Source organism: Danaus plexippus, chromosome 17 (genome assembly GCF_018135715.1).
Source record: "Danaus plexippus chromosome 17, MEX_DaPlex, whole genome shotgun sequence".
NCBI classification, from domain to species: domain Eukaryota; kingdom Metazoa; phylum Arthropoda; class Insecta; order Lepidoptera; family Nymphalidae; genus Danaus; species Danaus plexippus.
In genome coordinates, this window is record NC_083548.1 from 9,837,268 (window position 1) to 9,909,356 (window position 72,089).

Consider the following 72,089-nt stretch of genomic DNA (forward strand, 5'->3'; position numbering starts at 1 on the left):
AAAGCTGCTAGTTTATGAGTTCGTACAATCCTAATGAAAATAGCCTTTCCGATGTTTCAAGGCATGCCGCGACACTTCTGTTACTTGCTTCCGGTCGTAGAATTCAGCCACCGTTACGTGCCCTCGCTTCCTATACCAAAATATAAAAGCGAACGCGTACGATGCGCTCTCGATTGAGAGTTAACTAAAATTAGCTAGCTGCTCTCACGCTCTTGCGAATTGATAAGAGTTTATTATATGAGGAAGATAATTTGATCTTTTGGCCAGCCTTTGGTTCCAAAACCGACAATGCAAACCATAGGCAATCCGGATGGAGGTTAAGACCGCATCCCATTCAAAACTTGAACACGAACTTTTGGATTAAAAGAGTATTGACTCTGAGTTCGGATCGACGAAAAGATTTAAATCACTTATTTATTACACCGAGAGGTGTGGTAAAACCAGTTTCGAGAACAATGATTGGTGGATGGGTAAAGTCACTTTTAAAAGATGCTGATATTGAAGTGTCACCAGGCTCAGTAAGATCAGCCGTGGCTTCCCTTAATTTTATTGAAAGCTTTCCTATAGATCAAATACTAGCAACTAGTAATTGGAAAATGATTCACACCTTGCAAAATTACTACCAGAGGGAATTAAATGATTATAATTCACGTAATTCGAACTCATCATCTATGTCTTTCTCATTATTTCAACCCAGTTCATTGAAATATGTTATAGAAATCAATCTAATATAAATTTTTTATATTCACCTTAATCTACTACACATTATAGCGTCAACAATTTCTATAAAACACCAGGAGATAACAAACATATCACTCAAGATGGATTCCGGATATTGATACGAAACAAATAATAGAGAGTTTTACCATAAATTAAAACTTACCTATTATTTTTTCATCAATATCCGGAATCCAGGTAAAATCTACCTGGTGCATCATGAGTCTTATAATGAAGAATATCCATGAGTTGGGTGTTTTATATAAGTCTCAATATAAAGAAAGTGGCGCCGCCTATACAGAGAGGTACTAAAACTGCTGGCGAAAGGCAGAAAGATGGTCGCTTGACTCAAGATGGATTCCGGATATTGATGAAAAAATAATAGGTAAGTTTTAATTTATGGTAAAACTCTCTATTATTATTTGGTTCCAAATTGGTCTTGGTTCTAAAAAAAAGTTAAAATTTATTTTAGTAACATCACATTCACTATAAAGTTAGTGCCAGAACAGATAGAACTAACGACATATTTTATTTAATTTTTCAACCTGGTATAAGATACATAAATAATGTATTCAGAATTTGCCAACGTCAGACAAAATATATATTGTTTTCTATAAATATTTTCCTGAGTAACTTTCGGACAAAGAAATAATAAAACCGCGATAATTAAGTTGCCTTGGAGACTTGAAGTTGGCTGCACGGCGCATTTAACACATTATTATTATATATATGTATATGATATGCCAAAAATACTAAATTACAAAAAAATAATAATAATATAAATAAATCATCAAATTCCCAGCTTCGATCGAGAATGTAAAAAAAAGGAATTTGTTGTTATCGAAGCGACACCACAAGTCATAGCACCTTACCAGGAGAACATAACACCGAGTTGGTGACGTTCACTGGAGGATGAAAGTGAAGCTGGTTGAATTTTATGTATGTGTGAGTTTGTTCAGACTGGTTCTGAGACTCACCAATGTAAATTCTTTAGTTTTTCAAAATTCCCGAGAATAAAAGTTAAAACATTTTGTGTATTATTAATGTAATGTCACTGATCTTTCCGTCAGGAGGTATTTCAAACCCAAAATAGATTTCGTTAAGTTTTGTACACGGTACCTGGCCTTTTTAAAGGGAAAATAGGACGACCTCAAGAAATTGGGTACTTGACAAATATTCAAATTCAATATTTTTTTAGAATTCTCAAAAACGACAGTTTTCTATGATTTTTGTTCGGGACTGGGTGTTGTGGCGTCATGTTTTTGTTGCGTCTTCTTATGTCGTCAAATTTGAGTTTGGGGCTGCACGTAATTTAAGTTTTGCTAGAGATGATGATTTTAATAGTTTTTACAGTTTTTCGTTAATTAATTAGCTTTTTTCTTTTGTTTGGGGAAGGCAACAACTTAAAAAAATACTTGGTATATCTAAGTTTATTTAAGACAGAAAATATCGTTTTTTTTTTATTTTTTAGTTCTGTTATAGTCTCTAAGCATTCCTACATAGGTAAGTTATCTACAAACAATTTTAAGTCGGTAATTTTTTTCTAACCTCCTTTTTTCGTACTTGTACTTGTAAACCAAAAAAATATTTAAAATTGAAATGAAATAGGCCTCGAAATTTTTGAGGTTCGTGAGTCATGTTTTTTATAATAATTACGACTATAGATTTTTTCATCCTAGAGACCTGAAGCGGGTAAACTGGAATATCGCCTTAGGAGTGTGCAATGTTTGGATAATTTATCATTCATCCCCTAACAATACATCACCCGCCCGGTTTTATGTTTTCCTGGTAAGATATTATGAATGCGTGTTGAGCAACCACCACCTTCATTGATGAAGGAGAGCTTTCATTCCACAAGGGTTGCTCACATTTTTATAACTAGTTTATAAGTTATTTATAGTTTATAAAGGGGCCACACGAGGTTAATAGCAGTCGCTCAAAGTAGATGCTTAACTTACAAACCAACGGCTTGTTATTTTTGAAAATGAAAATAATAGATAACCTAAAATAAAAAAGGTGTATGCGCGATTCACACACGATAGAAGTGAAACTTCAGTAAATCGAGGAAAGAATGAGATGAAGATATACAAGGGTAGGGTAATTACAAAGTTTATTCGTTGAAAAATGAAAGTATTTTGATTAATTTTAAAAGATATATTATTTAACATATGTTATATACATATATATCTTTGGAATACTGCATCTATTACCGTTTTTGATCTCGTAGTTGATTGAGTGCGATTGTTACACATTTTATTTAGCACAACAAAATATAAAAATACTCACAAACACACTGTTAAAGAATAACAAACCACGCTGACATCTTACTACAAAGCTGTAATACGCAGCCCCGCATACAGTGTAAAGTAGTATTAGCTCACGTACTTTTCACATATACTAACACACGTTAAATGCTCAAATACAAGCAAGTATTGAACAGTGTGCTCTCTCGCTTTGGCTCACTAATTACAGGCGACTATGCTTAGAAGACGGGAGTGGGGACGCTACGAAGTATGGAACAAAGAGGAGAGACCGATAATATAAAATAGTATGTATATTTCTGTCTCATTCTTTATCTCGATACATTATTATTATGTATGTATGTCCATAGTATAGCTCCTACGTTCTTACAACATTGCATATGAAGAGAACAAATTGAGGTATTTTGGTTTGTTCACAAGACAAATTGGACTATCCACTGCTCCTCGTCTTAAATAATAAAGAATGGGGTTTAGACTTCATATAATATAAAACGATGACCAAAATGAAACTATTGTTCTTTGTGATCTCTGTATATATCCTAGTTTGATTAAACTTCGTATAGGGGAGGGAATTCCTTTTCTTCAATGAAATAATCAGACCATTTAAATTCAACCACTGCCTGTCAACAATTAAAAACATCACCGTAGTTGAACGAACAACATCAGTCCCCTTTATGTTATTGGATGGGATCCAGGAAATCGTAAGAGTAGTGTACATCACATATTTCGTAGCGAGGCGCACTATAGAACTACACAGTTTTATGTTATTTTCGTAAAATGTTATAAGTTGCGTTGGAGCTATAAGACCAGTAAAAAAATATTTTTAATAATCAAAGCTGTCAGGGAATTTGTCAAGGATATTTTTTAAATAAATATATACGAGAAACCATTTTTTCTGGTATATATATATATGTCGCGCTGACAGCCTTCTCGTATCGAAAATATTCCTTTTCGTGTATTCGTTCATTATAATTGTTTTCAAATTACCCACTTCACCGATGTTAATAATTTTATTAATACATCAGGTGATTCGTTTTTTTCCAAGGACCCACAATTGTAATACAGAATTTACCATATAAAAGTCAAAGCATAATCGTACTGAATTCATTCTACATTGGTCGCTCTTAGGAGTCACAGTGGTAGAATCTCCGCTATACAATTCTTGACATTCATTGTAAGAATTTGTTAGCAATAAACAAGTATCATTTAAGTAAAGACTATCTTTGCTTCGAAATGGAAGCCTGTCCATCGTCATCGGTACTTAACGCCCAGACTCTAAAGCCTTTTAAAGGACTAGGGTCCTGGCCAAGGTTCCACGAGGATCTCCCACGAGGTTCCCTCGCTCTCACATATATATATATATATATATATATATACATATAGATGTACCAGAAATGGATGAACCACATTGGGAAAGGAGAAAAATATTAAAGAAATGGAAGGGAAGGAAAACAAATTAAAGAGCAATCTGAGATCGACAAGGGAATCGGGTATAGTCTTTAAGGGTAAAAAACTGGTTTCTCTTGATCTCGGACAAAACAAAAATAAAGCTATAGAATAAAGTGAAATGGCATAGTTTTATATAAAATTCAAAAATGTAAAAATTGTTGGGCTTTTCCGATATTAATTTAGAATAAGGTGAGAAAATAAATACTTTTAATCACATAAATTACAGCGTATTTGGGACATAAAAAGATAAGTTTTCACCAAACTTCATTAAAAAAATTAGTCTAAAAAGATAAAAGTAAAAACTAGGTTTTTTGAATTTTTCATATAAATATTGAGGTTACGTGGAAAATTTTGTATACAAAATTTTACATATTTTTATTACAAAAAGTACAAATAAGCTCAGTATTATTAATAAAACTTTTAATAATAAATGTTGTTATAGTAAGTACAATACAATAAATAGAACAAGTCTATTTAAGAAAAATATTAATTCTATGCTTAAGGAAATATTTATTCGTAAAATAAAATAAAATTACGCTTGCCAACCATATAATTCTGATAACAACTAATTTAGTAAGAACAATGTCTGAAAGATTGTAATAAGATCAAAAGAAGTTTTTTAAAATAATTTCTTAAATACTAATAATAATATTTAATAAGGAAAACTAAACCTACCAAGGGTTTATATAATTTTTTTATCTATCTCTATAGCGAAGCGCTGTTTGGTCACATTTATTTCATGATATGGGAACCAGGACTTCATAAGGTGGAAGGAGTGGTACAACCTGATTCGAGATTTCTATGAAAAGTAAAATTATTATTGATCCAGCTACAGTTATGTAAGTGTCCATATTATAGTTCCTATGTTCTTTATAACATTGTATACCAAGAGAACAAATTGAAATATTTTTATTTTTATGCAAGACAAAAAGGAAGAGGTCTTAACTTAATATAATATATTGTGACAACATTTGTCTAAAAAACTCCGAAGAAAAACAGTTTTTTGACATTTTAAATGAAACTAGTATTATTCGGATTTATTACGCGGATTTTTATTATTTAAAAAATACTACATAATCCCGACGTTTCGGTGGTTTCAATGTTTCAGTGGTGGACGTTTCAATGGTAACTCACACCACCACCCTATCCAGTTAGCTACCGTTGGCAAATCTTTGTTACAGAGAGCCCAACACCTTTGTGATGCTGACCACCTAGAGGCCGAGCTGCAGCATGTAAAACATGCTCTCACCATCAACAACCTGCCCGTGCCTCGCCAGCTTCGCAAGAACCACCTGAAGCCACCCACAGTTGAACGACAACCTGCGATACTACCATATGTGAAGGGAGTTACTGACAGAATAGGCAACATTTTGAAGAAGGTTTCCATTAAAACCATTTACAAACCACATAAGAAAGTGAGCCAATTCTTCTTTCTTCAAATAATGAGATCTAAGATTTTCGCGAGTATTCATTTAAATGAAACTAGTGTTATTCGGATTTACTACGCGGATTTTATTATTTAAAAACTACATAATCCCGACGTTTCGGTTACTTTGCAGCAACCGTGATCACGGGCAGACGAGGTGTGAATGTCTGTCAGTTGGTCCTTGTTATTTATCATCTACCGCCATCGATTTCTTAATTTTCTGGCGTACCGCTCTGGATGCCGGCAGAATGCGCTCACGGTGTCTTGAGGTCCTGCGGTGTGGTTTCGGACATGGGATTTTATATTTTTAAGAACGGGGTCCCAGGTGTTTGATAGATTTCAGCCATGTTCTCTATTGAAATTGGGATGTTTTTTAATTTCAATAGCCTCGCGAATTAATCTCGGTATATACTTGTCTTCCCGAGCGAGGATTTGAGGTTTATCAAAACGAATGTAGTGGCCTGGTTTGTCCATTGTGTGTTCACACACTGCTGACTTCGACGCGCGCCTGCTTTTGATGTCTGAGATGTGTTCTTTAACCCTTGTACCGATGCTCCTCTTCGTCTGTCCAATGTATGACAAGCCACAGTCACAGTCGAGTTTGTATACACCCGCTTGTTGTAAAGGAATTTTACTCTTGATTGGTCTCAAAAATTGGCTCACTTTCTTATGTGGTTTGTAAATAGTTTTAATGGAAACCTTCTTCAAAATGTTGCCTATTCTGTCAGTAACTCCCTTCACATATGGTAGTATCGCAGGTTGTCGTTCAACTGTGGGTGGCTTCAGGTGGTTCTTGCGAAGCTGGCGAGGCACGGGCAGGTTGTTGATGGTGAGAGCATGTTTTACATGCTGGAGCTCGGCCTCTAGGTGGTCCGCATCACAAAGGTGTTGGGATCTCTGTAACAAAGATTTGCCAACGGTAGCTAACTGTACAGGGTGGTGGTGTGAGTTACCATTGAGATATCTGTCTGTGTGTGTGGGTTTCCTATATCCGTGTGTGTGGGATTATGTAGTTTTTAAATAATAAAATCCGCGTAGTGAATCCGAATAACACTAGTTTCATTTATGACGTTTAACTTTTATATATTTGTAAATGAAACTCTTTGGTTCGTCATTTAAATTTACCGCGCATTCTCCATATATTATCTGTGGTGACGGCAAAGGGAGGTTTTTTGCTGGATTGTCTAATATGGAGATTGCACTTAATTAATTACTTACTAATAAGTTAACTAATAAGAAACTATAAATAAATAAGATTGTTTGAAGCAATAGCATTTAATGTTGTTTCTCTTTACAGGTTAGTATTTACATTGTATTTCTTTAAAATATGTTAAGTTTATTAAAAAGTGTATGGTAGATGATTTGTGACACGTTTTCTGTAAAATAAATTTCTCTTTACAGAGCAACAACTTGGCAATTGTTTCTCTTATTACATATTCATAACAGACTTTTTAAATATTGTTTTAAATAGCTCAGCAAACCAAATTGCGCTCTATCAACAATTAAAAAACACTCTGTAGTTTGTGTTGATATCGTTTATAGACGACCTCAGTCGCGTTTATCTTATTGGATGGGATACCAGAAATTTATGAGAGGCGAGTAGGGTACATCACACTTTTAAGCAAACTATAGAGCGAAACAGTTTTATGTTCTCCTGGTGAGATGTTTTGACCTAACGGCACAGTGTTACGTAACAATCACCTTGTACATACATAAAACTGAATGACCATACATACTATGTGCTTGGAAACTTTGTTAAAATTTCATTAGATAGACAAATTTGTGGCTAAGCCGATTATTATGCAATGGTACGTTTAGTCATATACTCATATTGTAAAGATCCGTAATTGTATTTATTCCATATTTTCTACTACGTCCTCTAATAGAGGCGAATGGAGCAATACATTACAGAATGGTAAGAGATACCCGTTTGTGACTGGAGGGTTTCTGTGAAACATTACATATTAAATAATCAATAGCAATAAGATGAATACAAAATCTATTGACGTTATTTCAAATGATTTTTTTTATTAAATCACTAACGTTCGACTGTCAAGGAAAGAAAGAATATAAAGGAAAAACTGAGATCTCGTCAAAGGAACGTGTTTCTCTCATACCAACAAAATACATTGTATTGGGCTTTGACATTGTCTTTCTCGTTAATATGGTTTCTAAAACTCGTAAACCACATGGCTATTACGAAATAAGGAAAAAGGTTAAGGTAAAGAAACTTCCTTTAAGAATGAAAATCTGTGTCGATACATTAATAATTAATAAAAGATATATATAATATATTAACTTTTTAGAACTGAGTAGCAAAAATATAAAATTTTACATTAAGAACGAAAGAAAATCAGATACCTCACACACACAAAAAATAACCAACACACAAACACAAGTTTAATAATGTCGTAATAAATTTGAAAAGTTTCACTTTCATCCTCTGACAAAACATAACCCTCTGAGTTTCATGTTCTCCTGGTAAGATGTTATGAGTTGCTGTGGCGCTACGAGCTCAGTAGCGCCACAGCAGTTCATTTTAAAACAAGAAGGAATTTAAAAACAAAACGTGAAACATAGTTTAAGTCACTTACTTCGTGATGCATGTACCAGGTGATTGAAGCTACATGTTATACTTAATACTATGCTACGATGTGGCTACGAAAACAGAGAGAGTATTGATCGTACGATTAATATATGTAAAAATGTAAATTAAATGTACATTTCAGAGCCTCAATAGTGAGATAATTAAAAAGGAGTAATAATTTATTTAATTGTTATTATACAATTGTCTGTCATAAAACTCCTATTTCTTTTTTGGTTAGTAAAAGGTCAATTTCATAAAAATATATTTAAGGATAAAGCTCATTATTATGCTATCGCATAAAGCTCCTTCATATATTTTTAAAATCTCGAAAGACATTAGTGGTTTAAGAGCAAATATTTATTCTATTGAGTGCATAATTTGAGAAAACAATGTGAACTGAAACACTTGAAACTTGAATATAAATCTCGTACTGTAAAGTCTGTATTACTATAATTAATCAAATCATAAGAAATTGATATCGAAAACAGTCCTGAGCACGCTATTCCGACATGCATATACAACACTGACACTACGGCCCACTGTTTCAATATAAACAAGGAAGGGTTTCAAACTTTACATAACATTGCAACATGTATGTACATTTATAACAAAATCTCCGCAGGAAAAAAGTATTTGACATAAGATCTCAGTGAGCAAATAAGGAAACATACTGTAATTCATTGTGTTTGTCATCAATGATATCATCGTAGTGCTGAGTCACTACTAATGTAGTCACTTAAATTCATTCATTCATTCATACGGGAGATCAGAAATTCATAAGAGTCAATTTAAGACGAGAATTCTACGAAATTGCTGGGAAGAGTATATTTACTCTTTTATTTTATTTTTTTAATGTTAAAATATTTTTTTTTCTACCTTTATTCGCTTTTATAAAAAAAAACACCGAAGAACTAAAGTACCGAGTATTCATAATGCTAAAGCAATATCTGCTACGAGGATGCTACGAACACAAAGAGTACATTGAAAATACGATTAATAACACATGTATTTACAGCTTCATTAGTTTGAGGAAACATAAAATGATGACCAAACTGAAAACAAGTTTGGTATAATTCTCTTTATGCTCTCTGATATTATACACCCTAGTTTAGTTAAATTTCGAATTCCCTTTCTTTATGATAGTCGAACTCGGGAATTCTTTTTTTTTCATGATAGTCGATACAAACTTATTTTTTTTGTAGGATTTCATTTGAACTGTAATGTATATATCGGATTTTATTATAAATTCATTATTTTTAAGACAGGACGCCAGCCTCGCTGACGTCTCTAATGTCACTTGTTTCAGTAAGTTCCAGATATTTTAAAATGAAACTTCAATTCTTCTAAATGTTCTTGTATTTCTCGAAGGTTCTTTATGCTCCGCACTCGCTGAACTCTGCAGTCCCCTGTCGTGCGTCCAGACGTCATATTTAAACCAGAATTCAAACATAGTTCTATTCTCTTTGATTTCGTTTTACTTTTAACAATAGTAACGACGACCAATAAGGTGTTATAATAATTGGTGCCAGTTATTTTCATGTTGCATCCGTCGTTGAAGCTGCTTGCGCCGATACGGCCATTCTGGCAGGCGGTGCGTGCTCTGCACCTGCCTGGTGATGTGTTCTCTCTTGCTTAGCTTTCGTTATTTTCTCGTACCCGTTGCAGGTCTCGTAGAGTATGGGCCAGGTTCAAGAATTGATGCTTCATCGTCCGAAGTCATGCCGATACGGTTATACTGATGCGTGCTCTGCATTGTTTTCTGTGATAACAGAGAGATACTTATGTAGTCTAGGTACTTCCACAGTAAACCTAGATAACTTTATATTGTTATAGTTATGGTTAACAAATTTGTTGTTGTCGTATGGGTTACGTTGTTTATTACGACTCATCGTGAGACGAAATCATAATATCAGGTCCAATTATTTAATCTACTTATGGCTTTGGGGCGTCACACGAACATTCATAACATGTCATACGACGTCTCCATCCGCCTACATTAGTTTTTTTTTTTTTTTTTTCTTTCTTTATTTGTTTGGCGTAAGACGTCTCCACCCATGTACAATTTTTTTTTTTTTTTTCGTAAGACGTCTCCACCCGTCTACATAATTGTTTTTTTTTTTTTTTCTTTATTTGTTCGGCGTAAGACGTCTCCACCCATGTACAATATATATATATATTTTTTTCTTTATTTGTTTGGCGTAAAACGTCTCCACCCATGTACAATATTTTTTTTTTTTTTTTCGTAAGACGTCTCCACCCGTCTATAATATTTTTTATTAATTATTATTATTATTATTTTTATTTAATTTTTTTTTGTTATGGTTCGGATCCGCACGCCAAATGCATCTTTTATAGTAATATATCTCAAACTAAGTGTTAGACAATCACATTGCTAGCAATGATTAATGGTAATGCGTTTGAATGAAGCAATTTGAACAAAATGAAATACGCTCACCGGATAACTATTAGGTAGGCGAACCGTCCACCTAACTGCTTGCTTAGTAATTCTGTGTCGTCCCTCAGATGCTGTGAAGTCTCATCGTAGCTGGTCATGTGCCACATTCGTAGCTGGTCATGTGCCACATTTCGAAGTCATCCATTGTCTAAAATCACTTTACAAGATATTAATCATTCTCAATTATTTTCTGGATTTTGTATAGTTCACAAAATTTTAAATATAGGGATATCCGATTTCTGGGGTTATATTTTTATTATTACAATATCTCCCTTAAGCATAATTGACTTGTTCGTATGTGCAAAACATCGGCAAGGATACTAAATTTTCCACATGTATTCTTATCACGTAATAAATCTGCTCCGGTTAAAATATCAGCAGTCGTTTCAAAACCTGGAACTATAGAAAATTATTTCTACATTAATAACTATTTAACTTTTCATTGAAATAGTAAGGTCCGATCTCAATCCACGCAAATAGTTTACGATTTGTTTTCTACACCCAGAGATATCATTTGCAATTGATTCTTGTATAACGCACCACTGCGATCTTGCATTTTATTTAAGAGTACATTTACCAGCTGGTATTAAATTAAAATTCGGCGTGATCTCCTTATTCCCGTCGGAAACACGATTCAAACGCATGACCACGGTTAGCAGAAAAGGAACAGAAATTAGTTATATTCACAATAGATGTATTTTATCAGGATTTTGGAGTCGAGTATGCTTTCGTTTGAATTACAGCATCGTTTTTGTAGAGGCACTGCCGTGTGTTAACCAGACATGTTGCAAATATTACTGTGAAGAGTATGTCTATTGTCGTATTTAAATAAAGCAATGGTCTCAGTAGTTTGATATTAAAATCATGCAAGTTCTTATAGATCGAGTGAGTATCTTTCTACTCAAGTCTTCCCAAGGCCTCCCTACGTCATCTCATGGTATTCTTAAGGATACAGCAAGGACCTGTGGTTGGCTCAAGAGTAACACGCGATTAGTTCAGAGGTACGCTCTCCACATCTGTGGTGTAGACTTGTCTTCTCACGGCTCCACAAGGCATCCCTACGGAATCTCATGGTTCTCTTATGGATACATCAAGGACCCGTGGTTAGCTCAAGGGTAACACGTGATTAGCTCAGAGGTCACGCTCTCCAGATCGGTGGTGTATAATTGTCTTGTCACGGTACCACAAGCCTTCCCTACAGAATCTCATGGTTCTCTTCAGAATACATCATGGACACGAGGTTAGCTCAAAGGATAATAACAAATGTTAGCTATGGTCTCACGTAATGCCTCTTGTGTAGATGTTGCAACTAACCAATCGTCTGCACACTTTCTAGCTCGCTCCTTTAAAAGACTTTAATTCGAATGTCGTAGTTACTGATTTGGTACGTATTTACAGCCGTAAAGATGCGTTTGAATCAATCCCGAACACACACACTATCACCGGGATCAAAAGATGATAAAATTAATATGATCTTGTTAGTAATTTTAATCGTATCCCTTGTTTTTTTTAGTAGCAAACGTTCGGTCACGCTCTGCATTGTTGACATCATTTGCATGAAAGACTGAGGAGCGTTCTTCATTACGCAAGTTCTCCGGATGATTATTTTCTTGAGCTGGATCAGGATTTACAAATACACAAAGACCGGCAGTAACTGATCACAGGAGCGATCCCACTTCTGATATCGGATTTTATTATAAATTCATTATTTTTAAGACAGGACGCCAGCCTCGCTGACTTCTCTAATGTCACTTGTTTCAGTAAGTTCCAGATATTTTAAAATGAAACTTCAATTCTTCTAAATGTTCTTGTATTTCTCGAAGGTTCTTTATGCTCCGCACTCGCTGAACTCTGCAGTCTCCTGTCGTGCGTCCAGACGTCATATTTAAACCAGAATTCAAACATAGTTCTATTCTCTTTGATTTCGTTTTACTTTAAACAATAGTAACGACGACCAATAAGGTGTTATAATAATTGGTGCCAGTTATTTTCATGTTGCATCCGTCGTTGAAGCTGCTTGCGCCGATATATACATATGTTAAACAGAACATTTAATAATTACAATTAATATGACCTAAATTTTTGTTACAATTTCGACCAATGGATAAGTAAAATTACTTAAGTAAAATATAAATTTATTCGATTGATTTTAATATAAATTTTTAAAACCCAGTAAATATGAGTGGAAATCTTGTTTAATGGTTTTAATCCCAACAGAGAGAAAGCATGGAAAGCGCATGGTTAAATTCTTTACATTGCTAGGACCGGTAGAGCTAAAAGTAACTTTAACAGAATATATTGTTTTTTGCATTTTAAAGTGGTTAAAATTTTAAAGTGTTTTTAAGTAAGTAATTTTATATAAGTCAAAAAAGCTAAGTTTACAATATATTTATGGTTAAGAATTTCTAAATTTGTGTTAAATAGCTCAGCAAATCAACTTCCGGGCACAAAATAAAAAAAAAAAATCACTCAGTGTCAGGATACGGACCTAAAACGAAGAACGTGTTTATGTCATTGGATGGGAAACCAGGAAATAATCATAAGACTCGAGTAGTAGTAGTAGTAGTAGTACACCACACATTTTGTAGTGAACGCACTATGGAACTACAAGTTAGTTGGATTTTCTCCCTGGTAAAGGATGTTTTGAGTTAGGTCAGAGTACGTTGTTCATAACATTGCCTACAAGGTTATGTTCTCCTAACCTTGAGGCAATGGTTGAGCAAATTATGTTATAATTTCTGTAGATAACCTAACTTATTCGGTTACTACGCAATCGAGAATTAAGTTTTATAATAAATAAGGATGTTGGAGTCTCATATGTTACTAGTTGCGATATTTGTATTTATTATTATTTTTATTATGATGTCTCTGTACTGGAGGAGTATACTCTCTATAGAGGAAGACACTTCACAGTGGAAAGAAATAGCGATTTGTGATTAAAGTATCGCTGTGAATAGCAGTAGGATGAAAAATCGATAAAGCCGACCGGCAGAAGCTCACACACACAAAAAAATAACTACAAACATTATTTCAATATAATAAATATGAACAGTTTCACTTTCTTCCTCCATGCAAGCATTTTCGCTTGGTTTTATGTTATCCTGGTAAGATGTTATGAGTAGGGGCGGTGTTACGCAAAAACAGAAAGAAAAAGAAATCGGAATTTATCGTTTTTGTTGTTTTTGGAAGAAAAATCTTTTCAAATATTTATATCAGAAATTTTAGTAGATACAACTTAATTTATTTTATACATATGAAATATTTAATGTCATTGAAATCCTCATAATCTTGCTGGAAGGATTGGAATGAATTGTATGCGTTTAACCTTTAATGAAAGAAAAAGAAATAGTCCATTTTCGTTTTTGGGTATGATAAATAAATATTTTATTTAGGAATCATTATTTCAAAAACGAATAAATATTACTTTGAAAATTACAAAATATTTTTTGAAAAATTGTCTCACCTGTTTTTTTTTTGTAATTCATTTCTTGTTATACGAAAAAATTACATACGTATTTTTTAATGTGAAGAAATATAAAATGATGACAAAAATGAAACTAGTCTTGCCCTTTGTGTTCTCAAATTTTATTCATCCAAGTTTAATTAAATTGTAAATACGGGAATGATATGTTTCTCATAAGAACAAACAATCTCAGTCATGTTTATTTGGAAGGAAAACCAGGAAATCATATGAGTCGAGTAGTGTACATCACACAGTTCGTTTATTTATGTTTTGTGTAGGGTCAGATTGTTGTGTAGCAGTCACGGAAAGAAGAATAAAAAATTAAAAGAGAGAAGAAAAGCTCGTCAAAGAAACCTATTTATTTTGTAGCAACAAAATACATTATATTGAGTTTTGATAATATCTTTCTCTTAAATACAGACAGACTTTTAGAGACAAAACTTGTTAGCATTCAATGGATTCACAGTATTGGTGCCGGGTCCATCGCCTTGCAGGGAGATTAGCTTCAACACTACCTTAGACTTGCAACCCAGATGAAGGTTCAAGGGACCCTTATCTTAAACGCACGTCATACGCTAACCTCCACCGTCCAAGCTTCTCTATCTACCTAAGCAAATTTGAAACGTACCTTCGAAGTATGTTTTAATAATGAATTGATGTTACTTCTGGGCAGGCCCAAGTCCAAGTGAGCTCGTAATACTTGTTAACCTTGATCCCATGGGTCTTTGGAGATGTCGGTTTTTCAAGAAATTGTAAGCTCTATTAGCCCAACGCGCTTTTAAATTCGCGAATTTTAAATAGGTCTGGACGCCGACGTACAAATATCCTCTGGGATGTTATATTGCTTCTCATACGCATCAATCATTACAGTCCAATCCGAAGCCGCTTTGATAGAGTAAGATTTGACGCTTCATTTTGTAGCCCTAGTGCCTTCTCTCACAAAAGGTATTGATAGCTTGTAGTGGTTATTTCTTTTTGCGCTCTGGGTATCAAAGACTAACCGCTTCACATATAATTTCTAAAACCCTGTCGTGATGACGCCAATATCAACCGCTCAATTATCATTATATGAAATGCCAAAACAGAGACGAGACGAAACCTCTTAGCATTCAATGGATTCACCGTGCGGGTGTCGGGTCCATTGCGTTGCAGGGAGTGGAGCTTCAACAGTGCCTGGGACTTGCAACCTAGGTGTAGATTTAAGGGGCCCCTAACTAACGCGCGTTAAACGCTCACCTCCACTGTCCAAGCTCCTCTCCCTACCTAACCATATTTGAAAAGAACCTACTAGGGCTGCCTTCGAAGTACGTTCCAAGAACGAATTGATGTGAGTTCTGGACAGGCCTAAGTCTTTTAGTAGGTTGTAGAGAGATTTAGCCGTTATACCTCTCGCTCCCACTTCTACCGCGTATAAATCCACGACGAACCTATTTCGAGTGAGTTCGTTTGTGAGCTCGTAATATTTGTTGACCTTGATGGTATGGTCTTTGGGGATGTTGGTTTCCCAAGGAACCGTAAGCTCTATCATCACAACGCGCTTTAAGATTCGCGAATACATGAATATGTCCGGTCTGGAGGCCGACGCACAAATATCCTCGGGGATTTTGTATTGTTTTTCACACGTATCCATCATTATAGTCCAATCCGTAGCCGCTTTAAGGATGGAGTAAGGCTTGACATTTGTTTTTATAGTCCTAATGCCCTCTCTCACAAAACCTACTGATCGCTCGTTTGTGGTTATTCCTTTTTGCGCTCTGGCTACCGAAAGACTAACCGCTTCACGTATGATTTCCAGAACCCTATCGTGACGACGCGAGTATTGACCGCTATCGAGGAGTACCTTACATCCCACTAACAAGTGCCTAGCAGTTCCAACTGCCTTCCCACAGATATAGCAAGTCTTTTCGGTACCTTTACCCCATCTTACTAAATTACTCTGATCTGGGAGAGTCATCTGGAACGCATTGAGATAGAATTTTAGCAATGCTGGCGACCAATCATGGATTAAGGTGCGCCATTTTAGTGCTAATGGGATGCAAAAATCTCCTATGTCTAACCACTCGTTCTGCATTTCTAAACTTATTGTATGGATCTTATATTTATCATTCTCGTCTTGTCGAATAAAAGACTTCAATATATCCGTATCTTGGACCTTCCTACTTGATCCTAACCCTACTCTGTTACTTTGCGCTCCTATCATAAACTGCTTGTGGAATTGAAGCCTTGACTCTAGCTCTGGGGCATCTTTGTCTTTTGGGAGCGATGTAACGACGTCATCCTGGGATTTCCCCAAGATGTACCTCTTGGAAACTCTCAGGTGTTTATAGAGCTCCTATGGCCTTTTTAGACTCATCCCAAAACTATTGCGATCCCTAAATAAAGCCGATGAATCAGCCGTTAGCGCGAGCCCGAGCCACAACTTCAACATCTTTATGACGCCTGCATCTAACTTTGACAAAAGGGTTTTATTAAAATCATAAACGAGGAAAGGCCAATTTAAACGTGAAGTTAGATAATTATCGTAGATCCAAGCTTTTTTAACGTTACTGATCTGTTGGCTATCTACCTTGTTGAGATCGTTCAAAAAGCTATCTACTATACCTTCCAAAGATGGAGTACGACCTATATTATCAATCTTCCGACCGAGAAATTTAAATGGTGCATTTTCTGTAACCGTAGAAATGCATTGACCGCCTAACGATAATCCCGGATCGTATGAGGTGTATCTTGTACTCCGCCTACCGAGACACAGACAGTGACATTTACTTGGTTTTGTCCTCAATCCATCGGTCCACTCACAGAATCTATCCACTTCATCTAATAGTACTTGACAGTGTTTGGGGTTACGTGTCAGTATTGCGAGATCGTCAGCGAAGGCTAAAATGGATTCCGTGTATTTATTATTAAACTTGAACCGATACCCCCATTTTTTCTCGTTGCTGGTTAATTTATCTACTAAGATGTTAATTACAATATTAAATACAATTGGAGACAAACAGCAACCTTGAAATAGTCCTACATTGTAACTAAAAGTTTTTGAATGGCCTTCTTTAGTTGTTATAGAAAACTTTAATTTTGAGTAATACGACGCGATCATATCAGTAACTAGGGGCGGAAAGTTGTACCATTATTTTATTTAATGAATAACCTAACACAATTTTTTACGCACAAAATGACCCAATTTCTGCCTTATAACATTGCGCTTGCAAATACTTTAGAAAAAAATAAATCCATAGTTATAAACTAAGTTGCACTGTGGTTACTACCTCACTGAAAATATTGATGTAAAAAATACTTATAAAGGCGGTATCGCTAAGTTTCTATAATCGATTAATGCTAGATTTCCCAAAACATGTTATACATAGAGACTTTTAAACTTTGACTTTGAGACTTAAAACTATTGACAATATTAAACCGACCGATTACCACAAACTCTCTTAATTTAATTAAAAGTGACTGATAGGACAATAATACCCTCAAATTTTTTCTTATAAGGATATATGGAAATCAAAAATAAATGACTACATTTTAATCAGATCTTTTTTAATTTTTTACTACGAGTAAATAGAGACGGTATCTGTCCTGTGTCATGTGTCCTCCATGTTAAATGATGCGTCGGCGATTGCGTAACAACTAACACCTTTATCACCAGTTCTAGGATATTATCAATCAATGGATTCGATATGAAAGTTTGATATTCGTTTTCTATAATTTTATATTGATTAAGTTGAATAAAATTTCTTCTGGTTTATTTTCTTAAGTATTTATATTGAAGTATCCATTGGTATTTATTTAAATTCAATATTTTACTTTATTATTTTGTTTATAAATTGATTACCAACATACATATGTATTATGTTCATATATGTGCGGATGTACAAATGATAATATGTACGGATGACAGACAAAGATTCAAATATACAATGTATTTGAGGCCTTGTCTGTCATCATGTCTTTTTGAAACCTGAGTCAAAGTCATTTCATGATATTTCATCATTATACCTATCAAAAATTTCAATTAATACTGCATTCACAAGTCAGGAGAGATGTGCCGTCATCGCAAATATAATTAACCAACTTGACTGAAATGGGGTTTATAAACGTACAGAGTATTTAAAAACCAGTTCTTGGAATAAACTAAAGAGCTGTTCTAAAAAGATCGTAGAAGAAGAAATAGATCGTGATAAAGTTATAAATTATATGAATAGTAACGATTGTAAGAACAAATTTAAGAGTGAGTGGTGTGTCCTTTCACAGGCTGAGCGATTCTAGATCTAATCACGAAAAATAATAAAATAAAATCCTACCATGAAACAAAAATCTTTATTTTATTCGGAATGAACTTATAATATATATTAATTTCTAAATAACCTTTTCTATGAAATTCAAAATATTTTTCAAAGACAACAAGCAAAAAACAACAGTCAGAAGTCATGTTTATTTCACTGTTGGAAAGACTAGGAATTCATAAGAGTCAACTAGTGCACTACAATCTACTACGAGACTGCTACTCAATGTATGAAGATAACATTTATAGTTACTATAATAAACATACTTTATAGTAAACATCCAAGCATTAAACCAACTGTATGTAGGTTAAATAACAAATTGACATATAAAGCCTCTTATTTGATATTATTATTGTAAAACTTCTTTACGCACGCTTGGGGGTAAGATTATGAAAGCGTTACGAAAATGTGATCGAGCGAGGCGAATGAAAGTGTAATATAAGATTGAGTATGAGGGCGATATAAGTTTGTGCAGATAGATAGAGCGAGTATTACGGTTCATGGATGGATGGACGGACGGACGGATGGATGGATGGATGGATAGATGGATGGATGGATGGATGGATGGATGGATGATGGATGGATGGACGGAGAGATGGATGGATGAACGGAGAGATGGATGGATGGACGGATGGATGGATGGATAAATGGATGGATGGTAATTGTGTTTCAGAAAGAAAAAATATGGACTGTATAAAGTTAATCATTATCAACTTATTTAACCTGATATGTGTACTTGTATAACAGGATAAGATATTAGTAAATGTAGATACTATTAAAACTTCTCTCCAACACTTGGGTCAGATTAAAAGGCTGAGAAAAGGTTCGTATATTACTGTATGGGCAAGGTAGAGAGCAGTGTGCGCAGAGGTTTGCTTTCTCGCTTCCTTTCATAGGCAATGCATGAAATATCTATATTTAGGGAACACATATTTAATTCAGGGATGGAAACACAAGCTGAAGAATCGATTCTCGATTCCGATTCTTTTTCAGAAATTTCGATTCTCAGAATCCATTAATTAATTTCTGGAATTGATTCTTTTAAATTATCGATTTTTAATAAGACTTTTTTTTAAATAGAAATTTTATAGATTTTTAAAATTTTAGGAAATAAAACTAATTTAATAAAGAAAAAGGTACAATTAAATGTAAATTATAGAATCGATAATTAAGAATCGATTCGGGGTCGATTCTGATAACTGGGAATCGAGTCTAAATAATCGAGTTTTTTGGCTACAGAATCGATACTCGGCTAAAATAGGAATCGATTTTACGATCCCTAATTCAATTTGAACCTAATTTAATTTGAATGAATAATAACCAAAATGAATCTACCGCAAGACATGAAACAACAATTGATGCAGTTTTCTCGAGATATCTTTCTAATCTTCATTCCAAAACATATGTATCTTATTTCTCTTATCATATAAGGATTGTTTCAGTATTACAATAAACCGATGTATCCGATGATGAATATAATGACAATAAAATATAAAAAGAAATATCTTCAATTTATCAATGATAGCCCATAATGAATTCAAATATTTGTACAAAATTATTATGTGTATATACATATTCTTGTCTGTATTATATATATATAAACATATGCATATACATATGACATAGATGGAGCATAAGAAGTTTTCAGCCTTGTGGTGTAAAGCACACTGTTTAGTTTTTTTTTTTTTACTTGAAAGAGATGGAGGATGACTTATAGAGTGAAGAGTGATTTGTGAATTGCCTTGCCTGGGGTGATAAGTGACAACATTGAATTATTTGTTTTGTATAATCGTATTATGATGCGTTGAAGTATAGCACCAATATTATATGTATACCTGATCGCATTCCTCATATTCACTCACTTTTTGTTATTTATTAGTAAAAGTCATTATTTTCAAATAAAAAAAATAATTACGAAAATCGCAATGGTTTTCTATAGATCTACGCATACAACCAGTGGACTTTATGTAGAAAGTTGAATGTTTTTTATTATACCTGTTTTTAAAACGTCAACATAGTTTTATGTTCTCCTGGTTAAATGTTTTGAGTTAGCTCAGAGCGTTACGTAACGGTACATTGGCTACCAGGAGAACATCAATTGAGAGCAAATGGTTATAGACATTCCTGGAGTTGACGAGTACACGTGGAATATTTTTTTGTTATTTCACAGTTTCTGAATTGTAAGTTATTTCAAAATTTGGTTTTGTCTTCAGATTAATGCTTTGTTGACGCAAAATTTAACATAAAATAAAGGTTACTCACACAGCAAGTATTTTTGTTAAAATATTTTTTAAATATTTATTTTGTTAACCACCGTTACCACTTTAACTATAACTGTTTTCAGTTAAACTTAGAGTATATTGTAACTCTGAAGCAACATACACGAACAGTCAAAACATTGGGTAAAATAATAAATGCAAAAAACATAGTTTTAACCAAATTGAAATTCAACGTATTGAAAAAATCTTTTTAGTGAAGCAGTTTCCATTTAAGGGACATCCATCAGTTATTATTATGGTTTATTTTTTATTATGGGTTACGTTAGTTGGAAGTTTTTTCTTCAATGAAATCTGTAAAGTACTTTGTATTTAGTGTATTAATTCAATACCTATACATGAAAAACAAAGAATTATTTATCTGGTACGATGTCTTAAAGTTGGGTAAGAACGGTTTATAATTTGATTACTCTGCTAGAGTTTTGCTATAACTTTTACCATCTATTAAATTGAGCAATAATAAAGTAGAAATTATATATTTTATAAGTATATTGAAATGTAGTTAAATATGTTGACTATTTTCGTAAAAATATTCACTCCTAGAATTTGCCACAGACACACATAAAAAAGGAAATATCACACAGACACAACTTGAATATCATGAATATGCTGACTTTCGTCCTCTGACGAAACATCGCCCGCTCGGCTTTATGTACTCCTGGTAAAATTTTTTGAGTTGTGGCGGCGCTACAAACCTCTTTTTTTCACCAAATCTGCAAGCATGTTAAAAATTAATAAAATTTGTTAAAAAATTATTTGTGCATACTTTATTTTATGTGTATTAACTAAAGTTATAATTTTACCAACGTTAATAAAATACAACAAAATAATATTTCTCAATATCAAAATCGATAAAAAAATATTTTACTAGAAAATCTTATTTTTAACTCATGTAATCAATAAATTCATAAATTTACATTTTTTTTATCAGACTTACTATGTAATAATCTTACTGTCCTCTTATAATTTTTAAGAAAAAACAAACATTTGATCAAAACGTTACAAGTATAGCGTTTAAAGGGCTGATGGAATAAAATTGAAAACGTTGAAGAAAGATAACAAAACTAAAATCGGGAAAATAATGTAGTAAAGTTATTAGCCAAGGACTGTAGAAGAAGCCACCATCAAGTTTCGAGCTAAATAGCCTATATGATGAGATCTAAGATTTTCGCGAGTTTTATTCATTTAAATGAAACTAGTATTTTAATCTCGTCTGCCCGTGATCACGGTTGCTGAAAAGTAACCGAAACGTCGGGAGTATGTAGTTTTTTAAATAAATAAATCACGCGTTGTTTATCCGAAAAATAACCTATATGAGTTTTTAATTCGATTTGGTGCATTTAAGTATAATTATTATTTAATATGAAAATCTCTCTTTTATTCATTACAGTCACAGAAGGCACTAGGCCTACAAAATAAAACGTCAAACCTTACTCTATCATTAAAGCGGCTCCAGATTGGACTATAACGAGGGATACGTTTGAGAAACAATCTAAAATCCCAGAAGATATTTGTGCATCGACGTCGAGACCAGACATATTTCTAAATATTTTTAAATTCACGACTTTTATGAAGCTGAGCACGTCGTGCTCAAAGAGCTTCCGGTTTCGTATGAAACCAACATCCCCAAAGACTATGCCATCAAGGTCAACAAGTATTTCGAGCTTACTAACGAACTGACTAGGAATAGGTTCGTCGTAAATTTGTACATGGAGGAAGTGGAAGCGAGAGGTATAACAACTAAACCTGTCTACAACTTAAAAAAAGACTTGGGCCTGTCCGGCACTAACACTAATTTACGTTTAGAACGTACCTCGAAAGCAACCTTCGTAAGTTCGTTTAAGCTGGTACGGTGAAGGTGACGTCTAGCGCGCGTTAAAAAGGGGCCACTTAAACCTACACCTGGGTCGGAAGTCCCAGGCATTGTTGAACTCCTTTGAATCATGGAATGCTAAGAGGTGAATCCATGGAATGCTAAGAAGTTTCGTCTCATCTCTGTGTGGTGGTTGTTGTTTATGTGTGCCTGAGCTGGTGCTTAAATATGTCAATCTCTTATTTTTCTTATTCACTTCTAAAAATGCAAATAATCTTTCAAAGCTTCTATTATGAATTTAATGACACTGATTTTTTTGCCTTAAGAGGAGGTTTTTCTTCCCTAACTATATTTTATTTATTTTTTAAGTGTGTACGAACTAAATGTGTTTAACCGTTACTAGACCAGGGTAGAAAGAAGTCTAAAAATAATAAAAAGTGAAAAACCTAACAGTAGGATAAAATCATTTGGAAAAAGAGGAGAATATTATAAACATGAAAGAAAAATAATTTATGAGCATTTTGATGTTGTGAAGGGAAAGAGGGTGAGTTTTTAAGGGTAAAATCGGTTTATATAGATTTCCGGGAAAGTTAAAATTCCCATGGAAAAAAATAATTGTCAAGTAATAGGTAATAAAGAGGTATAAACGTTTTGTAATAACACTTTTTTCAAAGGTAAAAAAGACCGGTTTTGGTTTTTATTTTTTAAATTTTTTTTAAATCTTAGGTATTATTTGTTGATTTATTCCGAAAGTTGGTTTTATTTTCATATCCTGCTGGCGTCGATGAGGTTTCCTTTCTATTTTGCAATTGAATAGTGAGTGGAAAGAACCAGTGAGTTACATATTCTCACGGATAACTCTATCATGCAAGAAGGTGTTCAATACAATTATGTAGTCAACTATTATAATAAAAAGTAAAAGTTATCAACCATTCATCATTCAAATAATACAGGTTGATTATTTGAGAATTAAAATATTATATTATTAATTGAAAAACATTTTAAATTTGGACATAAGAACAATTATCCGTACTCAGCTTGGTTTCACCTTTAAAACTGTTTGGATTTAAAAATTAATTTAACACGCGTTTTTTTATTCATCGACACTGTTGGCAATTTGAAACATACTTTTGTTTTTTTTAATAGAATCAATACTCTGTTAGTTTAGTATGTTAGTAGCTTTATAAACAAGTGGCACTTATATAACGAAAAAAAAGTTACTAAACTAAACTACGTATCAACTACGTTACTACTATTTTATTTTGTTTTTTTTTTAGTAATTCCTTCTTGTTTTAATAAGAACGTACAAATTATCTCCATAGTATTGTTATAAAAAGACAACCTCCTCAGGCAGAACAGGATTAAGAAAATATATTTCAAGCTAAATATTGATTTAACTAAATATTTCATTTATATAATTTTAATTTTTAGCTTCGATAGTTTAAAATAATTCTTTCTACTGATTCCGTAGCTCCAACGCAACTCATAACATCTTACCAGGAGAACATAGCACTGTGATGGTGATGTTTCACTGTAGAATAAATAAGACCAATTAAATGGGTGCTAAAATCGATTACTTTAATTTATTGCTTATCTATTGTTGAAAGTATTTAAAAAAAAAATGTATATATCGGCGCAAGCAGCTTCAATGACGGATGCAACATGGAAATAACTCAAGGCTGTCATCAATTATTATAACAATTTATTGGTCGTCGTTACTATCGTTAAAAGTAAAACGAAGTCAAAGACTTTTTAAAAGGAGAATAGAACTATGTTTGAATTCTGGTATAAATATGACGTCTGGACGCACGACAGGGGACTGCAGAGTTCAGCGAGTGCAGATCATAAAGAATGTGATTATGAAGTATCCTCGAGAAATACAAGAACATTTAGAAGAATTGAAGTTTCATTTTAAAATATCTGGAACGTACTGAAAAAAGTGTCATTAGTGACGTCAGCGAGGCTGGCGTCCTGTCTTTAAAATAAGTAATTTGTATTAAATCCGATATATACAATTTAAATTTTTACGAAATTTCGTTTGTTTTCTTAAATACGTCAAGCATTAGGCGATCGTCGTTGAGGGTTAATTACAAAACATGATCAAATTATGTTCGCATTTAACTAAATGGAACAAGTTTAACAAAACTGCAAAGTTTCCGCTGTAATAATAATTTCTGCTTAGTGTATACTTATTGTTAAATTTGTTGGGTAATTTTAGGTTTTGTTTACAGGTTTTATTCACAAAAGTAACCTATTTAATTAGTCGATAGTCTTACAGACTCGTACTTGCTTTTCAGCAAAACCAATTTTTTTTCTAAACTGTAAAATAGGATATATCCAGGACGTCCGGATTTTTTATATTAAAACCGCTGCAACTCATAACATCTTACCAGGGGAACAAAAAACTCAGCAAGTCATGTTTTACCAGAGGATGAAAGAGAAATTTCATATTTATTATACAAAACTTGTATATGTGTGTTGATTGTGTTTGTGTGTGTGAGTTTGTGCTAGCTGATTTTGTTGCTTTCCAAATATATATAAATATATTAGTTGTATATTTTTGCTAATCAGTTCTGAAAAGTGTACACAAAATATAAATCTTCTATTATTATTATTGCAATACAGATATTTTGTCTTAAAGAAAGTTTCTTTAGCTTAACCATATTTTCTTCATTTCGTAATAGCTCCGAGGATAACTTAAGAATCTGTGTTGACAAGAAAGTTAAAACCATGTTTTGTTGTTATTGAATAAATAGTAACGTTTCTTTGACAAGATCGAAGTTTTTGTTTTTAATTCTTTCTTTCCTTGAATTTCCTGTGTTTTCAGTAGGAAAGAAACAATTTTATAACATAACATCTTACCAGGAGAACATAAAACCAAACAAAAGATACTTCGCTAGGGGATGAAAGTATTTTTATGAAAACATCGCAGACCGAAAGTTCTTGTAGAACGAAGAGACTTGGCGGTTACTTATTGCAGTGGCTTGATCACGCCCTTCTACTTCCAATCACAAAGTCGGTTATGGTGGTTCTGCTAAGGATGTTAGTCCGTTGCTATCCACGGAGTTTAGATTTTGGATTGAAAGGTGGTAGTCCCGTCCTGAGAATCAGTCGGACACCAGGTAAAAAAATAGAATTTATCTTACCTTTTTAAAATAATTCCTAACACCTTCTTGCGTAGTTTTTTACAAAAATAAATCACGCGTAGTTTATCCGAAAGATATTAGTTCCATTTTGTGAAGTACTTGTTTGTATTATAGTTACAGTAAGATCTAAATATGTATTCCGAAAAAAGGTCACTTGTTTTTTTATTCTAGTCGATTCTAGTATAGCAATTCTTTCTAATGAATGCCTGGTCTTCCAAACAGTGAAAAAATGTGACTAAGTTAGTTCTTTAATGACTTTGCATAACGAACTTATATTCATTTATTACTAATATAAGATCAACTCGGTTTTCAAATAAATAACAACGGATTACTTCGATTTAACTAGATTTAATATCCACACTTTAATGTCGACCGCTCAGTTTTACATATCGTGATTAACTCCTACCCTCGTCCAATATCAGAGGGACCACCGCCACTCTAGAATGACAAGTGTCACTCTGACATTTGACGTTACAAAATATATTAATTATAATTGATAATATATGGAATCTATTTATAAAATAAATAATTGATTCTTACACTCCGGACCTACCCTATAACATAATGATACAGTTCAATTTGAGATTATTTTGTTAAAGCTTTTATTACTTTATAGCAGCAGTTCGTGAAAATGGCAGAAAATTTGTAAATAAAAGAATTATTTGTCATGTTTTATTCTATTTAGTTTCTGGAAAATAACTAATACCGTTCTTGGGTAATTTCAGGTAATTATAACCTGTGGCATGAGAAATTTGTCATCATAAGAGGGTACCGTACAACCTCCTTTGAGGCAGCGAGCCTCCTAGCCGGATCCCCCCCCTGGGACCTCGAAGCAAAGCTCCTCACGTCGCCCTATTGGTGGCGCGTAGAGGCGGTCGAGCGAGGCGAACGCCTGATGCCTCGACAGATTGAAGCACAGAGGGCGGAGCTCCGTCAGGTCCTAGTGGCAGAGTGGCAGACGCGCTTAGCGCAACCCACGGCCGGTCACGCCGCTGTAGTGGCGGTAAGGCCTGTTCTCGAGAGGTGGCTCAATAGGAGCCACGGCGCCCTCAGCTTCCGGCTGACGCAGGTACTCACCGGACACGGGTGTTTCGGGAAATACCTTTGTCGTATAGGCCGGGAGCAGACGTCCCAGTGCCACCATTGTGTTGACGGCCGCAATGATACGGCGCTGCATACGTTGGCGGAGTGCCCAGCTTGGGCCGAGCAGCGCCGTGACTTGGTCGCGGCTATAGGCGATGCGGGAAATCTCTCGCTTCCGACTGTAGTGTCTGCTATGGTAGGGAGCTAGTCAGGGTGGTGTGCCGTCGCCACCTTTTGCGAGGCTGTGATGCTCGCAAAGGAGGCGGCGGAGAGAGAGAGAGAGGCTGCCTTCTCTCTCCCCTCCCGCAGCAGACGCATTGGGCGCCGAAGGGTGGCCGAATTCCGGCCACCGTAGAGCGCGGCCTGTGGACGACAGATTCGGGGCATCGTGTCGTCCGAACAGTTGCAGGCTTCGAGGCGGCGGCGTGTGTCCCGCGCGCGCCTCATAGTTGAGTCCTGTGGCCGGGTGACGGCCGCAGAGCGGCTGACGGGGCCCACCTGACCATCTGGTGGGTCAATACTTGTCGGGGGGGTGGCGACGAATGCTTTGGCGATACCCGCCCCTTTGACATACGGGTACATGAGGAACACGGGTTGGTTTTTAGTCAGTAAGAGTCTGACAGTCCCCTTCGCCCTTCCCCGAGGGCGACGGGGCTCCATGAGGATTTTCCAACCCGAAACCAAAAAAAAAAAAAAAATGAGAAATTTGTCATACATCACACCCGTAACAATGTTTTATACTTATTATATAACAATGTTTTATACTTATTATATAACAATGTTTTATACTTATTATATATTATTATACTTATTATCAGGACAGCAAGAAAATTAAATATATACTACATAAGAGCAGTAAGACCTGGAAGTAATATAAGTAAAGTGAAAACAATCCATGTGAGGACATGTTACAACTTAAAAATATTGAAATACTTTGTAGTGATAAAGTCTTAATGTTCTTGTAAGACAATTTTATTTAGTTAATAAAATTACGAGTTGACTTAAATGAATTAGTAATATTTCTAACACCTGTCAAAACAGCCGAAGTGTGGAGCCGGTTAAAGTTAAACTTCATGAGGGTAGGAAATAAACCTGATTATAGTAACCTAAGAGAAGGGCAGCCGAGGGCCAGTAATTATAAATAATACTGGTTCGCAAACTTTCCTCACTAGTGTCCCCCGCTGCTAATCATGACGATCTTGAGACCTTTAGACCTTCCGCCACTCGCGGCTTTTATAAATTAAGGAATAATAAACACAATGTTTTACCGATTTATTTTATGCTCTCTCTGCTATTTGACCCTCTCCACTTGGTGCGCGGTAACGCAGTGGCCAGTGGGAGGTGACTATTTCGCGGCTCTCCGTATTAACTGTTTTCTGTATTCGATCCCTTACTGACTTGGCTTGCCTACTGGACTTTGTAGCTATTGTGGTGTGGATCTGTTGAATTGAGTGTTAGTTCTTTTATTTGTTTGTGTTGTTTCATTTAATCTGTTTGGGGAAAACATTTTTTCCCCAACAGAATCAGTCTTGGGCAGGGCTCTTGACTGGACAATGTCTGAGAACTCAGAGTCGTCGGACAGGAGAGGGGAGGCTCCTCGGAAAGTCTCCCCAGTCCCTCGGCATACCAGAAGCAGGGCGGCTACTGTTTCGAGCGGTTTGGATTCCGAAGCTAACCCGAGGAAGAGGAAGGACTCGGACTCTCAGTCGGACTTCGCTTTTAAGTTCCCGAACGTTGTCCTTCCGAAAGTCCTCAGAAGTTTGAACGGCAGAGGGACCTACCACAATGCTGGTTTGTCCCAAGCCAAGCGTGAGAGGAGGGAAGCAGTGATGGTGGCCGCCGACTCCGATTCTACCGTGACCGAAGTGGAGACGGACCAGATGCGTTCCCCCAGGAAGGTGCAGGGTAGGAAGTCGCCAGACATCTCAATAGAGGACTTGTTAAACAAAACCAAGGAGAGTTCCGAAAGGATTTGTAGGCTGGCGTCCATGTCCAAAAACCTAAAAGGAACTGTAAAGAAGGAGGTCATGGACACCTGTATGGCCATGTCCAAGATGGTCCAGGCAATTGCGGGAAGGTCCACAAGCGATGAGCTCAAGAGGGTGCTGGCAGACAACAAGCGCCTAAAGGGCCAGCTGTCCGCACTAGAGGGCGAGGTGGTCGCGCTTAGGCGAGCATTTGCTGAGCGCGGCAATCAAAGGAAGAGCCTTTCGGCCGGGGTGGAAGACACCGCAGAAGAGACGCAGGTCAGCAAGCCTAGTTCAGCAAGCCTAGTGAAGGCATCACTTGGACGGAGCTGGCCAGCATAATGGATCGCTTCCAGCGAGAGCTGAGCGAGCAATTCGGGCGCAACCTAAGTGCCCGCTTGGAGGGGCTCGAGGTGGATGGCCGACTCCTTCCAGCCGTCTCACACCGTCCAGCATTGGCATCTGAGATCCAGAAAAGGAGCCACAAGCAAGTAGATAAGCCCACCACTCTTGCCCCACCGGCGAACATGCCTAAGGAGGTGAGAGCCAAAAAGGGGGCTAAAACAAAGGCCGTGGCAACGGACTCAGGACGAGCTGCAGAGCAGGCGGCAGGTCCCTCCCAACAGGAACCACCTGTGGTTTTGGAAGGCTGGATGACAGTGGTGAAGCGGACAAAGTTCAAGAAGTCCGCGCCAGCCCCCGCTGCCCCTAAGGCACCAAAGAAGAAGCCTTCTCTACCGAAGCAGCCGAAAACCCTAGCGGTGGTCGTGACCCTTAAGCCAGAGGCCGTGGCTGAGGGCATCACGTACAAGGATGCCATTGCTAAGGCCAAACAGTCCGTCAACTTGGAAGAGCTGGGAATTGGCTCGACCAAATTCCGGACGGGGATAACGGGGGCTCAAATTATCAAGCTCCCTAAGGAGGTCTCTGCCGCCCAGGCGGACAGCCTTGCGTCCAGGATTGGCCAAGCTTTAGGGAATGCCGCCAAGTTGACACGCCCCAGGAAAATAGCCAACGTCCCAATTTCTGGCCTGGATGACTCGGTGACCCCGGAGGAAATCCCCAGGCCCTGGCGGAAAAAACTGAAGTCTTCCTGGACGACTTTAAGGTAGGGCTAATTACCCACGGGTACACTGGGATAGACTCTACTATAACTGCCTGCCCCATTGAAACCGTTCCTAAGTTGGCAGAAGCGGGTCGGCTCTGTGTGGGCTGGAGCGCTGCCTCCATCAGGGTTCTGGAGCAGCGCCCAATGCGGTGTCACAGGTGCTACGGTATTGGACACCCGCAGCAACTTTGCACCTCTAACAAGGACCGCAGCGGATTATGTTTCCGCTGCGGAGAAGAAGGGCATATATCTAAAGACTGTTCAGCCCCACTTTGCTGCGCGGTGAGCAAAGACCGGGGCCTGACATCGGGTCACCGAATGGGGGGAGCCCACTGTAACCCTCCTCCGGTCAAAGGCCGCTCCCTACAATGGGGATCAGCCCTCCACTCTCCGGCCACGTCGGCTGCCCCTGTAGAGATGCCTATGGAAATCAACAATGCCAGTTAGTCCCATAGGTAAAGTTCTTCAGGGGAACTTAAACCACGCGGTCGCAGCACAGGACCTCTTGTGCCAGACTGTGGCCGAGTAGAACATAAATGTAGCTATCGTTGCGGAGCCATATTCTATTCCCCGAACCCATAAATGGGCCGGGTCAGTGGATGGTTCCGCGGCTATTTTCTTTCCCGGCGTGGCCTGCACTCACTCCGTTGTGGAGAGAGGAGTGGGCTTTGTGGCAGCTCGATGGGGAGAAGTAGTGGTGGTCTCTACATACTTCTCCCCAAACCGCAGCCGGGCCGACTTTGAGTCGTTCCTGGCTACGGTTGAAGGAGTCATCCTTCGGGTGGCCGTCCGGTGCTGGTGGTTGGGGCCTCAATGCGTGGTCTCGCGCTTGGGGCTCTACCAGACCTAACGCCCGCGGTTGATACGTTGTGATTCTTAATTTTGTTGTATTGTGTTAGTGAATTGAGTGACAAAAAATCGGCAAAAGGGAATCCCAAAATATTATTGGTATCGTCGGGTTTTAACAGATCCTCGATTTCGTCCATCTGCCAATTTAAAAAACCCAAATTAAAACCCCCCAGAACTACAACTTTACCAGGGTAAGATTGCATTACAACACTTATATTGTCCAAAATGAGGTTTAAACTTTCCAACGAGACAGGCGGAGGAATATACGCTGCACAAAATAAAAAGTTCGTAGAAACTCCATTTTCGGATACTTTTACAGAAATCCATAGATCTTCAACGTTACTTTCTAAATGTTCAATTCGTCTAGATTCTATAGATTTAGATACTGCAATAATTACTCCACCACCAGTCTTGCGTTGAGAGGAGGTTGACTGACGGTCTCTTCTGTAGATGGTGTATTTATCCGTGAACAATTCCCCGTCCGCAACAGTGTCATCCAGCCATGTTTCGGTTGCAACAATCATCTCATAGGTAGTTAGTAATGTTGCCATTTGTATTTTATGCAATTTAGTTTTCATTCCACGAAAATTCTGATAGTAAACCTTGAATTTTGTTAACTATCTACGGACTAATAGTAAATAAGAGATTCTCATTTTAAAGATTGTTCAAAGAATTGTAGCATTTGATTTGTTTAGCAAGTGACTGATCATTTTTCCTAACGAATATCCGATCATTGCGAATCCATACGTATCTTAGTCCTTTTTCTTTTGCAACGATCCTGGTACGTGCATGTAATGTTTTGTAAAAGGGGGAAAGATGTTCAGAGACATATATATTCGACTTTTTACCGCCGTACCCCAGATCGCCTGAATTCAATCTTTCGGTTTGTCTCTTCTTATTGAACTTGGATACTGCAGCGATGATACTGTCTCTGACTTTTGTATTACGCAGTTTGACAATTACCGACCGGGGTCTGTTATTGGTTTCATCCATTTTCAGTGCCCTTGTGCATGACAATATATCGATCTCGGGAATATGCAGTGAGACGGTATTTCCGAGTTGATGTATAACTTAGTATACATTTTCAGATCGATTCTCTGGAATACCGCTGATTTCCAGGTTGTTTTCACGCGAATGTTGTTCAATAAGATTTAGTCGAGCACATAAAGATTCAACAGTTTGATTTAGGGTACTGTTGTCTTTTGCAAGAGACTTAATTTTTTCCTCGGAAACTGCTAAGTCGGCCTTAAGTCGGTCGTATTCGAAACTCAGATACTCTACGGATTCTTTTAGTTCATTTAGTATTTTCAGTTCATTTTTTATAAGCTCAAATTCTTTGGAAAAGAAAGTGGAAACAGCTAATTCAACAGACTCTTTTACTGTACTTTGGATGATGCGTTTAATTTGTAACATGTCCGGGTACTCCTCAGTTGGAGAATTCGATTGTAATATAGTATCTTCACTTTTTTTTCGCATTGTGACGTTATTACTCTGTTCATTGTCTGTTTCTTTGTTGTCATCGAAGTGAATGTTTAATGATTGTGTGTGTTTACAACGACATCCGTGGCACATCCAAGGGCTCTTGTTTTCTTTTGCCATTGAAGTAAATTTGTGATTGGATACGTTAGCACACAGTAAGTCGAAATATTGCTTGCACTTTGAGCAAATGAGGTAATCTCGACCTTTGATATTGTTGGGACAAGCTGCGCAGATGATAGTATTTTTATTATTTGACATTTTAGATCCGAAGTTTAGTTCCTTAAAAACTTAGTTAAAATAATGAGATCTAAGATTTTCGCGAGTATTCATTTAAATGAAACTAGTGTTATTTGGATTTACTACGCGGATTTTATTAAACTGACACACATTCACACCTCGTCTGCCCGTGAACACGGTTGCTGCAAATTAACCGAAACGTCGGTATTATGTAGTTTTTAAATAAAAAAATCCGCGTAGTAAATCCGAATAACACTAGTTTCATTTAACTTAGTTAAAAATTATTTGAATATTTTGTTTTAGCTTAAGCCGGGTTCCAACTCAGAGCTACCAGTGATTTTGCATTTGTTTCTTCCAGTGTATCCACTAGACCAACTGTTCAATTAACTATGCAGTTGAAAATAAGGTACCATACTTTAGTGGTAGAAATCGTTGATACAAATTTGAATTTGTTGTGGCAGCTTACTGTCACATTAAGGTTATAAAAATTTAGCACTTAAACGTGTTGTTTTCCGTGTACATAATAAGTTTCACTTGATTTCTTTGTAAATCTAATATAACACTGTGTTTTTTTACTACGATTTTACGTTGTATTTAATGAATTAAAGCGGGTGGGTAGCTTCAGGTGGTTCTTGCGATGCTGGCGAGGCACGGGTAGGTTGTTGACTATGGTAACGGTAAAGTATGGTAAAAAAAATATTCAAAAGTTTACCGGCCTCTGTATCAGAGGATATTTTTGAAAATTTTATTTTCGTGTTAAGACTCGAATATATTCATAAGTATATTTATAAATATTTAAAAATTTCAAATTTTCTCTTTTTTACATTTCAATTCATGAAAATTATCAAGAGGAAGTATTTATGATATCTGTCATCTTGACAGATGACAAGTCACAGCTGTTAAGTTTATAAGAGACGAAACCTCTTAGCATTCAATGGATTCATCGTGCGGGTGTCGGGTCCATTGCGTTGCAGGGAGTGGAGCTTCAACAGTACCTGGGACTTGCAACCCAGGTGTAGATTTAAGGGGCCCCTAACTAACGCGCGTTAAACGCTCACCTCCACTGTCCAAGCTCCTCTCCCTACCTAACCATATTTGAAAAGAACCTACTAGGGCTGCCTTGGAAGTACGTTCCAAGAACGAATATATGTTGTTAATTGTTTCCGAATTCAAAATTAACATTTTATTAGAGAGAAATATATATGTGTTAAAAGATTGTCATTAGAATTCTATTAAATCTTATGAAATACCAAGAAAACCATGTTATTGGACACGTAAATTGGAGTTAGAGCTGGTAGAATTTGTACGTCAAAGAGAATTTACATGGAAGCCGGTAGGTAATACCAATCATCATATTCAACAGAAAGACAAGGCTTACGCTGTATTTGCTGCAAATTTAGAAAGAGGATTTACAGGTTAGTTGTAAGGTTTTCATTGTTTATGTTATTCATATATATTTAATGTAATGTGACCATTATATGTACTTATATTGCTAATTCCTTGTAACCACTTCTTACCATATACCATTTGTGTCTGTAATATTCCAGCCCGCTCTGTGAGAGACCGCTGGGTTAATATAAGGAGTACTTTTAATCATAATTTACGTCGAGTACATAAGTCCAAAGAGACAGCGAGATCACAGTCTGAGGTGTATTTACCATGCTGGCCGCTCTGGAAGCCATTATAGTTCCTCCAAACCATTAAAAATTATACTAGCCATTATGATGTAAGTTACCATAGTTTTTCTAACTGCTTTACTTGTAAATTACACTTTATAGTGATAGTATTTTAGCAAGTATATCATACAGTTGAAGTCACACTTTAAGTCATTTCTCTGAACTAAGAATGGAATTATGAATTCACTAAAAATATTAGAAGACATAATGTTATAAGTAAGCTGATGTACTGTCAACTACAAATTATGTTTTGTCAATTTTTTTTTCTAACTAAATGTGAAAATTGATAAATCTTTTACACAGAAATAGTAATAGATAATTGTGTAAAATAAAAAAAAAAGATAGTTATTTGTATGACAATCAGTGGTCTATATGATAAATGATGAGCTATTACTCAATATCACCAAACAATTTTCTGTTAGTAGATGAATTAGTGTTACAGGAAGAAACTTACCTTAATACATATATATTATGTAGTGTTTGTAGTTATTTAGAATATCTAATAGATTTTACAATTGAATAATTACTAAAACTCAATTGAACATGTACTATTTTATTTCTGTAAACATTTTATATTAAACCTTTTCTGTTCATTAAGACATTGTCCTGATGTATGAAGAAAAAACATTAAGTTAAACAATTAAAATCATCAGTACTGTAGGAAGGTTGTATCAACAAACAAAAACATTCTATGAAAAGAAATATATAAGAAACATCACCACTAAGATTATATTGTGGAATCCTAAAGCATTATGCAGTGGAATTCCACAATATAGTGTTGAAAATATAAATGTTTGTGAGTAGTATAAAAACAAACCATAATATATATATATTGTCTATTCAACTTGACTATATTTAGATGTGTACTTACCACTTAATGTTTGGATGTGACATGTGAGTGACATGGGTGGCTATAAGAAATCTCTACAACCGGGGAAAAACTACAGAGAAATATAACATTGAAACAACTTTGATCTATGTTATTAGACACTTCAATTAAAAATATGCAATGATTTTTTACTCCCTTTGTATTATTAATCTGTCAATGAAACATGTTTTCATTAAGTTTAAACTGTAAATGTTATGAGCTATAACACATCATAAGTAAATCATCACAATCATTATGACGGACACCGAGTGTAGTCCTTTACAATTTAGCAAGACTACTGACAGGGTTTTTTAAATATAATCCAAGCAAATTTACTATGAAAAGTGTTTCCTGTTTGTTAAGTGATGAGTAAAATAAATGTTTTCATTTCGTGTTTTTTCTATTTCAGGATTATCCATCGCGAGACTATAAAGAGCCGACGTCACAGATCGAAGTCAAGGTAGAAGCAAGCGACTTGGAAGAAGCGCTCGGAATACGACAGAGAGTGCAAAGAACCGACCGACCGCGGCGGAGAGACAAACGGAAACATAACGATAAGTGTGTTCGAGTTATAGAAGACCTAGCGAAGGCTGTGAGTCCTCTCGCGAGCGATGAGCCAGGAACACAGTACTGGTTCTTTGGCCGAAACGTCACTGAGAGGCTCAACGCTATGGAGAAAAACAACGCAGACTGTGCCGCCCGAGACATTATTAAACTGTTTGAATCCGGAACAGAACAGTACAAGAGAGAGTGTGGATTATAACTGAGAAAGGATAAAAGTCTTATCAGAATAACCTGCCCGCTGCGAGCGAGAAGGTTTTAAATATTGCGATTCACGGTTTCATACTGTTATTGTATGAAGTATATCCGGTAACCGGGAGAGGCTGCGTGACCCTTAAGTGCATAGACATGAACTCGGACAGTTCCTTATAGACATAGAGAAGAGAAATATCACAAATCGAAAGACGACGCCAACTTTGAGTGTCGGGAACTAAGTTAATTCATCAACTAAAAGCGAGATGAAACGGTCATTGAACCGAAATAACGAAGAAAATCATGACAACAAAAGAAAAGAACATTCTGCTTGGACGGACGACGATCTGTGTAGGAGGAAGGAACGGAAACACACGGGGACTATACAGAGGATGTGAAAAGATTGTTGTTATAAATTATTGACATGCAGTCAATACCTACACATGAAGTGACACTGAATGTAACGAATGATGAATGAATGATTGAATATATATTTAGAATTGTTTTCACGTTAAATATTATTTTTCATGGATATATTTTAATCTATTGAATCCCAAAACTTATGTACAATGAAACATTCCTGAATGTTGCGTTTGATCGTGTACACGTTGGTTTTGGTTATGGTCGCCGCAATTGAGAGGGAGAAAATATTCTCAGAACCTGTATTACTTCTGAAGTAGGCGTCGTGAACACGTTCTTCCAAAAGACTCCACAGCACCTTATCACGTCTAAGAGCGGGTTCCACTCAACCCAAATAGATTATCTGTTGACTAGACGGTGTCATATCGGCAAAGTGACTAACTGTAAAGTCATTCCTGGTGAAAGCCTGACGGCCCAACATCGACTTCTTGTCATGGACTATGTCGTTACCCCGAAAAAAAAAGTGGCCGAGAAACGTAAGCCTCGCATCAGGTGATGGTTGCTGAATGGAACGATGCAGACTAACTTTCGGGCAGAGGTTGAGAGTCAAAATCTGTTGACTAATACCGAAACTGCTCAGGAAGTTTGGGATCGAGCCCAGTCAGTAATTATCACAGCAGGTAAACGAGTTCTAGGCCTTTCTAAGGGAGGACGGGTCATTGACAAGGAGACATGGTGGTGGAATGTAATAAAACACATGGATAGTAGTTGGAAACAGACTAAATATATTATTTTTATATTGTACAGAGTAACAATTATAATAAGCAGGTAGGTACACATACTTCTAACTAGATGGCGCCATTTCTGGCACATATATCATTTAGTTATAATCTATGGTTACATTAAAACAATAGAATGACGAAGTGCAGGAGGTGATTCGTGAAAAGAAGACTGCCTTTAAGAAGTGGCAGCAATCAAACTCTCCTGAAGAGAGACTAGAGTACATAGCAGCGAAACGTGCCAGTATAAGTAAAAGAGTCCGCAGTGATAGGTTATCACCGTTATATGATACACTTGAAACTGCGGAGGGGCAGAAGCTCATTTACACATTGGCACGAGCTCGGGATAAGGCGACGCAAGATATTGCAAAATGTCTTAGCGTCAAAGATTCCCAGGGCACGCTGCTGTGTAATCATGCCTGTGTGAAGGAGAGATGGAGATGCTACTTCAAGGAGTTGCTAAATACTCAGCACCCGTGCAGTCTTCCAACCGAACTACCTCCTAATCTTGGTCTTATTGCCCCGATAACACCTGACGAAACTCGGAATTGTCTTCGACGCATGAAGGATCGGCAAGCGTTGGGACCTGATGATATTCCGATCGAAGCGTGGAAATCATTGGGCTCTCTTGGTGTGCTCATACTGAAGGACCTTTTTAACCGCGTCTTGAACACTGGGACTATGCCACATAAGTTTCGTTATAGTTACATTACCCCTATAAACAAAGGCAGGGGCAGTGTTCAAGATTGTGGTAGTTATAGGGGCGTTAAGATCATGAGTCACACCATGAGCGCAGGATCGACCTCAGGCTCCGCCGAGAGTGTACTGTCTCGGAATGCCAATATGGATTTCAGCCACGATCGGGCACCTTGTACGCCATTTTTGGCATCAGAACTCTGATGGAGGCATACAGGGAAAAAAGGAGAGCTCTGCATGTCGCATTCCTAGATCTGCAGAAGTCCTTTGACTGCGTGCCTCGTCAATGTATTTGGTGGGCATTGCGATTCAAAGGGATCCCTGAGGCCTATATTGACATCATCAGAGAGACATGTACCGCGATTCCGTTTTAATGATAAGGACTGCTGTTGGCGATACAAAACCCTTTTCGATCTCAGTAGGGGTTCACCAAGGCTCGGCTCTTAGCCCCTTCTTGTTCAATGTAGTGCTGGACACTGTCTCGGCTAACATCCAGGACCAGCCTCCATGGCTGATGATGTATGCCGATGACATAGCGCTCATTGATGAGAGCAGGTTGACGCTAGGGCGAAGAGTGAACCTCTGGAAGGGTACGCTTGAGAACGGTGGTCTTAAACTAAATGTGACGAAGACCGAATACATGGCTTGCGGAAGCCCGGACTCTTGCACTATCCATATAGGTCCTGAACCTGCCGTTAAGTTGGAAAAGTTCAGGTACCTTGGATCTATTCTGCATGAGTCCGGAGGCATTGATCACGATGTCCAAGCCCGGATCAGCGCTGCTTGGGCGAAATGGCGTGAGGTCACAGGTGTGGTCTGCGACCGCAGAATACCTACCAAGCTCAAGGGAATAATATACAAGAGCATAATCCGACCGGTTCTCTTATATGGAAGCGAATGTTGGCCAACACTGTCCAGGCACATTCAGGAGCTTCACGTCACGGAGATGAAGATGCTGAGGTGGATGTGTGGCGTAACGCGGGCTGACCGTATATGTAACACATTTATCCGAGGTAGTCTTGGAGTCCGTGACGTAGCGGATAAGCATCAAGAGAGTCGCCTGAGATGGTATGGCCACGTTGGACGCCGGCCTGAGAACTACGTCGGAAAAATTTGCCTTGATATGTCGGTCCCTGGAGCAAGACCCCCAGGACGCCCAGGAAAGCGATGACTGGACACTGTGAAGCAGGATATGACCGTGCAAAGTGGAGGAGTTTGAGCAGGAAGGCAGACCCTGGCTAATGCTGGGATAAATTGCCAGGAAAAAGAAGAGGATGTAAACTGTCCTAAGAGGCAACATGTAAATGCTGCGAAACATATAAGATATTTGATTGATAATAAAGACTTATGTATTGTTAATGGAGAGAGCAAGAGTCTTGAGGGATATTCTGATTCAGATTTTGCTAGTGATGTTGATACTAGGAAATCCTCCACTGGATATATATTCTTTTTAAATGGTGGACCAATTACATGGTCTAGTCAGAAACAGAAAAACGTTACTCTTTCTACAACAGAAGCCGAGTTTGTAGCTAGTGAGTATGCCAAAGAGATTATATGGTTAAGGCAATTACTATCTGATCTGGGTGAACCAAATTATTTTATTAACTTATATGTGGTTAATCAAAGCGCTATAAAGTTGATAAAAATTCCCGTATATCTCAAACGAATGAAACATATAGACGTGAAATATTACTTTATGAGCGAAAAAGTAGAAGAAATTAAAGTCAAATATATTTCCAGTTACAATCAATTGGCAGATTTATTAACAAAGTCACTACCTACTCAAGCATATATGTTTTTGAGAATTCATTTGTCATCTAATAAAAATGGTTTTACCTATTTGATTTTTATCATATTTGAAAATAAAATTATACAGAGGGTATTGAATATATAATTTTATTTAGCATGTAAAAGTGGATTTAATCTGTTAATCTGTCTGAGGACAGCACCTACAAGAAGTGGTTTTGTTATCTGTATTTATTTTAGTCTATGATTACTGCGAACTTGTGAATAGAAAGTGTCTAGTTTAATTTAACAGAAAAGCTCAATTTCATTAATATAATAAGAATGTTATACAAAACCTATATAGTTATTAATAAGTAACGTTTTATTAATGTAATATACAATATTTTGTGATCAGATCATTATTTTTTTTCGTTTAAGAAGGTTCGTGAATCGTTTGCACAGACTTTGTAAGCGTTCAGTTTATTTTAAACTGTCTGCTCTAAATCCAGGTAAAATGTGTCCGCATAGTCATTTATTGGTATGAGAAGTGATGAAGCGAATATGATTTTTATTTTACACATCTAAGAGCTTTCTGCGTTTGTCGTAACTCTATGCGCTGGAGAATTTTCGAATTGACTCTGTCGATATAAGTTGCACATGTAAAGCATTATCTATAAGAGCTATATTTCACAGGACCTCTTAACTGTACATTATTGACGTTAGGGTGTACTCGTAAATGGTCCAAGAGTACGATTTTTTATTTTTTTCTGTTACTTTTTAGCACGAAACGTCGGGAGTATGTAGTTTTTAAAAATAATAAAACACGCGAAGGAAATCCGAAAAATATTAGGTTTATTTAAACAAATGCTCGCGAAAGTCTTAGATCTCATAATGTTACGATACATTATGAAACACACTGTTATTTTTTTATTAACTTACTTAAATGTTATGAAATATATCGTTTGTAATTTTAATTACTCTTTCCCTTATGCTCACGTGTATACATAACAGTGACAGACAGTAACATTATACTTAATGAAAATGAGTTTGAGAGTGAGAATGTAAACTATAACAATGTATTGTATGTTTCAAGGTTTTAAATTTATTGCTATCATGCCCGTTTCGCAATAAATCATTTGGATATTTTTTATTGTATTATTTCATTTCTTATACAGTAAGACTGTTTGTTCGTAATATTACGTACACGCAAGTACTGTCCTGGTGGGGAACATTTAGCACTCCATTTCCTTCTTATCTTACGCAATTTTAATACACTTGATGAATATAAATGTAATATGACAAACTTTAAGGAAGTAAATGTCGCTCAATTTGTATTTTCTAAAATAGAAATGTTTAATTTTATGGTAAATTTAATATACTCAAATTAATTCAGATCAAAATTTCCACATTGCGATAGAAGATCTGCTAACCTATAAATAGAAATATCGACAACACACTTTTTAGATTTACTCTGTTAAATAAGCATTTTATGAAATTTAATGCTTTTAAAACTTACAAATCGCCCAGCCTCAATCGTGCAGATTTGCTGGATATCATTTTAGTTTATTCATTTAATCAAACTTGGCAATAAACTTTATCACACGGTGCAATCACAAGGACTTTGTATGCATCCCAGTGCTGATTCTGCATAGTGCGTCCGATATTATTTCTTTCATTTAAAAAATATCAATTCTAATTACAACCATTTTTATATCTGTTTAACTTCTAACAGTCCATTATATACACCGTATCACCTTTTTAAAACTTGCAATCTATTCTGTTTTTATCCTGGGCCTTGCTCAATTCATGTGATTTTCTAGTTCTCCTAGTTCAATTTATTTTTTAGTTCCATAGGTAGTAGATCGGTTAGTTCTCCACTTGATAGATATAGAGGCGAATAACCTACCACTGTGTGGTTTGTTGAATTGAAGGCTTTCACACAATCCATTGGAACGGTTATCCTAGCTGTTATTTTCACTTTCCTATTCATGGCAAATCTAATCCTATTTACCAGCTTATGTTTCATCCTCTCATTATGACCATTCGAAAAAGGAGCATTCACTGCTGTAAAAATAAAATGAACAAAGGTATTATTCAAGTCTTATTCAAGTTATCTTTTTCATTTTCGTGACTTTCATGAAAAGGATTTAAGCAGTCCGCTTCTTTATCGTTTCTACCTGGGTTGTATTTTATTATAAAGCTGGATCTTCTGTTTTAGCGCGGCTCCCATGCCTTTAATACTATCATAATATACATTTTTATCTATTGTTCGGGATCAAATATTTTTAACATAAGAACATGCTAATTCTTTTATTTTATAAAATAAGTCCTGGCATTCTGTGGATAAATAATAAATTTTACGTCTTTTCGTTGTAAAGTGTGTAATACATTGAGGATAATTGCAATATGTGATACAAATTTATAGTAAAAATTTACTGTCCTCTGCAATTGGCGTATATTTTTAATGTTTCTAAAATTGGAAAATTTATAACAGCTATTAAATGTTTGAGAGGACTAAGTGACCTAAGAATTTGACATATCAATTTGCAAATGTACATGTTGAAAAATTCAGTCACCATCCTCTTTAATCTAAGATTAAAATGAAACAACTGGGAGTTAAGACGTCTGTCGCCCGACTGACGCGTGACCGATGCCGTTCGTTTATTGAAAGAATGAATGTATTTTAGCTTCCTACATCACACCTCCACCAAAAATTAACACATAGGTAATTAAGAATTTACTTAAATAATTTCTTACAAATAAAGGCTACACCTCGGAACATTTAATCTCTTATCCTCGCTGGTCAACTGGTATAACCAATGCAATTCTTGCTTAGACTTGATGCACTATTCATACAACAAGATATAATAACTTATTATGTAACTACATACCTTATAGATAATATAATAGCTTAATATAGTTAACATAGACATATTGTTGACGTAAGGATCTTAAAATTTAATAATTAAATCTTTTTATTTTATTTACAACATTAGTCAGATTCGAAACCATATCTTAAAACTGGTCTTTGTGTACGCTTAGGACGCAGCTGGAGTTGCTGTGACTGTGGTGTACGAGCGTTACTGGGTTCAGAACTATTGTTAGAATTGACTGTAGCTGGGCTACAGGACTGTTAAGTTCCTGATACGACTGGTATACTAGAATCTGTAGTACTCTCATCCACCACCGCACACCTCCGCACCACGGCCTCCTCATCCCCGTCCGCGATCGTGCCGACTCGCCGGCACTGCGTTCAGAGGGGACATTAGAACCTGTGCCGCTTGACAACAACCATCGTGAACGTCGGCGCACCTGATCAATATGCCGTTTTTGAAATTGCCCGTTACCGTTATCTACAATCAACCTCCTGGAACCTTCCTTATCGATTATTGTACCTTTTACCCACTTTTCGCTACCACCATATGTTCTAAACCAAACTGACCTGCTTCATTTCATTCTTCATTTCATTTCAAATATCTCTAACCATTAACATGTCGAGTTTACAATAACCATAAATGTTAAACCTCGTATTGGGCCTAGAAAATCAATATGTAAGCGCGACCAGGGCTGTGGGTGGTAAGGCCAAGGCGTCGGCGACGCCCGCGGCGACGCTCGCGGCAGCGCATCGACTTCTTGCGCGCAGGTGGCGCGGCACTGCCCCTATACGTCCTGATCGATGCCCGGCCACCAAACATAACTACGAGCCCAAGACTTAGTCTTAATGATGCCCTTGTGACTGCTGTGTAGTTGATTTAAAACCAGCTTTCTCAACGATTCGGGAATCAACATGCTTGTATCCCCACATAAGACAGCCCCCTTCAATATACAGCTCATTTTTCCTAATAAAAAATGGTTTTAACTTCTCATCACTGCACGTCAAAGGCCACCCAGATTGTACATAATATTTAATTCTACTAAGAATGGATCCTTACTCAACATTTTTCTTCCTTCACTGTTAGTTACCGGCAAAAATGTTTCCACAAAATTAATATATGTTATATATTATATTAAATTATTTGTATCTGATCTGAGGTTATTCGTATTGTTTCTTTTTACATGAATCATTTCACTATGTGTCTTTTAAATTCTATGTTTCTTTTAAACCTTCGATGTCCAAAATAAATGCCATGTCAAATTTGAAATTGTATCCGGTGTTAAAATGGTGGTCACCTAATGCAGTAGAATTTTGTTCTCAGTATATTCATCGCTTTAAAACCATATCTGTGTTGATTTAAACTTTTCTTTAGTTTGTCCTGTGTACAACTTCCCACACTCACATGGTACTGTAAACTACTCGAGACTGTTCCCAGTAGTTTACAAAGCACCGTGTTAGTGTGGATAGTTCTTCATAGCACACTAAGTTCTACATCCAGTAGAAATCATAATCTGTTGCCATTTTGTATAATGGCTTTGGTGTTTCCTCTGGCGCAACCGCTTTGAAGTGAAGCGAAATGTTGTTCGTCACCGTTTCCATTGCGGATTTGTAGTCCACCTTGCAGCTAGATATTTTTCTGCCTAAGGCTATTCTAGTGGTTTTTTTTTTCAGGGCTAGTAACTTTGCCTTTTAAAATGTGCAGCATACATCACCTTTGATTCAACAACGGCGATGTAGATGGTTCTGATTATCTCGGCAGGATTACCCTATTTATAGTGTTCAATTGCTTGCAGCCACAGATCCTGCAGTAGGTTCCGAGAGGATTCCCCCGATGGGAGGGAAGAGAGTTGGAACGGTTGCAAGTCTGCACATCCTAACATCAAGTCCAAGTCTAGATGTCTGCGCAAAGGCTCCTGTCTCTTCGGGGGATGTCAGCCTCCTTATCACTGCGCTGTCTCGTTGACTCCAGAGTTAATGGAGTCCTGGGTGGTTCGTTCTCATCCATAGTGGCAGCCCTAAGGATATGTCTCTAAACGTCATTATTAGTTGAATCGACTTTTACAGTTGTCTTAGTTTATGTCACTGTCTATCTGTCACCGACCTATATCGGTGTCAGTTACAGTCTGTATATCTGATAGTTGAAATCGTGTGGATGTCAAGGGGTAACCTATCCTAATCGAAGTACGATATTAACTATCACTATTAAATAAATCAATAAATAAATAGTAACATAGTTTAACAATTAACTAAATATAATAATAATAATAGAAACTACTACCTGTTGATCCACGTACTACTGAACACTCTTGAAGCTAGGATATTTTTAAGTTTAACTGTTGTTTAATAATAAAGCAAAATTGACAGTTTTTATAACTAAAACATACAAATCTTAAAATATACTTTAATATAACATTTAGAAAAAATACGCAAAGAAATTACGTCACTGTAACTGTAAATTCGATGAGCAAAATTTTCTCAAGCTTAAGCACTGACCTCTGAAGCGGCTTTTGGATTTTTTAAAATTCGCTAACTTCTTTGAAATCAGGGTTGGTTCGAAATACTTTAATAAATACAATTTTTTTTTTTAAATAATGCTGATATTGTATCACAATCACTAAAGGCATGCAAAATGAAATTTGATTTTTTCTTTTAATAATTTGAGGATGTATTTGTTTGGATGCATTAAATTGTGTTCACCTACAACTACTTCAAAGCCAAATGTCGATGATAAGCTTATTGATATATAAATTATTATTATTGAGCTAAATCCGATGGCTTGTTTAACCACAAAGAGTTCAGTTTCAAATTATGTCTTCAACAATTCAATTGTATTATTATTGTTTCATTAAAACGTATGTTAACTGTAGCAGCTGTTTTTCGTAATCTTAACCTTATTATGAAAGCCGTAGTAGGTTCGTTCCAAATTTGTTTAGCTAGAGAGAGCGACTTGGATGGTGGAGGTGAGTAAATTTGTCCTTTTGTAAAAAAGATCAACATAATAAGCTTCAATAAGTATCTCGGCTTTTAGAAATTTAAAAAACTGTCGCTATACGGACAGACTAAAATGACTTTTTCTTGTTACAGAATGACTATAGTGGAAAGCACTACCATTACAGATAATACATAAATTTATTGAAGAGTCAAAAAATCTACATTAAAAATAAAATTGAAAGTTAATAATAATATCAACAACCTAGAGTGATACATTTGCTTTTATTAAAATTTTTATAACTTTTTACACGTTGATTCTGTAAAGACATATTTTAGTAATGTCACAATACATTTTGAAACACCTTTAAAATCCATTCACCAGATTCACACTTTCGAAAGAAGTCGGTCCTTTAATAGAAATGTAAAATATCCTTAGATGACAATATTCCTGATTATTGGCATGAATATTATAGATTCTTCCAAATGTACGCTCGTAAAATATGCCAGGTATAAAATATGCCAGTTTTATTGGTTTCTTGCAAATATGAACGTTAGTCATGTACTCGAATAACGCGATTTTAAAAGCTGCATTTGTTCAGTAACATATTTATGTTTTCGCACCATTTTATTTCTTTATTCGATTGTTTGTTAAGTAGGTCATGTTTTTTTTCTTATTAATTTTTGTACTAGGGTAAGTTTGTTAGAGATGGCCATGTTTTTTTTAACATAATGAAATGAAAATTGTTCTTATTATTAAATCTTTATTTCTAAAATAATCAGTCTAAAAATATCAACATGAGATAAAGATTTTTATAAATATATATATAAAAATCTTAAAAAAAGTTATTAGAAAAAAAAAGATATTTGGCCATCTCACTCGGCACGTCAAGTAGAATTCTGCTGAAGTGTATGGGGTAGATGGCTATTGATAAATTTTCCTTTTCCCTTGACCTTTCCAATAATTTTCGTTTGCTCGCGATAATTTTATTTTTTATTTGTCCAATTTTCGTGTACCCACATTTCACAAAGTAGACAATGAAGCCAATGTTCAACATGGTCTGTTTGGTAACAATTTTCGCCGCATCATGCGCAGTTAATTGTTTCATTCTCTACATCGTCTTTGAATGAAGTATCACACATCATTGGTTCACCATTATCGTCATCAATGTAATCTGTCTAATTACAGAGATCAAAGCTTTGTTGTCGGACAGCTTAAAAAATGCTAGAAAAAGCTATAGGCAAATTACAGTTTGTAGGATAGGATAGGCTTAGAGAATGCGTTTGTGTCGTGTTTGAACCGTGTCTCGGTAGGCGGAATACAAGATTTACATCATACGATCCGGAATTATCGTTAGGCGGTCAAAGCGTTCTGCAGTTACAGAAAATGCTCGGTTTAAATTTCTCGGTTGTAAGATTGATAATATAAGCCGTCCTCCATCCTTAGATGGAATTGTAGATAGCTTTTTAAACGAACTCAACAAAGTAGATGACCAAACGATCAGTAACATCAAAAAAAGCTTGTATCTACGATAATTACCTAACTTCACGTCTCAATTGGCTTTTCGTCGTCCATCATTTTAATAAAAGCCTTTTGACAAATTTGATGAAGTCGTCATAAAGGTGTTGAAGTTGTCGCACTATAGGCTGATTTACCAGATTTCTTCAGGGATCACAACAGTTTTGGGATGAATCTAAAGAGACCATCGCAGCTCTATAAACACCTAAGAGCTTCCAAGAGATATATCCTCCTGGTGGGATCTGCCTGGTTGACTCATCAGTAAAGTTAACGCTTATTCAAGATGAAAGTCACTGAACTGTTATTTAGATGGCTCGTGAAGGTTTGTAATCAAAAATTGTTTTCTTAGAAGGAATCATTCTTCGTCTAGGAGGTCATTAAACCTTCAAATGTCCAAGATAAAGAATGTTTAATCAAGTAATATTTAATACTATGTTTTGAACCCAGTTCCGCTTCTACTGAATTTGTTTTAAGAGCTCCGACAATATTTTTTTGGTGACCAAACTTCACATTGCAATTAATAATATATGAGTTAGGGGTTATATATGGCAATATTGTATAACCTATCTTAGTTTAAGATTTCGGTCGTTGTGGATCAGTTATAATTACAGGTGCTATACCTTAAAAAATAAAATAAAAAAGTTTAACGTTATAAAATAACACACATTATTGTCCAGCGATCTAGACAGGATCGGAATAAAGTAGCGAAATATAAACGAAGAAAAAGAATTAATAACTAATCTACATTCATCTAAATCACAAGCCAAACACGCGGGAGCACTATGCCTGGTGATAACGGAACATATTATAGTAGTTGGTTTGAAATTAACTTAAACAGTCACTGCTGGGTTGTCTACAGTGTTGTGAGGAATTAGCGTCATGGCTGAGACGTATATATCCGTGGTATGTTAACTTTTACGTTGTATCTGGTATAGGATGGGCGTGTTTATATGTTGAAAACATAGAATATATATATATGTTTTACTCCAACACCAAATATTTTGTTTTTCCATTTAATATATTTTTTTTTAAACCTCGTTGAAAATTTTTATTTCTTTTAACGTTAAGATTTTGTTTCTATTTTTAAAACTGTTATAAAATATCGGAACATGGTGTTATGAAACATAAGTTTTTAAGAAATTTTCTTTAACTAATGAAGATGAAACTTGGAAATAGAATGTTATCATTATCTTATCGTTGCTGACTCCGCGGAACCAACACCAAGCCGTGTGAATCAGAAGATTCCTGATACCACACCAGCTATGGAATGGCATTGCTATCCTAACATCGGGGCCATCATGTAGTCTTAGGTATAGGTTATAAGTTTTAATATGTAATTTTTATTATTATATACATATAAGTATGTTTCGTAGTTTTCCTGGAACCTTCGGTTGCCACCTTATGTAATTGATAGAAAAATAATATCTATCAAAACTGTTGATATGAAAACATACTTATATTTTGATTGTTTTTGACAATATTTATAGTAACTTTTTTAGTTTTGTAATCAATAACTGACTCTCGTTAGTAACAGGACCCCAATAAGAATTATAATAGTATTTATCCATAGTTATAATTTATATAAAGATTCGTCATATTAGTAAAAAATGTTAAGCTTCAGTTATAAATAAATTTGATTACAGTAACATATAGAGGTAAATATGTTTTCATCGTCCGGCCGAGCCGAGGTCAATCTCTTACAAAGTCTTTTTAAGATTATTATTTTCTGCTGAATCCACTTAGTAATAGCAATGACTATAATTTGTCGCTTGAATTTATTATGTAATTCTTTTATTTTCTTGTATCAGTTATTTTGGTTTTGGATTTTTGATAGCCATTATGTTGTCAGGACGGATATTCAATTTTAAAATTATATAAACAATGATAAAGTAACTTTAGTCCTAGCCCATAACCTGAAAAATAACATAATTTATAATACATTTCGTAATTTAATACAAGCATGTAATGACATAAATAAAAAATCTTATTAACCAGACCGTGTTGACGGGGATGGGCGGCGGTTAGTTATTCGTTACTAGAATGAAGTATTCTCTTTATTATAACGTAATATCTGGATGATGCGTGGTTTATATTATTTTTTTGCGAATTTCTTATCATTATCTCTCCCAGACATATCTATCGCTGACTTCATATAATTTAACTCAGACACCACGTTAGCTCAACTATTAAAAGAACTTAATCGCTCCAAACCCCAAGTCGCAGGTTTAAATTGTGGTAGGGTGTGTTCTATATAAAAATGAATTATATGCTAATTACATAAGTCAAAACATTTCGTTATAAACTAAACAGTATAATATAAATCTAAAATAAGTAGTCAAAGAATATGGTTTAATATTTTTCGAGTGACGTCATATCAGTATACCATTTGTTTCTTATTTTTTATCACATGTGTATGGAAATTTTGATTAATATATTAAAAGGATCTTGTTAGTGTTCGTCGTTATTTTAAAAAAATGTTGAGAAAACTCCATAATTCTTGGATCTCAACAGTCTGGGAGATAACAGTTCGCAAACGGACTTTTGTATATATATATATATATAATAGGTCATCGTTTTCCTTAACATATCTCTAGCATAAATGCCAAAATTATCGACTTAAAATACTTTGTCCGTGAGGACATTAGTTTGATAAATATGTCACAAAAGTTTTTATCGGAAGTTCCAAAACTTTTAGCGTGTCACACGTTTATGTTTTCAAACGACTGTTAAAAACTTTCAAACTGGTTTATTGTAGGCACATTTGGACTTTATTACTTACAGCCTTATAATAGTTTTTAAATACTGAAATATATATATATATATATATATATATATAGTATATAATTAAAGTATTGATAAGATACTCTAATAATTGAATAACTAAGTTTTTTTATAAAGGTGTATATATAATAAATAAAATAGAATTAATGTTGCTCATATTTAAATTAATTATTAAGGTATAATTCAAAAGTTGCTTTCTTTTAAATCGATTACATTTTTAAGGAAACATTAGTTTTATCTCGTATAATTTTTACATTATTAATATATATATTGAGAAAAAATATATCAGTACTAATAGTAACGTCTGTGAACTTATTCTATTAAGAACTCAAAATACTAATAGAGATGTTACAAGTGGAATAACAAACTTAAAAGAATAAAACAAATTTCTATATAATTCTATATGAAATGGTCAATGAAATTATATATATTAGCGAAATGATATCTCGGACAGAGCGTTTGTCAACAGGCAAGTAGAATAGTTAAAATTACCGCAAGGACCTTTTACGATAACCTAGTACACGTCGTAAATGATACGTTTAGATTCGAAAACAACTCTGCCCTAATTGTTTATCGCAATCAAAGCCATTATTTTAACAAATGTGATTTATTGGTCATTAATTTTTAACTAAGGATTTTAAGGTGTACTTTTTTGCTGTAAATGGGTCAGACCTATTTAATTTACCCAATAGGCAAGAGGCATCCTAAAGGCATCCTCTTAGACCCTGACGATAAGATAACAACCGACAACACAGACACAATTACCCCCATTGCACAGAACCACACCAACACACACCGCCTTCGCCGGCGAAGACGAGGTCCCGTTTCATACACGTCGTTCCGGCGTTCTGCCGTCGAGGGGCGTCATGCAATCCCATCCTCCGATGCCATCCTCCACTTCAACGACATTCTAAGCTGACGTCCGGCCTCTTAGAGGCACCTTTGGAATGGGCGCATCCCCCGTCGGGCCCTTAGGGTCCGAATTAAAATGGGTTGGTCCCATCGGGCCACCCACCAGTGAGGCCTCACCGATTTGATGTGTATAGAACGATGCGTAGTTGTTTTTAACAATAACAATGTTAAAATACGGTTGTAAGTGACTTTTATTGTAGTGTCTTTAATATATAAAGCTTTAGAAAACTTTTGCCTAGTTGCAACCTGTTTTTAGAGTGGACATACATAAATAAAATATTAAAAAAAAAACAAATTTAATTCTTTTTAAGCGATCAAAGAATTTATTTGATTTATATAAATTAAAATTTGCAATGAAATATAAAATAACGTGTTGATTGTAATGATGTTTAAGTTTATTAATTTAATTAAGGTTTAAATTTTTAAGGTCCGGTTGATTAGACAACTTTCTAATTTTACTAATTTAACAGGATATCGACTTATAAAAACTACAAAAACCTTATGAGCAGTTTTTTTTGCAAATATTGATAAAAATAAGTTTATATTTTTACAAAAATGAAAAAGTGACATCATAAGTTTTCATAAAAAATATAATTTAGGGCATTTTAAATGATGGTAGCATTGTCATGTGCTACTAGTTATCCTAAATCAGGTCTATTAACTTAATCTTATATTAATTTCTATCTCAGTAAAAAGTAATTACACAAGAAAAATCTTAGCAACATATTAATTATTTAATATAACCTCGATTCTGTTATCCCCCCACTAAACTGTTGGATATAAAAAAAAATTAAACTTTTATTTCGTTGACACTCCGACCTGTTTAAAAGAAATGCGTTATCTGTTTTAAAATTTTAAGGAAGAAAAATTTCTATAACCACAACGTGTTCAATGATTTCTTCATACATAACTGTAACTATGTAAGTTATGTAACCAATATAAGAGCGAAAAATATTAAGGTTAGCGTTACGTATAAAATAAATTAATATCATTGCTATGTCAAAAACTAAAAGCTTAATAATCTTATCATTAGTTCTAATCAGGATGCGCATTTAATTAAATACAAAAGCCAGCCTATAGGAGGAGGAACTAAAGTTAGTTTACATTTTCCACACGAAAATACATCTTTCCATGCTATGGTAATAAAGTATCATAGTGTCTAACAAACTTCTGACCTGACTAACTGACCTGAGTTCAGTGCTAGATTAGTTTTTTTTCAGCCAATACGTGGATATAATATGAAGTATGTTAACAAGAATATAACTAAACATTCATAAATACAAATTTATTTAATATCTTTACCTTTTTAACAACAGAGGTCTGTAACAATAACGATATCTAAGATTTTTATTATTTTACGACTTTATAATCCAATCGCTACGGTTACCTTACAGCAACCGTGATCACGGGCAGATGGGATGGTGGGAGACATTCGGATTGAGAGGTCGGGCTTACGTAGTCATAAAATAATAAAAAAACGCATAGTACTATCCTCAAACCTTAGTTTTGTTCAAATTCGGTAAACAGTTAGGTTTGATATAGTTATAGTTATAATGCAAAAAAAAATGGGATACAAAAAACAATTGAAACAAATGTTATCCACAGAAGACCAAAACAGCGGTTCTAGTGCTGTTATTTATGGCGTTGGTGATCAAGGAATCGAACGCGCGGCCTCCGTGGCTGTCTCCAGACAGCGGGGTGTTCACCGAGTCCGCGGAATGTCATACGGATGTGAGTCGAAAAGTAACATACAAGATGATATCAGTTGTTACTGTAACTAGGAAGAAACATCTTAAAAACATTAATATTTTCGGATTAAAACGCGTTATTTTATTATTTTTAAAACTTCATACTTCCAGACGTTTCGGTTACTTTGCAGCAACCGTGATCACTTTCATCTCGTTTGCATTGATGCATGAATTAACGTTCTCGTCTCGTCTGCTCGAAAATGAAAACATTGGTTCCATTTAAATAATACTCGCATACTCTCAGATCTTATTATATGTATAATGTAAAGTGTTGTTGATACTAATCATAACTTTTCCACAGGACGAACTTCTGGATCTGTGTCAGCGCTGCGCGAAACTCACAAAATCCAAACTGGCCTACCCAGCTTGCTGCTCAACCGATCTCATGGCCAGGAAGTGGTGCTCAGACTACGTCTACTTCGGCAGAGGACAGTACGACTTCTATCTCATTTGATGACGTCACACGCAGTCTTGATTTCAGTTTTTATACTCGGAATTTATTCGATACATAAATATGTTAAGATTGTCTTACTTAAGATGTTATCGCAATTATTTGTGTGAGTGATTATGAAATTATCAAAAATAATTGCATGTATATATACCATACCTTAATCAACACTCACGACGCGTTCGTTTTGTGAAAAATGTTCAGGGAAACGCGTAAGATGATTTGACTAAAAATAATTAATATTATTAGTATTGTGTCTCAAAGGTTTCCCATTTAATCTGATAATAATCTTATTGTGTGTTTAATATCTTTATCGTAATAATAGTGTGAATAAAACGATATTTTATATACTGTTAGAAATAAATTAGACAGTACCTTCACTTAGATTTCATTTGCTCCACAACTCGTAACAGAATGCCCCCATCCTGCACTTACATGCTATTTTATAATATTCGATGTTACAATTATTAGGTGAGGGTAAGCTATGATTTTATACAGAGGGCGCTAGTTTGGCCCATAAGAGTTTCCAATAAATAATAAAAGATTAAATATTACTCAAAACATGTTATAGTTTTAATTGTAAATCTTAAAATCATTTTTAAAGCATTCAAACATTTTAATTATTACAGAGAAATATAATTAACATTAATTTACATTACCATAACTAAAACAGGTGGCGCTAGCTAGCAATCACAAGAATTCCCAATTAATATAACATTATATATAAAGTAAATAACCTTATGCTTGAGTTTTAAATTATTCTTAACAATTATTAATAGCACTACATATAAATTGTAGCCTATTTTGTTGGTAAAGCCTAATTTTAATACATATATATGCTGTCTGACAAAAAAATATTTGAACTACACTATCATATTATATATCGGCGCAAGCAGCTTCAACGACGGATGCAACATGAAAATAACTGGCACCAATTATTATAACACCTTATTGGTCGTCGTTACTATTGTTAAAAGTAAAACGAAATCAAAGAGTATAGAACTATGTTTGAATTCTGGTTTAAATATGACGTCTGGACGCACGACAGGGGACTGCAGAGTTCAGCAAGTGCGGAGCATAAAGAACCTTCGAGAAATACAAGAACATTAAGAAGAATTGAAGTTTCATTTTAAAATATCTGGAACGTACTGAAACAAGTGACATTAGTGACGTCAGCGAGGCTGGCGTCCTGTCTTTAAAATAATGAATGTGTAATAAAATCCGATATATATATTACGTTGACAGCATTAATTCTACTAAAGAGCTTCAAACATGAAATATATTGATATATCGACGGTCCCGACGTGTATAAAGACAGGTCTAAAATGGACTATTTTTTATTTCATCATTGGTTTTAAATTATCTATGCGCAAATACTGATATACACATTTTTATTTTATCTTAATTAGTAACCTCGTTTTACAAATCGTATAAAAGGACAAGTATTGGGAATATAAGAAATAAGTGTCGTATTCGCGGACATCTATACGTATCTTTTTGAACGGTGTTTTAAAAAGCGCGCCATTTACTGCAAAAGCGACCTTGTCAGACTTAGCTCTATTTGCGGGGGTTTCCCGAACAATAAAAGTCGACGCTTGTTTTTCTAATGAAACAATAGGTATATTTTGGTACAGTTTAGATTAAGTGATCTGTTATTTAGTTACATGTACTCATATTACTTCCAACAATAGTATAAAACATGAATAACAGCACATCTTTATAAGTGGATATTGTCAATTGGAGAAATATTGTTTTATGCGTTTCTGAAGCAAAAGATTTAGTTAATGACATCGATAAAGACAATTATTAATCCAAATATCGCTACTTTAGACGATTAATAATACCTAAAATCATTATAATATTGTAGGAATATGAGAGGGTAGGAGAGAATCAATGTCGGAACATGAGAGGGTAGGAGAGACTCAAACGACATATAAGCAGTTGTCAGAGGACATCAGAGCTCTTTTTCATTCGTAACGCGTGAAGAAGTGGTGTTGTGTCTGGGATAACCGATTGCCTTGGAGTGCATCGGGCCGGTTATCCCGGAGGGGACGCTTAGGTTGGGATAACCGTTTGCCTTGGAGTGCATCGGGCCGGTTATCTCGGGAGGAGGCTGATTCTGGGATAATTGTTTATCTTGGAGTGCATCGGATACGTTTTCCCGAGAATCTAGTCTCTTGGTTAGGAATTAATTTAGTATGTTCGGAAGCTTGACTTTGATAGTGAGTTGTCTATCGAGCTGTGGTTGTAAAAGATCATGAGTTTATTTATGGGATGTTGGTCGGCCAACATTGCCTGTATCAGATGGTATGTTTTGGAACATGTTTTTAAAATAAACTTCACACACACACCAAGTCATGCCTCAAGCAATTCCTTGTGGGTCTCTGACGAGGTGTGAGGGGGCGATCTTCCGACAAGTCCCGCCCCAAGTGGTTGGTTATTGGGATGTTTTACAACCACTTTGTGTGGGCTATGTTTGTTTAGCTCACTTTACATTGACGTTAACCATGATGTTACTGCTGAGTTAAATCAAAAATCGAAAAGATTTCTGCCGTTATATTTCTCAATTTCAGACGTAGACAATGAGGGAGAAGAGTTGTGTCATGACGCCAACTTGCCTCCGGAGGTTGACCTGCCTGTGGAGGGGACTGAGCCGCAACCAAGCCCGTCTGGAATGTCAAGACATTCAAAACTGAATACGTCTAATGCGAATGAAAAGAATTTCCTGCCCTTGGTGCTAATACTACATTTTGGACGTCAAGAAAGTTAAACACAAAGGAGCCCGGGGACGTGCTCATGTCAGGAAAGGCCGTGTAGGAATATGAGAGGGTAGGAGAGAATCAATGTAGGAACATGAGAGGGTAGGAGAGACTCAAACGACATATAAGCAGTTGTCAGAGGACATCAGGGCTCTTTTTCGTACGTAACGCGCTTTAGTGTGATAGTTTAGTCGTTAGTAGATTTTAGAAGTGTGTTTAAATCTTTCGATTGTGTTATATTCGGATTTCATGTAACGATTAGTTTAAATCAAGATAGTTGAAAGTTATTCATTTAGAATTATTGTATTTTTGTGTAAATTTAATAATTTAGCGGTGGAATTGTATCGAATGTTATTTTTTAAAAAGTCAATTCTTACCTTGTTTCTAAGAATATATATTCTTCATTATCTATATATTCGTTTTTACGCGTAACTCTGAATACATATTTTTCATGGATTTATTATTATTTACTCTTACTTACTACTTTTTTTAGAGAAGATATGTGTGATCTTTGATGTAAATGATTACATCTTCAATTTTGTTGTTAAGACGCCCGGCGTATTTATAACGAAAACAGTATTTTAATATTGATCTTGAGCAGTTTCTAACAATGAAAATCAAGTTGTTCAAGCAGGTAGTGACAGAGAGTAAAGTTTTATAGCAGTTAATATACTATCGCAAAGTGATTTCGATTATATAAATGATATGGTAGGGGATATCTCAATTAATGACAGAATTGAAAATTGCTTTCCGGGCATCCCAGTTTGTGAAAATAAAACACCACAATACGTAAATTACATAAGGTGGCAACCGGAGGTTCCAGGAAAACTACGAAACATACTTATATGTATATAATAATAAAAATTACATATTAAAACTTATAACCTATACCTAAGACTACATGATGGCCCCGATGTTAGGATAGCAATGCCATTCCATAGCTGGTGTGGTATCAGGAATCTTCTGATTCACACGGCTTGGTGTTGGTTCCGCGGAGTCAGCGGCGTCACTTGTTATATGATATTTTATCTATACAACGATGTTACCCCGGCGATGTTCATTTATTTTATAATATGTAGCGCGTACACAACACGTACCTAAATGTTATTATAGTTCTTTGTTTACAACACCAATGTCAAGTCCACGCATGAACTTCGGGGACACCGTGAGTTTAACTATTTGAGTGAGAGTAGTACTATTCTTCCCGAAGCCACCTTAAAATCTAGCCCGTTAGGATCCAGCGAAATTTTTAGTTCATCAACGCCGAACCATGGAAAAAATGTCAGTATGTGCATAAAGCAATGACAACAAACAGAATCACTAACAAATTCAACTGTGTACATGAAAAAAAAAAAACTAAAAAAACACGCTTTTATAAAAAATCCAACTAAAAAACAGAAAATAAAATTTAGTAAATTTAGATTAAGAATAGTGTAAATAAAAAATAAATGTACATTATTGTAAAAAAGCGTGGGGTGCATAGTGTCAATAGTTATACACATTTAATTGACAGGTGAGTAGAATGATCTTTACTTTGATAGTATCAAAAAAAAAAATCAGTAAATGCACCCCACGCTTTTTTACAATAATGTACATTTATTTCTTATTTACACTATTCTTAATCTAAATTTATTAAATTTTATTTTCTGTTTTTTAGTTGGTTTTTTTATAAAAGCGTGTTTTTTTAGGTTTTTTTAACTATTATTTATTTTTCATTTTTTAGTTGAATTTTTTCGTTGGGTTTTCCATAAAAGCGTGATTTTTTTAGTTTTTTATACTATTATTTTTAAGAACATGAACCGGGCCAGACATTAATGTGCTTTGACTGTATGCATACGGAACAAGACGACGTGAACTATCTGGGAATGGGTAAATCGAGTGCCTACTACCTTCCTCGAATGAGGTAGACGTTTCTCAATTCCCTCTCCGAAAATTTCATCTTAATTAAAGTTAGTGACTTTATCGACTGTAAATCAAAGGTTATGCTGGTTACCGGATTTTATTCCGCCAAATAAATAAATTGAAATTTCTATCCTAAATATTTTGTTTTGTTGTAAATAAAAAGTTTTTTCCTAGATCACGGTTATCATTATATTATGGACATTACAAAATAATGACAGTATACGTATAAGATTTATAGGATCATGTATAAAGAACCAAACGCAACTATTTTACAAGTCTCTCCGAGGTTGTGCCAAACTGAGTGTACGATCAAAGAGTAACTGTGGAGCTGCACGCATGCGTAGTTCGCACACTAGCTCTATCTCTCTTACTCGCATGCAAAGGATGCGGAAAGGAATTAATTAATCCTGGCGAATCTAATTGGGATAATCGGATTTTTTAATCGAATTATTGCATTTTCATCGGTCTTTCACAGGTGTGCAAAGTTTCAATTAAATCTGATCAGTCAAAGTACGGCAAAATCGAGCTCAAAGGAGTCGGTTACAAACATACAAACATGCAGGTGAAGCTAATAAAAGCGAGTTAAAAACGAAGGTGCTCGTTAATTTGAGCAAAGCCCATACACCTCGTTCTGGCAAACAACAAATTAAAGCATATGATATAAAATAATAATATCTCTAGATTTTATATATCTCGAATCTAGGTCACCAAAAGGTCTTGATTGCAAATGCATAGTATGCCTTATTATAAAAGAATACTATCACTGTATAACTTCAACGTTTTTGACGCCGGATTAAAGGCAGCTACGTGTTACATGTGGGATGAAACAGTTGCTAAACGTAACGCTAATGAAGTAGCCACCTATTTGTTTTGTTTCGTTGAGAACAAAGTTAAAGTCGGAGTCAGGTATTTTAGATTCTGGTCAGACAACTGCGCTGGTCAGAACCCCACTCGCATTATATTTTTTATATAATTGTATGCGAGCGATAGATTTAATGTAAATGTTTCCCATCGTTTCTTAGAAAAAGGCTAACCAAAATGAGGTGGATAGCGTTCACTCATTCATAAAGAGTACATTAAAAAATAAACAAACTTACACGGGAGAAGAATGGTATACACGGTTCATTGGACTAAACAGAATGGTCTTCCATACACAGTTATAGAAGTAGATCAAGACTTAGTCTTAGATTTTAAAGTTTGACTATGTTGAAGTATATTTGAATTCCCGCGTTTCACATAGATGTCACTTTTGACATTAAACATTATCCCTCCATGGCGTCATTCTCACTGCCCTGATTTTTTTTTTCATTGCTGTAATGTACGCTAATATTCCAAAGTGAGAAATAAAACTGTTTTATTACAACAAACTGCATACTAAAAGCTAGACAAAAGATACAAATTCAAAGAAAATACATTGGAATAAGTAGTAATTGAAGTAAATTGCAAGGAAATAATGAACACATAATAGAATTAGAATAAAATAGAATAAGTACGTCTTTTCTGAAAAAAAAGATATAGAAAACCTAGGAGGAACCAGAAGGAATTCTAGAAAATGTGTACAATAATTCTATTCATATTGCTGAAGATAAAATATAAAGACTTGATTTGTCTGTAGATACGTTGATTATTAAAACTAAGTCTCACGACTTCTATAAAAACCTCAAGCATAGTGAAGAAAAACAGGGCAACCACGAAGAACTACTAAGTGAACTTTTTTAGTAATAAGTCAAATAGTCTGTATGAATTTGTGATCTAATGTTATACAATGTTATTAATTAAGTATATAATAAGTTTATTAAGCTGAATTACCTTCTTAATAAAACTGTGATGATTGTTAAATACTAGGTACCGAATTCATTGTTAGACAGATGTTTAGGCTAAAGTACATGCTTTAGATTAAAATGGTTAATTAAAGCCAATATAGCACAGCAGAGATTGTTTATTTTTAGTTCCTACTTCTGTGAGACAATATTTTAGACCTATTATGTATTGCTAAGTAATCTTCCTTTGAAATAATAAATATTTTGAATTTATAAACCTTGTTTAATAAATAAAACACAAACCTGATCCTTTTGTTTAAAGACATGTTTTATTTACATTACAAGAACAAAAGTCGTATTCCAAAAGACACAAAACACGTATAGTGATATGTCGTTATTGGAGTGTTTTTTATGTCCATAGTTGAAGATTTCAGGATGTTGAAAGTATTGTTTTAAAAATAGTAATATAATCCTACATTTTCATAAAACATTTTATTTAAATTCAATATCTCACACAGATTTTTTGTTTCCTGCGTAAAAAAGGGTATCATAGACATAACTGGCATGATTCTATTTTAGTATCGGAGTAGAAACGGTCATCTATCAGTTTTTCCAAGAAAATTAAAAAAATAAAGTGTGTTTGAATAATAAAGCTCTTAAAAAATTAAAAATATTTTAAAAAGAAAATATTTATTATTGGTCTTATAATTATTTCTTGGCCTTGTTGAATACAAACTACGCTCTACTCTAAACCACGGGTTTAGAGTATTTAATAATATTCAACAGAATATATGCAACATTTATATTGTTTATCAGCTGCAATATCAAGTTTATAATATAGGGTTTTCCATTAAGGGCGCTTGATCTTTGAAATGCAAAAAAAAATACATGTAGGAAAGATATTTGCGAAATTTTTATTTGGAAGGTCTATCGACCCCATTATGTATGGAATATGACATCATTCAAATGACCGCCACGGCTTCGGTTGGTGGCGCGCACACGAAAGGTCCAATTTTCGATGACTCTGGCGCACAAATCGGGCTGTATTTGATCGATGGCGTGGCGTATGTTGACTTTGAGGGCATCGGTGGTTTGCGGCTTGTTGGCATAGACCTGCGACTTAAGAAAACCCCACAAGAAAAAGTCCAGCGGGGTCAAATCGCACGATCTCGGTGGCTAGTTCACGTCGCCTCCGCGCGAGATGACCATGTCCAGAAATTGCTCGTGCAGAACTTCCATCGTAGCGTGTGCTGTGTGGCACGTAGCGCCGTCCTGTTGAAACCACATGTTGTCCAGATCCATATTCTCGATTTCAGGCCAAAAGAAGTTGGTTATCATCGACCGGTCTCGCTCACCATTGACGGTGACGGCCACACCATTATCGTTTTCGAAAAAATACGGACCAATCACGCCTCCGGCCCAAAATCCGCACCAAACAGTCACTTTCTGCGGGTGCATTGCCACTTGGTGAACCTCGTGTGGATTGGTCTCGTCCCAAATACGGCAATTTTGCTTGTTGACATAGCCATTCATCCAAAAATGCGCCTCGTCGCTGAAGATGATTTTTTTGCCAAAATCGGCGTCAACTTCCAACTGCTCTAATGCCCAGTCAGCGAACACACGGCGCTGTCTATGGTCATTAACCTTAAGCTCTTGGGTCAGCTGGATCTTGTACGGGTGCAGGCTCAAGTCACAACGCAAAATTCGCCAAGTTGTCGTCTGCGAAAGGCCGAGTTCCTGTGCGCGACGCGGAATTGACTGCCGCGGGTTTTCGAGGACACTGTCGCGCACAGCGGCGATATTCTCGGCAGATCTCGCGTTACGTTGACGCACGGGAACCGGCTGATTGTTAACTGACCCGGTTGACTCGAATTTGTCCACCAATCGACGGATAGTCGACTCGGCAGGACGATCATCGCGACCGTAAAACGGGCGAAGTGCGCGGAACGTTGCTCGAACTGAAGACCCATTTTCATAAAACAATTTTATGATTTGCACGTGCTGCTCGACACTGTAACCTAAGCCATGGTGGTTTGGGAGGACGGAATGAATATAACACACTGCATTTGACAGCTGTCACTCAAACAACATGGCCGCAATCAGCTGTCAAAGTTCAAGCGTCCCTATTGGAAAACCCCATATATATGTCGCGCCGACAGCCTTCTCGTACCGAAAATATGCCTTTTCGTGTATTCGTTCATTATAATTGTTTTCAAATTATAATGAACGAATCCGATGTTAATAATTTTATTAAATCATCAGGTGATTAGTTTTTTCAAGTACCCACAATTGTAATACAGAATTTACCATATAAAAGTCCAAGCATAATCGTACTGAACTCATTTTACATTGGTCGCTCTCAGGAGCCATAGTGGTAGAATCTCTGCTATACAATTCTTGACATTCATTGTAAGAATCTGTTAGCAATAAACAAGTATCATTTAAGTAAAGACTATCTTTGCTTCAAAATGGAAGCCTGTCCATCGTCATCGGTACTTAACGCCCAGACTCGAAAGCCTTTTAAAGGACTCAGTTCTTGGCCAAGGTTCCACGAGGATCCCCTCGCTTTCACATATCTATTTTTCATTTTATAAAAAAAAAGGTTATTGCCGCAATTTTGTTGTCCTTTAAATATATGAGATATCATCAATTTGCTGTCTTTTTTTTAAACCATTCCGTCTCATATATTTTTACTAAATGCTTTCAGTACAAAAATGAATAAGCAAGGAATTTTAACTCATGAAAATGCAGAATAAAATTACTAATGTCCGTTTAACAGTGACAGTGACAGACTTTAAAAAATTCCTAGCTTTCCTACGACTTTCAATTACAATGTAAAGAACAAGACTTATCCCAGAAAAATGGCTAAGATGGAGAATTAAAAGTTACAATATTTTAGTTAGTATTCGTTTAACAACCTATTATATTATGTTTTATATAATTTTAATGGTTTCTGAGGATTTCATGACTTGTACAATTTTAAAATAAAAATCTTATTATATGTCATGTTGGATTTATATGGACATATCATAGTATGTAAGGACAAACGAGATCTGTCTATACACATCTCGTCTGCCCGTGATAACGGTTGCTGAAAAGTAACCGAAACGTCGGGATTATGTAGTTTTGACCAAAATAAAGCACGCGTAGTATATCCGAAAAATACAAATTTCATTTAAAATATACAAACGTTTAGAAACTAATTCACAAAATGAAAAAAGCTCTTCTTCTTCTTAGTCCTATGTACCCTAGAGGGGGCAGAGGACGTCCACAGTACGCCGCCATCCAGTTCATGTCACTCCAAGTCTTGCCATTGTTTTTGACCTCTAAAATGATCGTCCGCCGCCAGGTCTGCTTACGGCGGTCACGCTTTAAATTTCCTTGGAGGGTCCAGTCTAAGGCTTGCCTCGCTATGTGTTCCGGGTTCCTTCGGAGCGTGTGGCCGATCCACTTCCACTTGCAAAGTTTGATTTGCAAACGAATCGGTATCTCACCGCGGTGTTCCCACAGATTAACGTTGAAGATTTTCTCAGGCCAGTAAATACGGAGAATACAGTGGAGACACCAATTGGCAAACACCTGAAGCCGATGCGACATGTCCTTAGTGCCCTTCCACGTCTCGCATCCGAATAGCAGCACGCTTTAGACATTGGACCAGAATATTTCGTGTTTAACTCTCCTGATCAGTTTCCGCGACTGCCATACAGGAAAGAGTTGCGCGAAAACTGCTCTTGATTTGGCGATTCTCGAAACGATGTCCTTTTCGGTCCCTCCATTCTCCGACACTACGCTTCCGAGGTAGGTGTCATTGTGGACTTTTTCTACAGCCTCTGTGCCAATGAGTAACGGCAAAGAGGTTGTTGCTCCGCGCCTCATCTCCTGGGTCTTCTGCGTGTTAATTTTTAGCTCCATCTCTATTACCTCTCGTTGTAGGTCGTCCAGTTTGGCTCGCATGTTGGCGTGTGTATGAATCGGCAGGCATAGGTCATCGTCATAATCCAGATCTACCATGCATCAAGTGAAGCTAGTTGATTGATTAATATGCTTAATGATTTAAATATCTCTAATGTATCTCTAATTACAATATTATGTGACAATCAGAGTCGGCCATTGTGGTAGCAAATGCTAATACTGTAAAAAGACTTAAACATATAGATATGATACTTTCATTATGTAAGAGAATTAAAATTGCTTGGAAAAATAAAAGTAAAATATGTATCCACCACTGAACAAGTGGCGGACATGTACACAAAGCCATTAAACAAAGAGTTGTTAAAATTTTGTGAAAGTCGTGGTATTAGTAATAAGTAAAATGCATAAATTATAGTTTTCCTTTATTATTAATGATATGTATAAATGTTTGCTATGTTAGAAGTATATTAGTATGAAATTATATCTCTCATATATTACATTGAGGAAGGCTGTTCAATGAAATGGAACGTTGCATATAGACAATGTAATATATGAGACAAAATATGATGACGAGTGTTCTTTGTCCCTTTATTTTCTAAAAAAAAACTGTCATGGCGATAATGTAATAGAAAAGATCGTGTGTGTAACAGTAAAGTAAAATAAATATATTGCATCAGATTGTGGTTTAAGAATTTTATTTTTCTCATAAAGAACATACAATGGTCACTTAAATGAGATATTTTCCATAATAATTTAACCGACAATTTAGTACAGTAGTAACGACTTATACAATTCAAGAGTGATTAAACTGAGTATTTTTACAATAAGATAATAATTTTTTCTTAAAAATCGTTAAGGATTTTTCATTGAAAATTTCACTAGGTAAGCTATTGTATAGTTTTGCTCCCTCAAACTGTAGTGATTTAATTCCATATTTCATCCTGGTCTTGGGTAATTTAAGTTTGTGTCTATTTCTAGTGTAATGTTTGTAATACAAACAAAAGTTTAAGATTGGATATTACTTTTATTAAAAATCCTTCATAATCAAAAATCAACTAACATAGACCCAAAAATTTGTTAGTAACAATTAAGAAACTCATAAAACTGTGTTGGTGTTGTTATTGCTACTGCATCCGACTAGAGATGGAGTAGCTATGATTTACGTGAGCACAATCAAGCCTACTACATATCATACTTAAGATGCTGTTGGTGCTGCCTCGTAGTCTTCGTATTAAAGCACAACACCTTCTGCCCCTAGTAGCGAAGAATCAATAAACCCGCGCTGTCGCGAACATCCCTGGTGGACTACATGAACGAGGCAGCCCCAGCAGCACCCCAAATGCGTTATTATATTGAACCCGAAGGGCGTTAGAAGATTTTTGCAAAGACCAGACCCACAGGTTAGACAAATAAAGACTTGTGCAGTAGGCTTTAAACAATGTAATTTTCACGCCAGTCGAGGAACACGCAAACCTGCGAGCCAGCATATTCACTCTCTCCGACAACGCCCTCCTTTCTTTCGAATTATCGACATCGTCCTTGAGGCCTGGTGTCAATACAAGCCCAAGATATTTAAATTGGTACACTTTACACATTTTGAATTCATCACCATTGTGCAAAATTAACGGTGTTATATTTGGTGCTTTACCCCCTGCCTCAAAGAATATCATTACACTTTTGTTTTATTATATATAAGACCGTGCCCCCCCCCCCCCCGCATAAGCTTCATATATTGCTATCAGCTTCCTAGGACTACAAATTGAGGCACTTAATAGAACCATATCATCAGCATAATTTAGGTTATTAATGCAAATGCCATCTATATTACAACTAACCCTAGTGCTACTAAGCTCGCCAAGTAAATTATTTAGTCCTGAATGGCCTTAGTAACAATACAATGACCCAGCCATCGTTTTGAACCATTAGCCTCACTTGAAAAAGTAAAAGTACCCGATTGTAAGCCGAGCATATCCATATCGATACAACACCATTTCTGTTCCGTAGAAAACTGACTTGATTCGTGAAAAACCGTTCCGACGGGTGGGCATTATGTCTCCCAAAATGTAAGCACCGCTCTCTCCATACGAGTTTATAATTGCACTTAACGAGCTGAGCACGTCCATAAAATCCGTTAAATTAGCCACTGCATCCGTAGGCATATACACACTAAAGAATAAAAATGATTTACCGTGTCGCACATATATGCAAGATATTACACTCGACCACAGACACATTTTGAAATACACTACGATTCCATAGCAGTGCGACACCCCCATTTGGTCTTCAACGTAGAATACCTGCAGACGTATCAACTGCAGACACTCCTGCTGCTGCTGTCAAGAAACGACAACTCTTTCTGCATAAGCCACATCTCCTGTAAAACTATTATATCACAACTTTCACATAGCTCTTGTATATGTTGTGTAGAGCGTTTGACACTTTTGCAGTTAAAGGAAACTAATTTACATATATGTAAAGGAAATAATGGACTCCTACAGGATTTCCTTCATATTAATTTGAATTTAAATGTCAAGTGTTGCTGTCATGTCGAGTCGATAGGTGGCGCTAACTGTTGAGACGCCAGAAATTTTAGTTCGTAAAAGAGTTGTTAATGTCTGTAATTGAGGAATCTGATTTAAAACAAACTTATTAGTGTAATAAGAACGAGAACATGACTTTAAATGTCGTTTCTCTATTTTACAGGTGAAGTTTTTACATTACACTAATGCTATTTAAATGAAACCGTGATCAAAGTAACCGAAACGTCGGGATTATGTAGTTTTTAAATAATAAAATCCGCGTAGTAAATCCGAATAACACTAGTTTCATTTAAATGAATACTCGCGAAAATCTTAGATCTCATTAGTAATGCTATTTTGTGGTTAATTCATTGTAAAAGTCTAAAATAAAAAAAAACTTTGTTTTACAGAGCAACGCATGGTTTAATTTGTCGTAAATTCCATAAAAATAGAAAAAATGTCTTATATATATTTAAATCCATTATTAATTTGCTAGTTTTTTGCTCGTAACCGCAACCATAACCAGTGCTTCAGTAGAATTCTTCAGCATAAAATGCGCAAATTTTCGAAAAATAATTCATCTTGGTGTAATGGCAGCTAGCTTTGAGATACAAGAAGTTTGTAAGCATCGTATTGACAATGTCGTTTAATTAGGACTTTTTCTAAACTGACGTCTTTTGTTTGTGTCCTTATGAACATTTAAATAAAACAAATATTTTATACTACGCGGATATACTACGCGTGCTTTATTTTTGGTTAAAACTACATAATCCCAACGTTTCTGCTACTTTGCAGCAACCGTGATCAAGGGCAGACGAGGTGTGAATGTCTGTCAGTTGGTCCTTGTTATTTATCATCTACCGCCATCGATTTCTTAATTTTCTGGCGTACCGCTCTGGATGCCGGCAGAATGCGCTTACGGTGTCGCGAGGTCCTGCGGTGTGGTCACGGACATGGGATTTTATATTTTTAAGGTGGTGGTCCCAGGTGTTGGATAGATTCCAGCCATCTTTTCTATTAAAATTGGGATGCTTTTTTAATTTCAATATAGCAAATTAACCTCGGTATATACTTGTCTTCCCGAGCGAGGATTTGAGGTTTATCAAACCGAATGTAGTGGCCTGGTTTGTCCATTCTGTGTTCACACACTGCTGACTTCGACGCGCGCCTGTTTTTGATATCTGAGATTTGTTTCTTCACCCTTGTATCGATGCTCCTCTTTGTTTTTCCTAGTTGTTATAGTTGAATATAGCACGTGATAAGAACGGTAGCACGGTAACGTCCGTCAGCATCGATTGTTAATGAATGACTGTGATTTTATATTGTTTCATTTTTTTATCGTAAGCGGATAGCAACTTCAATGTTCAATCCAACAAGGTTTCATAACAGTTGTATGAATGTAAAACTTTCATATTTATAGCATTAGGTAGCTTAAATTGAAAATATGTGTCTGTGAAATATAATCGTCTAGGAAACTTAGTGAAATTAAATATCCAGGTAAGCTTTCAGTTCGAGTTCAAGTATTCTGTTTGAAATGAGAGCGCAATATTTGATTGTGCTAAGCTTTAAAGTGAAAAGTTGAGATACGTTTTAAAGTAATGTGAAATCTATCCTTTATTCACAAGAATTAATTAGTCTTTGTTGCTCGCAATTTATTTTATTGCATTTTTGTTTTTTTAAATTATTCATTTCTATTTTATTAAAATATTGTGCTATTTACGATTCCGGGTTACAAACATATAAATACATTATCCGTATACAACACTACATATTAAATGTGTTTTTTTTTTATCGGATAAAAACTTTGTAGGCTAATGAAATACTCCGCGTCATTAAGGTAATATGTAACAAAAGTTTATATAAAGCTCTAGCTAACTTAATAAAAAGTTTAACTAATCTCTTTGATTGAAATCTAATGAGACTCGTAGGTCGCCGCACTCAGATTACATTTTCTCTGACATCTATTTCATGAATTTGTTCTTAAAATTCAATCGTTTTTTTTTATTGTAAATGTCGGAGTAAGACGCACTTTGTCGTTTTAGAAAAGAGTGATGTCAGCATAACTGACGTCACTAATGACTTTATTCTTGAATGTCATCAGGCTATGGAATGGAAGGTCTGAAATATTTGCCAACGGTAGCTAACTGTATAGGGTGGTGGTGCGAGTAACGGTTGAGGTACCTGTCCGTGTGTGTGGGTTTCCTATAAACAGTATGTCCCAAAGTATTGTCAGGATTCCTAACGACAAGTATATCAAGGAAAGCTGAAGAATTATTTGCCTCCAATTCTATAGTAAACTGAATCTTACTATTGATAGAATTAAGATGGTTCAGAAAAGCAGATGTTTTATTTTTATTTAATATTGTGAAGGTGTGAGAGCAAAGGGCCCGCACCTCGAAGTCCTCCATGAATATGTCAGCGACAGCAAGTCCCGGGTAAAGTCTGTGAATGGATATTTAAATTGATACATGAAAGAATTATGTACATAAAATAAATAACATTCTTCATGGACCTAGAAATGTATACAAAGGAACAATGCAAGGAGCTACTATCTCTCCTCTATTATATAATATCTACACCTGTCAAATTAAGAAATACTTATAAGCGGTCAATGTTAACTTTCTTCAGTTTGCTGATGATCTAGTTATATTTAGTGTAAATAGAAATGTAAATATTGCTGTAAATATTTTAAACTCTGCTTTATATGATATACATAAGTTCTATAACAAACAATAAAGTCAAACTCAATATTTGTCCTACCAAAAGTGGACCAATGGTATTTTGTAAAAAATATTATGATAATACAGATGCAATAATGTACAACAATATACCTCTGCCTTGGCTCAAGGAAAAGAAATTCTTAGGCATTTGGTTAGACCCAAAACTAACCCTAGAATGTCATATCAATAATGTTGAAAGAAATGCTTGTAAAGGCCTTAATGTTATGAGATCTTTGGCAGGTGTGTATTGGGGTTCAGATCCTAAAACTCTAGCCATGATGTATAAAACAATAGTAAGAAATCGTTTTGATTACAGCACTTTGGCATACATAAATGCTAACATAAGCTTGTTAAGAAAATTAGATATTCTACAAAATAGAGCTTTACGTATAATAACAGGAGCAATGTGCTCAACACCCATTAACAGTATGGAATGTGAATCTTGTATACCATCATTTTTATTGAGAAGAACTCAAATATCAGAAAGATTTTGTTTAAAGTTAATGTCTTTTAACAATTACTATACCCTAAACCATATTTTACCTCCCTCTTACAATTTGATCAACAGTGAACCATACATGGATTGCAAACAACTGATGTCTGGATTTTCACCCACACTTCTAAGAATATGTGTATTTATAAAATATGTTTTTGTAAATATGAACATAACTGATTCATGGCCAATGTATAGCTTAAGTTTTAGTGCCTTAATTCATCCAGTAAATATTAGTAATAAGAAAACGCTTACTCAGTCAGATCTCCGTCAATTTATTGGTGATTGGTGGTCAATTTATAAAGGGGTGTATAGAATTTACACTGATGGGTCTAAGAGCTCAGATGGTGTAACATCAGCATTTTACGATCCTCAACTGAAAATTTCCAAATGTTTTCAAATTAATGATAACTGTACAATTTATACAGCTGAATGTTATGCTATATTGGAAGCTCTAATGTTAATAACTGTCATATAATTATATTAACTGATTCTCAAAGTGCACTCCTAGGTTTGGAAAAAACTTGTCTGAAATATAATACTAGCTATATTCTTTATGAAATTAAAGAGATGTTTTATGATATGCACATTAATGGTAAAGTAGTCCAATTACAATGGGTACCTTCACATAATGGTATGTCGCGCCGACAGCCTTCTCGAATCGAAAATATTCCTTTTCGTGTATTCGTTCATTATAATTGTTTTCAAATTACCCACTTCACCGATGTTAATAATTTTATTAACACATCAGGTGATTAGTTTTTTCCAAGTACCCACAATTGTAATACAGAATTTACCATATAAAAGTCAAAGCATAATCGTACTGAATTCATTCTACATTGGTCGCTCTTAGGAGCCACAGTGGTAGAATCTCTGCTATACAATTCTTGACATTCATTGTAAGAATCTGTTAGCAATAAACAAGTATCATTTAAGTAAAGACTATCTTTGCTTCAAAATGGAAGCCTGTCCATCGTCATCGGTACTTAACGCCCAGACTCGAAAGCCTTTTAAAGGACTAGGGTCTTGGCCAAGGTTCCACGAGGATCCCTTCGCTCTCACATATTGTTAGAAATTCTTCAATTGATATTGTTAGGCTGTACCGGTAGTTTCTTTCCTTTTCCAGAAGATTAGTGTCAAGAAGTTGCTGTGTTACGAGTCTATTACCTACAAATTGTTATTTTGAGGAGTCTGTATTAATAAAGAGTATGTAACAGAATACGTAACATTATCTTGGTACTTTGTGATGAAGTGAGTAGACTGAGTTCAACTTGCAATTTATTTTTGTAATAATGTGTATCAAAATATGTAATTAGCGAATGGTAGCGCCATCTCTTATCATTATGTAGAAACTGTGTGTTGGTCTATGACAATATTTGTGTCAACATAATGTGTTTTGTTTTTATCTGTGGTTTCCTCACAAGAGTAAAATAAAAGTTTAGTCTGTTGCGAATAACGTGTTTCACTATAATTTTAAATCATTTATTTTGCCACTACCATAGTAGTATGCTTTGGCGTAAGTGTACTGCGCGGCCTGTCTATATACTATTAAAGAGCTTTGTGTGCGTTTCACGTATTTGTGTTGTACGAAAGCGAACAATAATTTTGTAAGAGATGTAAATACAAACGTTAAATCGCGAAAAACTCATTAAATTATAGTTTAGGGCCTCAAAAATTTGGCGTTACGGTTCTTGATAAGCTGCAATGAAAGTATGTTCATCTTTTAAATTTGAATCGTTGGATGACAAGTGCTAATTGACTTTTGGTACAATAATAATTCAATATCCTTATAATTATTTTTAGAGATATTTTAAACGAACCCCAAGGTTCCGGGAACAAAGAGGAAAAGATGATTATTCGTGTAAGACTATTCTTAAGTAATATTGTATAATTTAACATTGTTTCATACTTAATTTTTTTTTATTCCATAGGAACCTTCGAGAGTAAAAATTATCCAAAGTGTATAGGTTCTTTGTTGGAATGTTGGTTTTTAGGATTTTATACGTATTAGTAGGATGATAGGAAAAAATCTTAAACAGCTAGAACATTTTCAATTCTATCTTTGGAATCTTGATTTTTATATAATTATAAAAGTGTTTTATATTTGCCAAATTATTCTTCTGACCGAACCATTTGAGCAGTTCATTTCAATTTGTATGTGAATACATGCAGGACATTAAAAATTGCTTCAGTTTTTGGGATTTTATTTATTGAACATCAACAAGGTTCACAAATTGTAATTGAATACATTTTCAACGAACAACATAAATACAGCATCACATTAGAAAACCTTACATACTCAATACTCATTAATATCACATCACTCTCAAGCGTTCAGAGTTCATTCTGATACATCAAATACAGAATAACTTAATTTTTTTATTCTAATAATAATTTTTACTCAACTGAAATTCTATTACCAATAGGTTTCCTAATACCTTGTAAGGGTTTAAGCTCGAAACTGAATAAGTGGTGAATTTCATGGTAAAGAAGATTAAAGTGTATACAAACCGGAACAGTAAAGTACAGTAGACTTATAAACATGAAATATTTAATACAATATTTATGGACATCCAATATCCTAACGGTACTAAATGCATGCGGTTATACCTCTGCAATAATTTCCTTTATTCGTCCATGGCTTGTTATAGAATTTTCAATATTATGAATGGAGGGATATTATTAAGCGCATCAAAATCTCATTGACAAGTGCTCTACCCCGACAATTAACATATATTATCATTTTGAACAATTAGAAATTACTTATGTTACTATTATCGCAGGATAAAATACTTTTTTCTAATTAGGAAAAATACACTCATCAAAGAAAAGGTTGTTGTTAAAAGTTACCTAAGCTAACACTATAATACGAATTTGGGGATATTATTTTTATTAATTTTTCACATTTCTCATTAATCTTAGAGACTTGAGACGTAACTAATAAGCAGGGTCGGTTTCAATTTTCGGAATTTCCAAGGTGCCTAATGTAAATATTTTAAAACTTTCTACAAAATATTTTTTATGTATTATATTTAAATCCAATTTCCAGAAATATACCTATTTTTCTGAATATTGTAGCCGTAGTAAGAAAATATATCCTTTGAAGATTTATTTGATATAATTTTTGTATTCAAAATATGTATCTATTTTTAATAAAAAACCGCTTTATTCAAATATTTTTTCTAAATCAGTGTTCGATAGAATGCCGACAACTTTTCTCAACAGTATTGTAGTACGCACATTAATTTTCATTGACATAAATTTGTTTTTTTTTTTTTTTAAGACGTATTTAATAGACATTTACTTAAAAAAATACCTACATTTAAAAGTTTCAACTTTAGAATGTCCTGA

General features: G+C 35.4%; 1 protein-coding gene, 1 long non-coding RNA gene and 1 pseudogene across 2 annotated transcripts; 2 read left to right on the top strand and 1 right to left on the bottom strand.

Annotated features, from left to right (window-relative positions):
- Positions 1-9,778: 9,778 nt before the first annotated feature.
- Positions 9,779-12,889, bottom strand: LOC133319337 (uncharacterized). The gene is made up of 2 exons (XR_009752983.1): positions 10,896-12,889; positions 9,779-10,199 (listed from the first exon to the last, which is right to left on the bottom strand). It is a non-coding gene; the product is annotated as an uncharacterized LOC133319337 (long non-coding RNA).
- A 20,384-nt stretch (positions 12,890-33,273) lies between these two features.
- LOC116774431 (uncharacterized) lies at positions 33,274-36,675 on the top strand (annotated as a pseudogene).
- A 10,914-nt stretch (positions 36,676-47,589) lies between these two features.
- On the top strand, positions 47,590-52,907 carry LOC116775648 (uncharacterized). The gene is made up of 3 exons (XM_061523310.1): positions 47,590-47,687; positions 52,083-52,208; positions 52,527-52,907. The coding sequence occupies exons 1-3, from the start codon at positions 47,664-47,666 to the stop codon at positions 52,677-52,679; spliced, it is 303 nt and encodes a 100-aa protein (XP_061379294.1). The 5' UTR covers positions 47,590-47,663; the 3' UTR covers positions 52,680-52,907.
- The last annotated feature ends 19,182 nt before the right edge of the window (positions 52,908-72,089 follow it).

Coding starts and splice junctions, on each gene's coding strand:
- LOC116775648 (XM_061523310.1), top strand. CDS start 47,664: ATGGCTGAGACGTATATATCCGTG. Junction 47,688..52,082: donor CTGAGACGTATATATCCGTG/GTATGTTAACTT, acceptor TGTTATCCACAG/AAGACCAAAACAGCGGTTCT. Junction 52,209..52,526: donor CCGCGGAATGTCATACGGAT/GTGAGTCGAAAA, acceptor ACTTTTCCACAG/GACGAACTTCTGGATCTGTG.